The sequence below is a fragment of the Camelus dromedarius genome, chromosome 20 (assembly GCF_036321535.1).
Source record: "Camelus dromedarius isolate mCamDro1 chromosome 20, mCamDro1.pat, whole genome shotgun sequence".
NCBI classification, from domain to species: Eukaryota; Metazoa; Chordata; class Mammalia; order Artiodactyla; family Camelidae; genus Camelus; species Camelus dromedarius.
In genome coordinates, this window is record NC_087455.1 from 30079606 (window position 1) to 30140553 (window position 60948).

The 60948-nt window shown below is 40.5% G+C and overlaps 1 protein-coding gene across 2 annotated transcripts; it reads left to right on the forward strand.

The window, feature by feature from the left end:
• Positions 1-32290: 32290 nt before the first annotated feature.
• On the forward strand, positions 32291-48868 carry PABPC1 (poly(A) binding protein cytoplasmic 1). 2 transcript variants are annotated; one of them, XM_031439397.2, is made up of 15 exons: positions 32291-32983; positions 36001-36194; positions 36387-36502; positions 38611-38750; positions 40357-40451; positions 40837-40974; positions 41188-41283; positions 44367-44639; positions 44882-44972; positions 45605-45715; positions 45816-45970; positions 46479-46563; positions 47075-47205; positions 47772-47865; positions 48424-48868. In XM_031439397.2, the coding sequence occupies exons 1-14, from the start codon at positions 32791-32793 to the stop codon at positions 47862-47864; spliced, it is 1911 nt and encodes a 636-aa protein (XP_031295257.1). In that variant the 5' UTR covers positions 32291-32790; the 3' UTR covers position 47865; positions 48424-48868. The 2 variants fall into 2 exon arrangements, with proteins under 2 accessions (XP_031295257.1, XP_031295259.1); XM_031439399.2 differs by having other exon boundaries at positions 38611-38741.
• Positions 48869-60948: the final 12080 nt, after the last annotated feature.

Genomic DNA, 60948 nt, shown 5'->3' on the forward strand with positions numbered 1-60948 from the left:
GAGCCCATGGCCATAAAAAACACTCAGTAATTGATAGCTTTGTGCTTGAGGCAGAAGAGAGCACTGCCGAGAAGTGATCCTATCAGAATTGCAGGCTGTAGTTTGCAGTGGATTGGAGCAGAGAGCAAGGTGAGGCACCGGCTGCAGTGGTCCATCTTTGAAGCGATAAGGACTGTCAGCCTACCCTGTTCAGCCCCGCCCTCCATCCTCAAGGTGGAAGCACTGGTGATTGAATTCCATGAAGATGACAGTCTGTGTCAGTAACAAAATGAGAAGTACTTACTGGGCATCGTATCAGTATCAATTTCCTGGCTGTGATATTGTGCTCCAGTAATGCAAGATGTTACTGCTGAGGGAAGCTGCATGAAGGGGAAATGGGATGTCTTTAAATTATTTCTTATAACTGCATGTAAATTTGTAATTATCTCAAAATAAAAATCATTTACAAATAATTACCTAAATTAACTCACTTTTCATGACCCCCCCTTTTAAGGCCTTCTTTCTCCCTAACTCCCTTTCCACAGGTCTTGCTAATATCCCTGTGTCCTGCTCCCAACAACACTTACACTGAATATCTACACCCCATCAAAAAACGTGGTGAGAAAAGAACAACAATAATGGATTATAACTGAGTGTTTATGTGCCAGATAGGTTCAAAGCATCTTCTATATGTTAGCTCTTTTTATCTTTACAAAAATCCTTGAGGTTTTTATAACCCTGATTTCACAAATGAGAAAAATCAGGCTTTGAGAAATGAAATAACTTGTTCAAGGTCGCATAGCAGAGCCAAGACTCCAAACTTGCTGGGCTCCAAAACCTCCCTGGCCACTACTTGTAGACCTCGTTAAATCTGAGAGTGCAGTTATTAGAAACACCATTTTAAATGATTACCACATTAAGTTTAGTGAACATCCATCATCTCATAGAGATGCAAAATGAAAGGAAAAGAAAGGAATTTTTTCCTTGTGATGAGGATTCTCAGGATTTACTTTCTTAACAACTTTCATATGTAACACACAGCACTGTTAATTATATTAATCATGTTATACGTTACATCCTTAGTAATTATTTATCTTATAACTGGAAGTTTGTACCATCATTTCATGACGTATGTAAGTCAAATCATTATGCTGTATACCTTAAACTTATACAGTGCTGTATTCAATTATATCTTCCAGTAAATATGGAAGAAAAAACGATTTTTTTCTTTTTTTAATTGAAGTATAGTTGATTTACAATGTTGTGTTAGTTTCAGGTGTACAGCATAGTGATTCCATTATGTGTATGTGTGTGTGTATATATATATATATATATATATTCTTTTTCAGATTCTTTTCCATTATAGGTGATTATAAGATAATGAATATAGTTCCCTGTGCTATACAGTAGGTCCTTGTTGTTTATCTGTTTTATATATACTAGTGTGTATCTGCTAATCCTAAACTCTTAATTTATCCCTCCTCCCCCTCCTATCCCCTTCAGTAATCATAAATTTGTTTTCTATGTCTGTGAGTCCGTTTCTGTTTTGTAAGTTCATTCGTATCATTTGGAAAAAAGAAACACTTTAAAATGTATTTTTTGATAACCGTGGTGTTTCCTTTCTCTGTGCTTGGTGAGTTCTGTAGACAAGTCCCCAGGAACCATACAACAATAAGGAATGGCAAACTCAATCCCTCACCTCTGTCAAGGCTTCACCCAGATGTCTCCTTGACCACAAGGCCTTCTCTGACTTCCATGTTAAATGTTGGCAAACCCCCTACACACACCTACCCTTGCTAGGTGACCAGTTGTCCTGGTTTGCCGACACCTGAGGGAGTTCTCAGAGTAAAAGGATTTTCAGTTTTAAAATCAGGACAGTCCCTAGTAAACCCAAGGAGCTGGTCACCCAGCCCTGCTCATTCAACCTTACCTCCTTTCCCAGCAAGCCAGGAAGATGTCTACGGGTAAATATTCCAAGTAGAGGCCATACCAAGTACAAAGCCCTGAGGCAAAACATGCTTTGTAAGAAAAAGAAAGAGCAAGGAGGCCAGTGTAGCTGGAGTGGGGTAAACAGGAATGAGCCTGGTAGGCAGTCAACACAGAGAGCTGGAGGAGGGGCCAGATTGAGTAGTATCTCGTAGTCTTGGTGACGGCTTTGGATTTTACTTTAAGTGGGAATGGAAGCCATTGGAGTGTTTGAGTAAAGAAGTAACATGACCAAACTTACCCATGGAGTTCTGGGGATGAAAACTTGATTAGATTGGGTGTAAAGGAGAATGGGCTAAAGGCAGTGTGGTGTCCTGGATCGGTGCAAACAGAAAAAGTACACTAGTGGAAAAACTGGTGAAACCCTAATAGAATCTGGAGTGTAACAAGTAGGAATGTACCAATGTTAGTTTCTTGACATTGACAAGTATATAAACTAATCCATAGTAATCCAAAATGTTAGCATTAGGAGTAACTGGGTAAGAGATACATGAGAACTCTATTATCTTTGCAACTTTTCTGTAAATCTGAAATTATCCCAAAACAAAAAGTTGAGAGAGAGAAATGAGAGAAGATTAAAAGGAACTAGCAAATACAGACAACCGTCTTCTCTCAAGATAGCGCAGTTTATCTGTGCATGAGTTTTGGGCTCTGCTGAAATTCTGCCCCTAAAACTTTCAGCTCTTTGGCAAAGACTCTTTTTACCTGCTCTAAAGCAAATACTCCTATAAAAGATAATCCATTCATATTTATTAGTCATTTACACCTTAGTTTATCGCTGCTTTTCTGAGAGCAAGTGGGGCAAGAAGGCAGGAAGTCAGGGTTTGCTTCCTTTGTAATTGATTCTAGGACTAGACTTCTTGAGTGAGGTTCCTTATGGATGTTTAGCTTTTACTTTCATTCTTTGCATTGCACAGGTGTAAACTCACATTGTTCTTAGGCCTGCTTTTTTTCCTCTTTCTTTATTATGTTTTTTAATGGTTGCTTACAAAATTAGCAAAAATTGGAGCAGAAACTTGTTTTCTCCTTTGGTTGCAAATGGTTTTAGGAAGTTGCATTTTTACAACTGCTTTGCTTCTGGCAGTAACCCAAGGGTAATCCACTACAGAAAACCGTATCTGAAACCCCCAGATGGTACATCCTAGCCAGAGGAGGGTGGCAGGGATGGCAGTCTCTCTGAAAATTACACATTCTCGCCTTATCTCACTGGCACAGAACCTTGAACTTTTTGCTTCTCATGTTATTAGGTTGAGAGTATTAGATTCCTAGGAGTGGGAGCGAACCCATAACAAGATGAGAAAATCTTATATTTAAAAAGACTGTTTTATTGCATCCTTTTTTTCTGAGCCAAATACCATATGGGGAACTTTATAGCCCATTAATTATAAATGTTTGATGAATAAAGCAATACATACATTTTTTAATAAGCCATATTTTATATAAGAAACTTCAATGTTACAAAACAAAACTTCGGCTTTTTGAGGATGAATGTATACTTCAAACATTTTTATTTCATCAAAAGCAAAAACTTTAACTTCCAAAAGTAGAGAGAAATAGATGCTAGCCAATTAGTAACTGCAGTTTCTATTAAACTTTAGAATATAATTGAGTTCATTATTACCCATGAAATCCTTAGCTCCAGAAAATGTGCATTGTTGTTTTTTATTAGAAAAAAAATCCAACCGTAGTATCCTTTTTAATTTTATAATAGGTCCTTCTTGATCTTTATACTCCAAAGTTCTCCTCAGTTTACGAGGCCCTCAGTAACTTCAAGGCCAATTTATAGAAAAATGAGAACATGTCCAAGACCTCATTAGGAGAAACACAAAACCTTTTAATTTGATTGGATGGTCAGCCTAAAAACACAGTGGCAGTGGAACCAAAGATCCTTGTTTTATCTGCAATTCAAAATGCTGTGACTTTACCTGGAAAGGAGAGAGAACCCTTAGCTCACCCTTGCATGGTGATCAGAAGGCTCCTTTGGTTTGGGTGGTTGGGAAGGGCCCTTCTGGGAAATTGACATTTAAGCTGAGACTGAGGTTAGTGCCAACTTCATGGGGGCATGACCTGTGTGGCCACACGGGGCCCCACACTCAGCAGGGCCTGTGCTTAGTTTAATGCTCTGCTGTCACCATCTTGAAATTCATAGTAATTTTGGAATAAGAGGTCCTGATTTTCATTTTTCACTGGGCTCTGCAAATTATGTAAGCAGTTCTGCCTGGGAGAGAATAGTGCTTTGTGGAATATTTGTTGAATAGATGATAGGAAGGAACTAGCTGTGGAAAGAACCTGCAGGTGGATGTACGAGGCAGAAGGACCAAGAAACCTTGCAGTGGGGAGGAGCTTGGCATGCATGAGCTGGGCCACCATGCCACACATTTTTGGGGCCATCATTCACCCTGCAGCATACCAAATGTCCCTCCCAGACTTACACAGTGCACAACCTGCACATCTGTACATGGTGGTCTTGAGTGTGAGAAACAGGAAAGCCAGTGTGGATAGATCAATACAAGGTAGACGAGAGCCAGTGTAGACAGATAATTACAAAGCGGAGGAGAGTGGTAGAGTCAGGCACAAATGGGAGAATCAAGCAGGGTCCAGATCACAAAGGGCCTCAGACCACGGTGGTAAGCTTGGGATTTATTCTGAGATGAGATGGAACACAAATGAATTTTAAGTATATGAGTGACATGATGCAGTGTTCTTACAGTCATCACAATTTACAGTTATCACAAGATGACTTCAGCTTCAGTGTGGAAAATGGATGAAGGGGTCAGAATGAAAGCAGGGAGACTGACCCATAGCCCAGGTTAGTGAATGTGTCGTGATAGCTTGGACTTTGGTGGGAGCAGCAGAAAGTAAAGCAGGAGCTGATGAGGTACATGTTTTAGAACCAGTAGGCATATTTATACCTGGTTTCTGCTGGCAACAACTAACCTGGTTTGTTCTACATCATAGGAAATCACTGCATTCTCAAGGTCATACAACATGTCAGAGTTGACAGAGTCCTGTCTGACTCACCTTCTATGAGAATGCACAGCTGCATCACAGTCATGGGTTTATGAAGTCATGCTCATATATGATACAAGGAACCTGGAATTTGTGAGTATATTTATCTTTGGTTATCAAGAGTCTCTTTCGTATCAATAGGAAATGAAACCATGGGGGAAAAAAACGATCTATCTAAAGTACTCAAGACAAGAACTGCTGTATCATAATGACTGTGTTCCCATAGTGATCTCACAAGATATGCAAAAACCTGGGGCCACTTCGCAGTCAGTATACAGATATGGATTGATAATGAGCCCGTTGGTGTGGTGGGAATCTGCCTGTACCTGCAAAGTCCTTCCAACAGGCAAAAACATTCACCAGTACCAGGATGTGGAAAGCTGCCATATATTCAGCTGCCTTGAAAGTACCCTGGTGCACAACTGTCAAAGATTTAGGAATGTAGGGAAAAAAACAAACAAACTGAGGACTTTGGAGATAAGCCACTTTGTATGGTGCCAAGTCCATGATCAACCTCCAGACCGAGAGGCAGCCTAGAGAATAAGGTCACATTGCTGGGATTTGTCTTTGACCCAGGTGTCCAGCATCTTCAGCAAGTCAAGCTGTTTGCACTTTAAAATGTGTGGGAGGTGGGATCAGCAGTGCAGTGGATTTGAGTCCTGCTTTTTAGTCATCAGGTGTCTCTTTCCGGCACTGGGCTGACACAGCACGGTGGGTAAGGGTGGGACAACAACTGCTTCACATTGCTCTGAAGCTGGGTGCAGGGTGAGGAATGCCGCAGGGACAAGGGCAACGTGACTGTGGAGTTCTTGGGAGGAACGGGAGGCCCATAAACCAACCCAGTGTCACAATTAGACTCATGGTGGGTCAGCGCAAGCAAATGGGAAGCAGAAAGAACCATGACAATTTTGGAAACCAGAGCTACAGATGGATAGAGAAAACAGCTTTATACCCCAGCTCAGTGTCGGGGAGGATGCCGAGGTCTCCTGCACAGACATGGTGTCAGGAGGAGAGCAGCCATGGCTGCCTTGGCACCTTCTTATGGGAAGACTAGAGCCAGAAGGCGTGGCTGGTTCTGGCTGCACTGCCTACTAGCTGTGGAACCTTGGGTATGTTCCTTAAGTTGTCTGAGTCACAGTTTTTCTCATTTGTCACCAAAGACCACTTCTGAGAATTTGTCCTATGTCACCACTGCAGCATTTGACACTGGTACCCACCCTGATCTTTAATGCCCTCTTTCCTCCATTGACTTCTCTGATCACCTGGTCTTGGCCCTAATCCCACTCTACCACTCTTCATGTGCTTCTCTTCCAGCATTCGCCTTAAATGCCAGGGTTCCCCCACACTGACCCCTCTTCCCATGTCATACTCGGAGCAATCCTGTTCACACTCAAGCTCTGATCACCATGGTGTTTACCAGCCTCTATTTCCAGCACCAGTCTTTCTCAGGGTCCTCGGACAAGTATTTCCAACTGCCTAAAAATTTGTATATTTCTACCTGGATATTCCTCAGTCAACTCAAATACATTATGTCTAGGGTCAAAGATCATATTCTCCTCTCTTTTCTTTTCCCCTAGAATCTCTATCCCTGGTAACATCACCATCCACTCACCTAGAAACCTAGGAGCTGTCACTTCTTCCTCTGCCTCACTGTGGGATGAAAACAAAATCTACATCCCTTCCTCTCCAATATATGCCCACTACTTTAGTTCTGCCCCTCACTTTTTTGCCTGTCCCATTGCAGTAGTGACAGGGGCTATTAATTTTATGCCAGTATTCACTACTTGATTTTTCTTTTAGTATAGAAACCAAAGCTTTAGCTGGACTCAGGCTACCCAGTTAGAGACTACATTTCCCAAGGTTCCTCATAGCTAGGTGGCCATGTGACCACATGACCACATGACTAGGTGTCAGCCAATAGAATGTCAGAAGAAGTGAGGCATTCACCTTGCAGGCATTTTCTTTGAAAAGGAAATGATTTGCCCACTTTTTGCTTTCTTTCCACCTTTCCACCTGCTCATCCCACAGTTTTGACCTGAGAGATGAGGAAAAAATCCTAGGTGAGTGTTTCTCAAATTTGAGTGTGCCTCAGAATCACCTGGAAGGCTTGTTAAAACAGGCTGCTGAGCCCCAGCATATGCATGTGTAACAGAGTTCCCAGGTGACACTGATGCTGCTGGTCCAGGGACTACGCTTGAAGGACCACTGTCTTGGGGGAGAGTAGATTAACAGCAAAATTAAAAGGAGCCTCCGTCCTCAGGTGGTCTCCTGGAGTAGTGCCACCTCTGGGGCCCCAGACCACTCATTTTTAGACTGTTACATGGGAAAGAAAGAAACCCTCCTGCTTGGGTCTTACTTTAAGTCTCTGTGTTACAGAAGCTTGGCCTATACCTGAATGATGCACCCTGTAGCCCATCCTTATGATTCAGCTTACACAGTATTTTCAAACCTCTGATCTGACATGGCATTCCCCTGCTATAAATTCCTCAAATCTTGCCTTTTCCCTAGCACAGCTTAACTCAACTAGGATTTGCTGGCAAGTGATGAGACCTGGGACGTTGTGAGAAAGGGGCAGGGTTCCGGGCGAGCCAGGAGTTGGGCGTGAGCCTCATATTCCTCAGGCCACAGTGAGGGATTTTCAAAATCGAAGTACTCTGAGGGCAAAAGCAGACAGTGACTATCTTGTCAAGGCAGACAGCAATATTAACTAGCATCCTTGGGGTTGTATGCTGGGCATATAATCCCCCAATTGCCCTGCAGCGGATCTGCTACTACTGTTTCCCTTTTGTCAGTGAAGGGGTCAGAGCCCCTCCAGCGGAGGACAGCTGTCAGCCCAGCTGTAGAGACCCGCCTCACCCAAGGTCATGCCCTGCCTGGGCACCTGGCACCTGGGCAAGGTGAGGAATAAAGGCCTGGCCATTTCAGCCTGACACAGGGCAACATGACTGGCCATCTTCACTCTAGAGCTGCCTGGCAGGCTGGTTTTTTTTCCACCACTCTTTGATTTCCTACTCTGCCCAACCCTGTTTCCTCCCTCTTCCTAACCATTTGATTTCTTTTTTCCTGTGGGGGGAGTGGTGGTAATTGGGTTTATTTATGTATTTAATGGAGGTACTGGGGATTGAACCCGAGACTTCATGCATGCTAAGCACGCCCTCTACCACTTGACCTATGCCCTCCCCCCACCATTTGATTTCTAATAGCCATTTTGCACCCCCAAGTCCATCTCAGTGTCTGCCTCCAGAAAACCCCACCAGCGACACTGCCTGAAGTCACGGAGCTGGTAGGTGGTAGTGGTGAGGCTGGGCTTCTGACACTGGCAGTCTACCTACAGTCAGAATTCCATGGCAGGTTGCAAAACCTACTCGTGGGATAAATTCACATTCCTTAGAGTGGCATTCAAAATATAACTTGATTCCAGTTTTCTTCCCTCATCTTACTTGGCACACACCCCATCACAGGCCCTATTCCATTGCCATGTCAAGCATTTGCTCAAGTAGTATTTTGACCAGAATGCTCTCCCCCACAAAATGAGATCCTTCCAAGTCTAGTTCAGGCATCTTCTTGTCTGTGAGGCCTCTCCAAGACCCCCAGAAAGTAAAAAACAGCATAGGGTAGTAACTGCGGCCTGGGAGTCCATCAGGCCGCGTTTGAATTCCAGCTCTGTGCCATGGCTGCACGCCCTAGAGAGAATTCTGTAACTCCTTCTCGTATCCATAATACAAGGCTAATAATAACTACCTTGCTGGTCTGTACATTAAATAAAATCTTCTCCTCAACCTTGAACAGGCATAGAGATGTCCTGAACATCTTGTTAAAATGCTGATTCAGAATCAGTGGGTCTGGGGTGGGGCCTGAGAGGCTGTCTGTCTAACAGGCACCCAGAGGATGTAGATGTTGGTGGTCCCCAGCCTGGTACCTGGCGCTTAGTAGATGCTCAGTGATGTTTGCTTTTCCCCACCCCCGGCTTTACTCCTTCCTCTTGGTGCCTATAACATTTTGTTCCTACCACTTGCCTAATGCTCACCACACAGACTTTTAATTAGTTGCTCTATCTGTGTCTCCCACCAGACGGTGAGCAATTTGAGGAGAGAAACTGTGTTATCTTGCTCTCAGTATCACCAGTACCCAGCCTAGGGCCAGGTATATAAAAAGGAATCAATCAATGTTTGATGAAGTAAGCCTATAAAATGGAAATGGAAATACCAGCCCTGTCTGTGTCAACAAGTTGTTGTAATGAGCAAATGCAATAATTTGAGAAAGCGTGGAAACATGTAGCGGGTGGTACAAATACAAAGTATTATTATCCTCCAGCTTTCCGCTCTGCACCGGTTCGGATTTATGCAGTTGAAGCACGTTTACTTGTGGTGGTTGCTCAGACTCTGATGATAATAAAACTCCGATTCATCGGTGGTTTAAAAAGAAACCAAGTTCTCTTTGGGATAATAACTGTGGCACTCTGCCTGTGGTAAGAAACTAATGATAATGATGCAAATGGAAAGGGCATATGTTTCAATCAATCAGTCAAGTAGCAGGCACTGAGTACATCTCTCCAGGTGGCACTGGGCTGTCTTATCTACCTTCTCCAAATGAGCAGGTGATAACCAGCCTTATCATCTCCTGCCAGTGTGAAGGTGGGGAGATTCACACAGGGAGGGCAGGCTCAGAAGCAGGGTAGGTGTGAGAGCAGTTCAGAAAGCAGCTCAGAGGCAGGCTTGAGACCAGGGAGAAAACACGTGTTCCTCTTGGGCGGGGTGGGGGGTGGGGTGGCTGGGCGATGTTGGGGGGTTGATCTAAGCAGTTATACATGGTGAGTGGGCATGACTCAGCCTGTGTCATAGCAGAGGGTCCCAGGAGTTTGGGGGGGGGGCCTCAAAACTAGCCACCTGGATTCGTCTAAGAAAAATCACGGGGTTGAGGGGGGGGAGCTCATGCAGTGATTCATCTGAAATGCATTCAGGTATGTTCTCCTTTTGTGTTGCAAAAGGTGATGTCAGGCAGGCTGTGGTGGTCGGTGGATGGTGGTACGAGGGGGCTAAGACAAGTCATTGAGAAGACCCTGCTTCATCCTTAGGGACCTCTGGACAAGTGTAAGATTCTGGCTGGGGGATTTGGGCCGGGGGCAAAAGGTTCATATAAAGGCAAAATTCGTTAAATATATCAACCTAGGGACCTTCAGCAAGCATGGCTGATGTGACAGTTTTGTGTAGTTCAAGAATAAGTGGCTACAACCAATAAAATAATATTTTAAAATAATTCTGATGATAAGGATGTAATGTTCATGGCAAATTTTTCAAAAAGCAAAATACAAGCCATATATTAAGAATGTGCAAAATTAGTTGAATACATGTGTATATTGTTCACAAAAATATTAATTCTGATTATACTTGGGGGATTTTAATTTCTATGTTTGTTTTTTCTGTATTTTTTCTAATTGATATGTATTATTTTATTACCTGGGAAATGTTTTCCTTAAAAAAAGAGAAAAGGTTAGAAGTAAATGAACCTATAGATTAATAGTAATTATCTGTGAGTTATGGGCTGATTCATTTTTCTATTTCTTAATTTTACTTTTTGTATATTCTACACAAATACATGTTGCTTTCATAATTAAAAATTTTAAGTTTTCTTACGGTATATAATAGCAGTAGGAAATAAGGAAAAGTTCATGGTTGCACAGGTCCAAACCTCAAAATGATCCCTGATTCCTTTCCCTTTTATCTCCTGCGCCTAATTTATCAGCAAGCTGTGTTAAGTCTGTCTACAAAACATACTCAGAATCTTGTAATTTCTCTTTCTCCATATCTATCTCCACCTTGATTTAAGCCTATCACCTGAATTATACAGCAATAACCTCCTGATTTCTCTGATTACATTCTCTGCTCTATATAATCTCTTCTCCACATCATAACCAAGGACAGCTTTTGACTCACAAATAGGATCATGTCTATCCTCTGCCTAGAACCTTCAATGGCTCCCCATTGCCCTTACAATAAAATCCAGACTTCTCCCCCAGTTGGAGCCCATCTCTCCAGCCTCCTCTTCTCCACCTCTTCCCCTTCATCACTGCACTCTACTCACATTGTTCTTTCTGCTTCACAGCTTAGGAGAGCTTGCCTTTGCAGTTCTCTCTTCCTTAGAATGCTCACCCCACAGATCTTCAAATGCTACTTCTTTCTTCTCTTTCAGGTCTCAGCTTAAACATCACCACCTCAGAGAGGCCTTGCATGTCTACCTTCCTCTAAAGCAGCCTGCCTGTCCTCCCCAGCTTATCACTCCAGTGGTGTTTGCATGACACCCCATGTCTTCTAACTGCTTGCACCAGAAAATAAAGAGGAGTAGTCTTGTCCTTATTCACCCTCTGTGTTCCTAAAAGCCTAGAACAGAGCCCAGCACATAGGACATGCCCGCTATTTTAGGGTAGAGTTTAGGGGAAAGGTGACTAATGGAATTCCAAGTCTAGGTTCATCAAGGCAAGGCAAAGCACGGTTCTTTTCTCTGGCCAGTTCTGAGGCTTCAGGGAAAACGGGAACTTTGGGGATGTTCACAAGCCCCACAGAGTGGCCACAACCTACCTTTTTGGCCATCTTTTCCAGTAATTCCAGACACTTTTTTTAAAAAATTGAAGTATAATTGATTCACAATGTTGTGTTAGTTTCTGGTGTACAGCATAGTGATTCAGTTATACATATGTATTCTTTTTCATAGTCTTTTTCTTATAGGTTATTAAAAGATATTGAATATAGTTCCCTATGCTGTACATTAGGACCTTATTGCTTATCTATTTTATATATAGTAGTTTGTATCTGCTAATCCCAAATTCCTAATTTATCCATCCCCCCTTTCCTCTTTGGCAACCATAAGTTTGTTTTCTATGTCTGTGAGTCTATCTGTTTTATAAATAAGTTCATAGATTCCACATGTAAGTGATATCATATGATATTTGTCTTTCTATGTCTGACTTAGTTCACTTAGTATGTTAATTTCTGTGTACATCAATGTTGCTGCAAAGGGCATTATTTCATTCTTTTTTATGGCTGAGTAGTATTCTATTGTGTGTATATCTACCACAACTTCTTTAATCATTTGTTAATGACATTTAGGTTGCTTCCATGTCTTGGCTATTGTAAGTAGTGTTGCTGGACATTGGGGTGCATGTATCTTTTCAAATTAGAGTTTTCTCCAAATATATTCCCAGGAGTGAGATTGCTGGATCCTATGGTAACTGTATTTTTAGTTTTTTAAGGAATCTCCATACTGTTTTCTATAGTGGCTGCACCAAACTACATCCCACTAGCAGTGTAGGAGGGCTCCCTTTTCTCCACACCCTCTCCAGCATTTATCATTTGTGGACTTCTGGGTGGTGTGAGGTGATACCTCATAGTTTTGATTTGCATTTCTCTGATAATTAGAGATATTGAGCATTGTTTCATGTGCCTATTGGCCATTTGTATTTCCAGACACTTTTCTCAAAAACCCTTCCCCACAGTATCCTTCCTCTCTTTTTCCCATCGCTAAATTCCTGCCTGCCCCTGTCACCAGCCTGATGTCTAGCCCAGCTGCAGGAGAGAAGCTCTATAACAACCATATCAGCCCTTCTGACGCTAATTCTCAGAACACTCAGGGTTCCTAGAGACAGATTCCTTCCTCGCCCCACCTTGCCCTACCGCTCCGCACGGGCGCGCTGTGGTGGGAGAGACGCTTGGGCAGAGCATGCTGTGGGGTCTCTGACTCCCAGCCGAAGCCTGCAAGCTTTGGGTGGTAGAGCAGAGACACACATGGCACCTGGCTCTTCTCCAGGGAACTGCGCTCGAGGAGAACTAGTCCAGCAGAAGTCCTGCCTTCGGGGAGTTAGCTGACTACTTTACTCTGGTAAGTCAGTTTATGCCCTTCTGTAGAGGTGTGATTTTAAACGTGCTTGATTCAATAATGTATGTACATATGCCCTGGACGGTCCCCTGGGTCCCTTCTAGATGCAGCCACTACTAGCCTCTGATAGATGGGCATCTAATTCATGGGTTTTAGATAAGATTACCGGTTAAGAAACTTAAGGACAGCAAATATTTTCTCCAGCCCTTCCCATATTTATGACAATCACAAAGATACTCAGTAATGAGTATCAGACACAAAATCAGGAGACCATTTGCTGATTTCTAATTCAGATTCTTACCAGGCTGTCACCTGACTCTCCAAGGCCCCGGGTGGGCCTGTGCTGTTTACTGTAGTTGGACAGATTTCCAGAGAAACTAGAAAGTCTGGAATCTAGGACGAGCCCTACACCCAGGCAGATACCCCCCCGGTGCTGACGTCTGAGATGGCAGGGTTCACTGTCCCCCGGTACGGCCCACCTGGGCCCGCTGTGGCAGCCACAGCTCCCTCTCCTCCACTCCGAGCAGCATGGCACGATGTGGGGTTGTGCAAGAAACGGGTGCTAAACAGGCCTGGATTCAACACCCACGTCTGCTTCCTGTGAACTGTGTGACCTGGATCTCCCTGAGGCTCTTTCCTCTCGTTTAAAATCAGAACAGCATCTACCCCTCACAGGGCTGTTGTGAGGATGAAATGAAATGATATGTGCAAATGACTCTCATCAAGTAGCCCTTCCCTAGTTTGTTAAATAACTTAGGATCCGCTGAAAATCCAGGAGTGTGTTCTGTGACCGGCCCATCTGCCTCCACGTAGCATCAGCATCTGCTGGTCTCCAGGGATGTGTCTCAGTCTTCCTGTTTGGAGCCGGAACCTCCACAGCTGATCCCATCTCATCCCTCACCCTGTCTCCTCCAGGATCTGCTTCCGTCATTGACGGTTTGTCTCCTATATCTTAAGTGTTTCTGGTCCGCTGGCTCTTTGTTCTCAGTCTTGCTCAAGCCTTTTGTGCTAAAACAGAAAGCCCATCAGTGAATCTTTTGTCCTCCACTACCTCCCGCTCTTTTGCCTTCTCTTTCAACAAGTTTGTTTTCTGACTATGAAAAATCTTAATAAGCAAACTTGAAGAAGAGCCTGGGTGGCCGGTCAGATCCCTCTGGCTGGAACAGAACTTCTAAGATCTGCTCAAGGCTGCAGGCTGAGCAGGCATCCGTCCTCCTCACAGAGCTGGCTTCCATGGTGATGGTAAATGAGGAAGCCTTTGGATCCCAGCCGAGGCCTGGAGCAGGGTGAGGAGGACCAAACAGTGATGAAGGGAAGCAGCCCGGTTCCTCCTTATCCTTCCCTGCTCTTAAGAGATTCCGGGTGAAAGACCAGCCTTCCTCCAGCGAAGTCATACACACCACTTTAACTGAGTTCAAATTTGCCCAGGAGGGGGCAGCCTAGGGTGCCCCCTTCCCCCGGAAGTTAGAGGAGCACACGTTAAATAAGTCCCAAGTCACATCCTCAGTGAAACAAGCCTCGGTCCCATGGCAATGATGGGGAATCTGATACTCCGTAATGTGCTGACTCTCTAGACCCTGAAACTGGGGGGCCTGGGCAAAGTGTGAGGAAATCAGAGCAGGGGCACTAACTAAAGGGAAAGGGGCTCAGAAAAGTGGGCTGATTCTGAGGGTCGACAGATGGTCTTCCTCTCGTTCCTGCTGTACTGCATCCCTGAGAGCCGTAGTCTCTTCTGCAGAGCCCCCTAGGTTGCTGCTCCCCCGTGAGACAGATGTCTGTTGGTATGGGAGACCGGAATCCATCATCCACTGGAGGAGGGACACAAAAGATGGAGGTTAGAGCTGTCTGGTGACAGTGGAGTGATGTTGGGGAAAGAGAACAGCCCTGAATCCTCTACCAGTATTAGCCTCAGGGGTTCTTCCTCTCTACGTTAACTATCTTGCTCCCAACCGCCTGGCTCCTAGGCTAGATGGAGAGCAGAAAGAAAAAGGGGCCCATCGAAATGGCTGTGGTCCACACCAGCAACTCAGGGTGGAGAAGCACAGCAAGGCTTATGAAAGAATGATCCACACTCACCGTCTTCCCCTCCTCCCCTCCTCCCCTCCCATTCACTCCTGCCGCCTCCCTGGAACCACCCTTCCCAGAGCTACTGAAGATTCCCTTTGCATAGAATCCAGTGGATACTTTTAAGCCTTTATTTCTTAGATCTCTCTTGGGAGTTGCCACTCCTCCTCCCTGAAACCGTTCCCTTGGCTCCAGAAACTCTCCCATCCTGCTTCTCGTCTCTGGGATCAGGACTTTAGTTCCTCTGTGTGGTTCTTCCTCTGCCTGCCCCCTAAAAGTTGCTGCCCAGGGATTTTTCCCTTGGATCATAGTCCCTCTCTGTCCTCCCTGGGCAATTTCATCCAGTCTCAGACTTTGACTACCACATCTATGTGGAGACCTTCCACATTTTTACATCTAGACTTCTCTGAGCACCCAGAAACTATGTCTTACTAAATGCTGAACATCTCCACTTGGAGATCCACAGAGAACTCAAAGTTAATAATCTTTTTATTTTCACTCCTTTCCTAAGGACTATGATATTGGAGTATGTGAGACCAGCGCCTTCTTTCCCTGCAGAGAGACCTACCCATAGAGACGAATGACAGTCAGAATGATGGAAGCCAAATGAATCCAACAACTCACAGAATCGGGCTAAAAAAGTCTGATGCCTCTATCTCCACACCAGGAAAGGGCTTGCCAATGGGACTGTGATGTTAGAAGTCTGTTAACTAATGTCCCCTCTTCCCGGGCCAAAGCCTGGCCAGTTGCTGCCAGTGCTAATCTGTGTTCTCCCCTTTTACTTCCCTGGCTGACCAACCCCTCCCCCCCCCCCCCGCCCCCGGTCTGGGCACTTCTCTCATTAATCCTTTAGTGAAGTCACCGCAGAAGCCTGTTAGCTGAGGCCATCCTCTGGGCTTTGGCTTTGATCCTTTGAGTGTGGATTTTATAGTTTTAGAACTCAACCTTATGTCCAGGTTCTTGTTGGAGGCCTCCCTGTAACAGCCAAATAGATACTAGAAATGTAACATTCATCTGTCATTGTCACAAACAGATGGCCAGAGCCTCACAGGAGAAGTGGGGTGAGGGGCTGGGGGGGAATGGGGAGAGGTTTAAGGATCGAGTTCCCTCTCCCACCTTCATTCCAGCACAATTTCCAAAAGCAGCAGCCTTTTAAACATTTTCTTTAGAGTGAGACGTTGCCTCTACAGTTGTTAACATTGTGGTGAAAAGACTATAGAGGAAGTGATAGAACCCGGTGCTCAGACCTCGGGACCTACAGAGAAGAGAGGCTAAGGGCGGCAGTGGTTTTCCTGTGCTTTCCCAGCTCCGGCCCCATCCCGCCATCCACCTAGGGTGGTGGTTCTCAAGTGCAGCCCCCGAACCGGCCACAGCTGCATCACCTGGGAGCTTGTTAGAAATGCAGGTTCTCAGGCCCCACCCCTGACCTACTGAACCAGAAACTCTAGGAGTCTGGCTAGTAATCTCTGTTTTAACAAGCCCTCAGGGTGAGTGTGATGTGCAAGAAAATCTGACATCTTGTGACCTGCAGCCCACACAGGGGTCACCCATATCCAGGTAGACCTACTTCCTGGATGGATTCCCCCGGACACTGAGGAGTGGCTTTACCTGGGCCAGTCTCAGGGTCCCTGTCTGATGTCTTTTCTTCTCTGGGTCTAGCACACTGAAGGTGTTTAATACGTGGCTAGTGAACTAAAATGAATTGCATAAACTGAATTACACACATTGAGATAATAAGTTTGTTTATTCCTTAGGTCTCTATGATTTGGCAATACCTATGATCTCCTCTCTGTCATATCATTTCTTTCTATTTTCCCCCAAGGCCCACTTCCCCATTCCCCATCTCCCTGACTAATATACCAAGCTGCCAGAGGGCCTGTGGTGCACAAGTCTGTTCTTTTCTAAATTCAGCCCCTCAGAAACATTCACGCTGTTTTAGGTTTCACTGCTGGTGTAACTTCAGCTATAGGATTCCACCTGAAAGTCCCAGCATACCACGCTCAATATGGCGGCCCCATGCTCACCATGGCTTTCATTCCTGCCTGCCCACCCTGCCCCCAACATCTGACCGCATTCCTTCTGTGAGTGGTCTCACCATTCTCTCACACTTTGGTTCCACCTCCTACTCTTACTGATGTCCCCCAGTCGCTCCTCCATCGGTTGTATGCGCTCTGTTGCAGTCAACACCACAGTAGCTAACATCGTAACTCCTGGACAATTGTGGTTGGCACCCAATTGTTCAAGTCTCTCCTAGCTCTGGTCTAACCACAGCTCATCACTGTCAGATTAATTTTCATAAGACACCGCTGTGGTCCTGACAGGAAGAGGGACTCTGGAGAACATTCTGTCATGAACAGACACATCCCTGTTCCTGAAGGCAGAGTTCCTGTCACCAGGGAGTTTGCACAGGTCCCTCCCTGTAGAGTCCATCTACCTACCTTGTCCTTGTCCTCGAGCTTGGCTCCTCTCTCTCCCCATTTACTCTCATTTTTTCCCCTTTCCTCTCAGACTGCCCTCTGGAACTCAGTTTATTCCTCATCACGTCAAGCCATGTGGTTCCTCACTTCTTCCTGCCATACCCTAGGACTACGTTTTGACCATCAAAATGGCCTGACAAAGTGGTTTGCCAAGTCCAGTTCTTTAGCTAGAGACACTTCTTTCTCCTAAAAGACATTCTGTTAACTGCTTTTAATCTTAACAATCTATTTTTTTCTCCCCACTACAGGGTAATGAAGGATGCGAGAGATTCAGACTACACTACATTATCAATATGACCAGGCCAAGTCCAGCCTGTAGGCAGAATTCAGGGCCTCCAGAGGCTTCCCGAGCGCCCTGGAAACCTGAGAGGAAAGGAGCCACCCTTTCAGGAGGTGGCGGGAAGAAAGTGCAGAACTGAAATGTAGCTGACTACACTTCCACTGAGAAAGCTGACCACCTCCTTTCTTTTGGATGCCCCAGGAGAAAAGGCAAGAATTGAGGACCCAGAGGCCAAGAGACACTCTGCCCACAGGGAAACCTCCTAACCAAAAAGGTAAGCCCAGACATGTCTCGGGAAGGTGTTCCTTGATTTGCTTGGGGTAACATAACTGTTTTCTTACTGAAAATGTAACTCTTAATCCTGGGAAGATTTAGAACTAAATAGAGATAATGAAGGAAACCTCATGGTGTCATATTTTTCTATTAAGAAATCAATATATTTGGTGTTTTAAATGCTTCTAATGTTTGATGTTTTAAACACTTCTGATTTTTAATAAAGTATCTGAAAATTAACCTCACAGTGCTTCATGTGAAGTATGTAACTGACTAATTAGTTTAGACTTTTAAGTTAAAAATCTTTTCAAGGTTTATACACTGTATTGGGACTTTTAGGAGAACTTAGAACTTACTGTATGTATTTGTTTGAGAATTAGCTTTATGAGAATTACTGAAGAATTTGGGAAGGTTTGTTAATCAGAAAATTGATGTGTTGGAAAAAAATAATCAAGTGATTAAATTAATAAATGCAGTTTGAAATGATTAACCCAGTGGATTAGACATCAGGTTGTTGGATTTATAAATAGAATAATAAAATGGGTATACTTAATGTAAAAGCTGAAGCACAAGTTTTGATTTTGACAGTAATGAATATTAATTTTTAAAAACCAAAGTAACTTCTTAGTAAATGTTTCAGGGTGAAAAGTCTTAATGCATTTTTAAAATCCTTTCTTCTTCCTTTTTTAATGCTGTCATAGAGAAAGTTCACAAGGAAATATACAAATCTATAAATGTGAATTCTTCTCAATAGTAAATTGCCATGAAAAGAGTGTTTGAGGCTGTGTGAGTAGGCAGTGAGTGGGCAGCTTGGGAAAGAGAGAGGGAGGTTAAGAAAAATGACGCAATATAAACTCTGACTTCTTACCTTCTCTTGTTTCTCTTGTTGCCTTCCACTAAATGTCCTGCACCACCTTCAACTTTGTATTTCAAAAACTTAGCTCATTCTTTTTTATCTCTAGCTCTCTACCCTTGGCCTCAGCCAAAAGGCCTCCCTTCAGAAATAACATGTTTATTGCACCACAATCAGCCCAGCTCAACAGGCAGAAACCTTGTAGCCGATTTTCACTTTTTCCTCTCCTCCCTTATCTCAAATCCATCACCCAGTCCTGCAAGGTCCGCTTTGCATCCTATATTCTCAGTCACCCCCAGAGTGTATGACCACGTGGCCTTACACCAAGATTACTGCCAAGCCTTTGGTCAGTCTCCCCGCTGCAATTCCTTCTACACAGAGCTGCCCAGAAGAGCCATCAGACTTTGTTTTTATCTCTAATTTTTCACTTGCATTAGCTTTTACCAACTCCCCAATGTCTGTCAAATAAAATCCAAGCTTTCCTTGACACCTAAGGTCTTCTGTCAACTAGGACTATTCCTAATCTTAGCATCCTCAGCTCTTATTATTTCTTGATGGAGCCCTTCTATTTTTGTCAAGCTCATTTGCTGGCCATGCTTTTCCACGCGACACTGTGCCCCACAGGTACATCTCCACTTGGCCCATTGCCTCTGTTTTGAGAGGCTCGGATCCCTCCTGCCTCTGACCCGTTGAACCTGGTTTCTTCCTTACCTAAATCCTGTTAGCATTCACTTCTTTATAATAGCTCTCATGTGGCTGTATACAACTCACAATCTCCTTGGCATCTGTATACATTTCCATAATCAGTCCTCACGTTTCTACTACCCTGTAACAATGTCTTCAGTTTTGCATGTGTATTGTTTCCTTAAAGAAACTGTATTAACTCTTCAGGGAAGGAATTTTACCAGCCTTGTCAATCCCAAGAGTTGTAAAGATCAAATGAGGGAGTTTATGTGGAAGTACTTTGTCAACTACCAGGTTTTATTCAAAAATCATGTTGGAGTAGTTGTGAGGTGACTGAAAAAGCCAAAAATTTGGACTTAGAAGTTGGAATAAGAAGAGTTGAGTTCACTTAACTAGTTCCATCCCTTACCAGTTATGTTGCTTCAAGCAAAATTTAATTTTTCCCAAGTTCCAGTAACCTCACCAGTAAAATGACCACAAGAAGCCTTACAGGGTAGAGGGGGCTGTGAACGTCAAATAAATTGACATCAACAAAAAACTTTTTACAGACTTTAAAGCACCATGTGAACGTATATTTTTCAGTAATGGTGCAAGGTAAGCACGTGACTAATAAATGTTGACATAATGACCAATACATGTTGACTTAGTGACTCAGAAAGATTATAAGATGAAGAGCACATGACATGACATAAGGAGCATCACTTCACAGCTGGCGGATCATAGCAGATGCAAGGAGCTTTAGTGATTCAGACATACTGAACATCTCTGACTTACAAAAGTAAATAGGACTCCAGATAGATGTTAATGAAATCAAAAACCTCATATAGAAACACTATTTCTTTTAGAGTAATTTACTCTGTTTATTCAGTCAAGCAGGGCTATTTGAAAGGCATGGCACTTGACCAAATTCTCTCAAGTTCTGGGTGCTATATTTGAATTATATGCAATATTTGCAACATTTTTTGTTTTAGCAAATTGTACCCAACTGTACACCTAAAGCACTGTTTTAAGTCCCAGAGATACTTTGGTAAAGACAGTTCAAATTCCTGTTTCAGGGATGTTACATTGCAATGGGAGAGAGAGAACATGTACATAATTATAGATTAGAATAAGTGCTATGAAGGAAGTAGTAACGTGGGGGTGGGGTGAGGGGGGACTAGAGGAGGCAAATTCAGGAAAGACATCAGGAAAAAGGTGACATTTAAGCTGATGTTGGAGGATGAAGTAGAGAGCCACAGAAAGAACCCAGGAAGGAGCATGCCAGATGGAGAGAAGAGTCAGTGCAAAGGCCCTGAGGCAGAAAAGAGCAGGCTCTGTTAAGAGACCTAGGTGGTTGGAGCCTAGGGATTAAGAAGAGTCTGGAGTCAGATCACGCAAAGCCCAGTGGGTCTTGGTGAGGAATTTGGATTTTATTCTGTGTGCTATAGAAAGCCACTAATGGGGCTTATGTATTATTGAAATTACAATTATACTATTTTAAAAAAATTCATAATCAGTGTTATAATATCTTGGGCCACTTCACAAAGGCTAGCATGATTTGGTTCAAAATGCACTTTTAAAAGAAAAAGGTCTAGGCATATTTAAATCTGGGCCTCTGCCATAGTGGGGAGTGGTGTGGGGCACACTGGGTTGGAGCTGCCCGCTCTTATCCTTACCTGTCTTGTGAAATTAGGATTCTTCACATTTCAAATGCAAGCTATCTCACGAGCAGGGAGGCCACCTTCAGGGATCCTTTAGAAGAGATTCTTAAAACTATGCAGTCATAAGGAAGAAGACTGCTGATGTATGAATATGAAATGATCCCTAAAATATATTAGGAAGAAAAAGACTTGTGCAAAATAAAGGTGGCTATCATTCCTCACATATGCATAAAATATCTCTGGGATAAGATAATTGACAACACTGATCACACGAATGGTGAAGAGACTGGGTAGCTGGGGAACAGAGTGGGAAAGAATGCTTACTATATACTGTTTTATATATTTTTTACAATGTTTTAAACAACGTAAATACATTACCTATTCAAAAAATTTTAATCCTAAATTTTTTTTCAGTATAGATCTTTATCGTAAAAATCCTCAATGTCCCAGAATTGATGAGAAGGAATTTGCATTGCTCAGTAAACCTAACGTTATTCTATATAATTAAAAGGAAGTTTAAAGTCTAGACCCCTGCTATTCATTAAGTAGTTGCAAGTCATGTATCTATTTAACTTTGACTTTAAATTAATTTAAATAAATTAAATTGAAAATTCAGTTCCTTGGTCGCATTAGCCACATTTCAAGTGCTCAATAGCCATTAGTTACATATAACTTAATGGCTACCATATCGGACAACACAGATATAGAATATTTCCACATTGTGGAAAGTTCTGTCAGATAGTTATAGACTTATGCAAAATATCGCCAGGGTTATGATCTAGCTCTCAAAACTTAGCTGATTAATACATAGAGACTCAGGAGTACAATAACTCAAATATATTCCAGTGCTAATTTCCCCAAGATGACTCACTAGATGGCACTTTGGGTGCAATCCAGACTCCCACCATTAGGTTTCTAAGGCAGACAGGGATGTAATTTTGTCACTCTAGAAAATCAGTTTGCACTAGTATAGACACTGGCAGTTACACCCTAAGAGTTAAGACTTATGTTTCTAAATGTAAACTTAGATTAAGTAAAACTAACATACTTGATATTTACTGAATTTGATATTCTGCACTGATTCAATAAATGAGTCAATAGTACTAACATAATAAGGGTGAGTAATGAGATTCAATTATATTCAACTTCTAGTACAATTTGTCAACTTTTCTCCATTTTGCTTTCATTTATGACCTCAGCTTTTCACAAATTACACATTCAGCTAACTATAGTCATAATTTTCCTTCTGATACTCAAATTGACAGAAGTTAACCAATGAGTGTCCCTTTAAACTGGCTTCGGTGATTTTCCATGCAACACCATTACATTTGAAAGCTTACTTGCTTTCTGGACCAATAAAATCTTTCAAGACTCACCTTTACCTTCCCAGACCCAGACATGAGTCAGTCATTTTTCTTCAGCATGTTGGTTTCTTTACATGAAAAACTGCATCAAACCCCAACATTCACAAATTAGGAGTGCACAGCATGAGCCTCATGATGGTGGAGTCACATTGTTCCTGGGCCATTTCATTGAACAGAGCTAGAGAAGGCATACTTTATTAAATTTTATTAGTTTATATTAGTATTTCCAACTTAGTTCTCACATTACAGTATAGCTACCTCAATTTTTTTATTCTTCATCTAAATTATATTTCCTTTTTTTATATATAATTCAATGAAACATTCAGTTATCACTCTGAATAAAAATGTTGGATTCTGAATAAAGTTTCCAGAATCACTCATTTCTTTTATCTGATGGTAAAAGCATAAAATAGTAATAGAACTAGTAATACTAACAGTGAAACTACTATATACTGTTCAAATTTTTCTTTGCCTTTTTCCCTTTTTCTTCAAATGTATCTCCCTGAGGATGTCCAGACCAACTATTTGCCCCTCAGTAAGGCTTCATTTTGCAAGCCTGTGTCATATTTAAAGGGTAGGATCTGGTCTTCCTGTCTTGGTCAACATCAGTCGGTAGACAACTGATACTTCTGAGTTCTTGGATGGAGTTACTTTCAGCTTCTCACTTTTTCCTCTTGAGAAACTAGGATTTTGTTTTTCAAATGCAAATTATTTTTATCAATAGTTAAATGGCAGATAAGCTATCTTCACTTTACCTTTTAAAAATAGATTTTTATATGGAAAGAAATGGACAGTGTTCCAAAATTATTAGTGAAGAGGAAATGGTATCACTGGGTAAGCCTGAAGTGATTCTCACCAATTAAAGGTCGACTTAAAATCCAAACTACACAGCTATAGATTTCCACGTCAGAGACGTACTGGACAGGTACCTATACACATAATTTTGTCACTACAATCATTCAGCGTACCCTTGGGAGGACACAGGTGGTTATCCATCATTCAGCATAAATATATTTTCTTGCTTAACCTATGGATGAACCCAAAGAAAGATTTCTAGAAAGGAGTTATTCATACCTGGTTGGTTTCCTAGAAGAAAAACTGAAATAAACCAATGAACCATCGTTACAGGAGCAGCCCAATCATTTGTGACACAGAACTGGGACTGATGATCTTCCCTGACTCTGACCGGCTGGTCACTAATGGCTCAGAGCAGCAGCAGTGCTGTCGGCGCCTCGGTAGAGAAGGTGGCGCAGTCACTGAACACACTGCTAGTGCGCCTGGGGTCTAGCTCTGTGCTCGCCTTCCCTGGGCCTCCCCTTGCTCCTCCCTGGAGTTCTGTGTTGAGTTAAACAGGCTTGTTAAGTGGTGGCTATTATTTAATAAGGGAAGCTCAGCCTGATTGCTTCTCTCATGCCTCTGGCCCCAAACACCCAAACCTAAATTCAATGCACCCGCTTTGTGTACCCAGAGTACCTTGTACTCACCCAACTCCTATACCACTTACTGTGTTGTGTATTGGCTGCTGGCAATCATGTGTGTCACCCCAGTGGACTGTACTTTCTTCATGTAGTATTTTCCCATTATAGCGGTCTCCAGAAAGTATACCTTTTTCCAGTTGGGAGTTGCTATATTCCCTCATTGTTCACATCAACTTGGCCTCTTAATGTTAGGCTGAAATACCTCATGAAACCAGTCAACCCTGATTCATCCTACAGAATAAAGTATATTGTAAGTTATTCTAGGTATAGCCTGGATAGCAGTAGCTTGAGAATTATTTATAAATCTCTAAGGAAGTTCAGTAGTCAAGTTTTCTAGAGAACTTTGCAATCCATTTGCTAAGATTAAATAAACATCCACACCAGAGGTGAACTGAATGGTGTTAATGTTATTATACATTCTTTAAGACAGGGATTCTCTTGTCCATTTCTATATCTGCAATGTTTCAAGGTTCTTAATATATCACTCAGTAAACATATATTGAATGAGTAAAGTGTGTATGTAAATATATATATATATATCTTTTTAATCACCAACCCAGAATAGTTGTCCCTTAGTCACTACCTACCAGAGACCTCAGCTTGAAACTGACTTCAATCTAACTCTTCTATTTTTTTGTTTTTTCTTTCTTTTTTTTTTGTCTTTTTTTTTTTTGCAATCTATCTTTTTAAAAAAGCCCACCAATATTTGAGATATGTTGCCTAAAGACTACAGGACCATCAGTTTCTATAGATTTGGTAAGCTTTATGCCAGATTCAGCTCTCAACAGAAGTAATTTGGCTGGATTACAATAAGCCATTATTAAGAGTTGACAAAAGGAAAACATCCACAAGTGTTGCCACAAAACCAGCCTCTGTACCCTAATAGCCGAATTGAGAGTCGGAGGCAGAGTTTTGGGAGGACAGAAAGGAACAGCTTTATTGCTTTGCCAGGCAAAGGGAGAAACAGCAGGCTAGTGCCTTAAAGACTGTGAGCCCATTTTGGGGTTGGGGTCTTGAGATTTTATAGAAAAACTGGATGGAACAGAAAAGGTGATAACAATCAGAGCGTTTTACAGGGTGTTACATTCTCTTCATCTTGATGAGAACTTGCTGTTGTTACGGAGGAATTTAGGAGGGTCTGCCCATTTTCTTGAGGTTGGGTCTATGACCTTCTTTCAAGACCTCTAGGGTAAAAGGATAAGTTATTCTAAGAAAAGAGTGCACAGGGCGGGGAACTTGTTAGTCGTAAGATCAGTTTAGCTAGAAGTACAGCCAGAACAACTCAAGAGCCATCTTGTTAGTTTCCTACTCTTTCATGTGAAAATTGTAACTGTATTTTTTTGTAACGTCACTAAGACATTTGCCCAGTTTTTTAGAGAATAAGCTCCCTGAAGGTAAAGACTTTCCTGGTCTATGTATTTAAATGCAGGGCCTTAAACAAACACATATTGTAGACCTAAATAAATATTTGATTTGTAGGGAACAAATGAATGAATTCTATAATTCAGTATCTTTTATATAAAGAGCTACACAATAAATCCTTTTTAAGATTTCTTACAGAAAAAAAGTATCTTCCTGAATAAATTTGTCTGCTTCTTTTCATTAGACAGTAAGAACTTATTTTCTTTCTTTTTTTTTAATTTTTTTTTTTTTACTGAAGTACAGTCAGTTACAATGTGTCCACTTCTGGTGTACAACACAATGTCCCAGTCATGCATAAGCATATTATATATATATTCATTTTCATACTCTTTCTCACTAAAGGCTACTGAAAGATATTGAACATAGTTCCGCATGCCATATAGAAGAAACTTTTTAAAACCTATTTTTATACATAGTGGCTAACATTTGCAAATCTCTAACTCAAATTTATCCCTTCCCACCCCCTTTCCCTGGTAACTATAAGATTGTTTACTATGTCTGTGAGTCTGTTTCTGTTTTGTTGATGAGTTCATAGTGTCCTTTTAAAAATTCTTTTAGATCCCACATATGAGTGATATCATATGGTATTTTTCTTTCCCTTTCTGGCTGACTTCATTTAGAATGATGATCTCTAGATCCATCCATGTTGCTGCAAATGGCATTATTTTATTATTTTTTATGGCTGAGTAGTATTCCATTGTATAAACATACCACAACTTTTTAAGGGACTTGTTTTCTTTAACTCACCTTCAGGAAGAGCAAAGTGGGACCATTCCAAGAATATTTTAATTGGTCTCCCTTTGTCTCTACTCTTTCAAATCCAATACTTTTACATTGCCACCAGAATTACCTTCTGATAAACCATGAGGTCAGAAGATTAGATCCTGAGCTCCCTTTTCATTCAAGCCTCAATCTATTTTTGCAATATTCTAGCTCTTATTTATTTTCCCTTGTACTTGCTCCCCTCTTTCACTCTCTCACTTGCCTTTACTCCCTTTTGTCTGCTGTGTTTCTTTCAGCCAAAAGATTTTCCCATACCCTCAACAGATCTCGCTTATTTCCACCTCCATGACATTCCTCATGTTATTTTCTCCACCTTACAATGTCCTTTCTTCTCATTATCCTAAGTATTAGCCCCCTGAATTCCCAGCTCAAAGACCTCCTTCTTTGATCATGCACAGCCTGTGTTTGAATCAAAGTTATATGACTTCTTTAAGCCTAAGTTTCCTCACTGGCAATTCTATAGTTTCATACCTGATAGGGCCGTTGAGAGGAGGCATGTAAGTGCTCCATAGATATTAGCTCTTAGTGTTAATAAAATTTCTTCTATTTACCTGAAATATATCTTTGTCATTATGCCTTAACTTACATACTTAGGTTATTTGTGCCTTAGGAACCAAGGTCCTAGAGTAGAATCCATTTCAAAGTTCTCGCGTTGACCCCTCCCCACATAATCCATACCCTAGATAGACAATTGACTTTAGTTTTTCTGTTGTTGTTGTTACTCATCTAATTTTAACATGATTTCAATGCAGCCATTGCAATTTTCTGTTCTCCAAATTAGTTTAGGACTGTGATGGTTGGGTCTTTTGTATGTCTGTTTGTCTCTGTGTAATACTTCTGCCATGAATTTTAGTTTATTATCTGCCAAATCTATGTGTGGTTATATTTACAGAAATAGGAGCTGCTCAATAAATGGTAGCACTGTACGTCATGTAACTTAAGTTAACATATGGTATCATATTCGGGTCTCACAATAATCCTGTTAGGTAGGTGGTGCTATGACTGTTATTGTAGTAGCCCTGTTGTTACCATTATGACAAACACTGGTTTAACATGGACATCTGTGCCATTAGAAGAGCATTTTGTAAGAAACCCCAGTATTCTGACATTTCTCTGAGTTTCGTATTCTCTTTCACAATAAAGCCATTAGTGATCCTTTTCTCCCAATATTGTTTCTCTGCTTATGAGTCTATGTTCATGACTTTAAGTGGGTTTTGTTTCAAGATCTATGTCTTCTTACTTGGCAGCCATTTTCTCAGAAGTAATGTCATGTTACATCATCTGACACACAATGTCAGAACCAATTTCAAACTCTAGACAAATTCCTTACTTTGTTCTTTTGGTATGAGGAAAATATATAATGCATAGGGAAAAAACAAAATCTGAATGGGCTCTTATAGGAAATCTTCTGATCATGAGCATGACAATTTACAAATTTGAGTAGATGTTGTGTTCCTCAACCAACCCAGCAAACCAAGGAAGCAGATAGCTAAACTTAAATATTGTATAGTTTGGGTCTTATCATGGACATTGTTGAATATTTTTCTGTTTCAAGGATATACAGTAAGTATATCCCTTTAGTTGGGAGAGGGCTGCTATATTCCCTTATTATTCAGCTCAAATATATTTCTCAGTATTACCTAAAGATCTTAAAAAACCAGTCAACTTTAATTTGTCATACATTATGTGAAATACCATAAATTATTCTGGACATTTTCCAAAAAGATCCTGGATATAGCCGGGAAATTATTTATAAATCTCTAGTGAGGTTCAAGTGAACAAGTTCTCTGGCGAACTTTACATTTTATTCACTAAGATAAAAACAGGTTAATTGAATGATGTTGATGTCATTAGGCATTCTCCGGCACCCGCAGTGAGACGCTGCAGATAGAAGGACATTATTCTGTCCCACAGCTTGCAATCTAAAATTGGATATTCACAGGCAAGCCAGATAAACATAGCCAGCACATTTTTTTAAGACCAAAAAGAAATGATGGGAGAGAAAAATGAGAGTGGTGAATCAGAGTCAAAGGGAATTGACAGATATTCCATCTTCTGCCTTTTACTTGTGAACTTAATTACCTCTATCAGAAGTGATCACACTGTTAAAGAGCAAAGCTGTCTGATAGCCTCTGAAGGGTGACAGGACCTCCATAGGATTGCCGTGGTGTGGTGTCCTCAGCTTTGGAGGTCCAGAAATTCTTTTTACCCAGCAGCCATGACTGTCCCTACTTGCCTGTCTCCGGGTGCTACCTCCAAGCTCAGCACTGGAAATGACCGCCCAGCCAGTATTTTGGGAAATTCTCCTGCCAGTAGCCTGTGGTGTTTGGATGTGGTGCATGACAGCAGGCCACGTGGTCTGAGCTTGAACACAGCCCTAGCTGCCCACGTAAACTTCAGGCTGAGACCTCCCTATAAACCCACATCCCGTGTCATCAGTCTATAAGCCTGGCTGGCCGCTTCTCTGTTACACTTAAAAAGAAAAAAGCACCTCCAATGTGCCAGGCTTCATGCTTGGTGGTAGGAATACAGATAAATAGGACGTACGCTCTCATTTGGAGTTTACAACTGATTTTGGGAGACAGTTCAGAAACAGACTATTTTAATATAATGTGGTAAATGCAGTGGGTAGGGTGGGGCACAGAGGTAGGGTGGGGAAAGGCCAGAGGAAGGGTACCCAGCCCAACCTGGTGGTCAGTGGAGGGTGACAAGGAGACAGGGAATAGTCTGAGAGTGGGGCAGAACCAGGAGAGTTGTAGCCCAGAAGTCAAGGGGGAAAAAAGGGAGGAAAAGAGAGTTAGATTCTGTGGATGTCAAGCAAAATGGACTTGGACTTGAAGACTGTCCACTGGATTTGACAAATAGAAGGGGGATTGTTGGTGACTGTTGACAGGGCAGGTAGAGGGGCTGTGGAGATGTGAGCAGTCAGTGTTGTGGTCTTGTTGTGGTCATGTTTAGGAATTAAGAGAAGATGAGAAGAGATGAGGAGTGGAAATAAAAATCTTGGCTGTGAAAAGAGTGAATTAGAGAGGAATATGTCATTAAGGAGAAGTTTGTTTGATTTTTGATAAGAAAGACAGGTTTCTAATCTGAGAAAAAGGAGCTGGTTGGACAGAAAGAGAAAGAGGTGAATGATGGATCAAGGCAATAAGTTCCTGATTCCGGTTCCAGATCCCACTCCTGTTTCCTTCTGAGATGGGCTCTGACTCTGTCCCCATTCTACTAGCTCCCTCCCCCAGGGATGGACTTTGCTTCTAGTCTTCCTCATACATAATCAATTGTACATCTCTAAAATATGACAGTGACACCCACTGAATGTCAAGAACCACAGCTGCTAGAAGTCCTGCTGGCCAACTTGTTTCCCTTAGTATTTGTTTTTTTGTTTGTTTGTTTGTTTGTTTTGGGGGGGATGAGGAGGTAATTAGGTTTATTTATTTTATTAGTATTATTTTAGTGGAGGTACTGGGGATTGAACCCAGGACCTCGTGCATGCTAAGCATGCACTCTACCACTAAGCCATACCCTCACCCCACCCCCACTTAGCATTTATTAATCTCCAAAAAAAAAGATATACCTTTCTAGTGCCTAGAATACTCCTGTTTACCATCCCTTCTGCTTACCATACCTCAAAAGAGTATCCCTTTCTTGTGTCAGGGCACCCTGGAGGTTTAGCTATTAGTTGAACTTATCAATTGGGAGGTTCCTTGTTCAAAATGTATTGTAACAGAGAGGTCTTTTGAGTTATTTAATCAAGGCGCTAGTGAAACCTGGGAGTAAGCCCTTTCTAGTGACCTGCGCATCCAAACCCACCTTAGAGAATGCTTGCCAAACTCTTGCTCTCTGACAAAATTTTCTAGACTCCAAGCAGAACATTTCTTTTTCACCTTTAAATAATAAATAAATAAAATAATGATAAATAATAAGTAAATAATATAATGATGCTTTAGTGAGGTCTGCCAGAACCTGCACCCTTATCTTTCCCTACCAGAGGTATATGTAAAAGCCTCTGCATAGATAATCTTAGCAATTACGTATGGTTCTGGGTAGTTTTAACTCTTGGTATAATCTAATTTCCAAGTTATTGGAGGTGATCTTCCTTCATATTTGTTTTAATGAGTGCACTTCTTTTATCCCTGTTTGGTTTTTCATATTGTCTTTGTTCAGTAATTTAATGAAAATATTAAAATGAAGTCACCTTTTGTTTTAAAGTACAGTAATGGAATTTACATCCTCTTATTTTTTGAAGAAAAGAAATTTAGAATCTAATAAAAAATTGTCACAGCCAGATAAAGCACTGGGATTGGAGTTTAGTGACTGTAATTATATATATGATTAACAGATCTCATCAGAAGCCTCTTGAGGACAGGAATTTGTCATCAATCTTCCTTACAGATACACGTGGTAGAATTCAACAAATATATGGATGGATTGATTTTAACCACAGAGTTCTAATAGACTGAGTGGTGATTTATCATCTAGTATCAGATGTGCCTTCCTAAAGCACAGTCCTCAGTTTTGTTCTTTTGCTTAATAAAGCATTTAAGGCAACATGTTTTCCAAAATATTACCCTCTTCCTACCGAAATAGGGACAAAGTAGCACTTACGTGGGATTCTGCAGGTTTAAATTTTAATTACAGAATAATGTACCCAGTCCACACCTGGCAATTTATTTGGCACGCATTAAAGTTTATTGAATTAACGAATGAACTGAGCAATTATTTAACTTGAGACCGTTCCTTTAATAGTAAAATAAAATTATTAACACTTGCTCCACCTCCCACACAAGATTGCTGTAGGGAACAAACGATAGGATGTTTATGCGAGTGCTTTAAAAACTGCAAAGTACATTACTACCTTAAAGTGGGATTTGTGTGTTGACTTGATGTCATTCCTATTATCGTTATTTTTTATGGTTATCAATTCATTACATTTAGCATTCCTATTAAAGCCCACAGCTAACTACAAACTTGTTTTACACTGCGTTTAGACTATTCCTAATTTTGCCTGGTTGTAAGTCTGTGGTGCCCTTATGACTGTGATAGATTCATACTTTAAAGGAAAACATTTATTTTTCTCAAGTCTTGTTTTCTACCTCAAATACATTTCTGGCAGAAATAACACTAATGAGTGATTCCAACCTAGCACCTTAAGTGAGTAGTGATCACGACACTTTAAAAAGGGAAACGGACAAAGATCCCAGAATAGTTTTTCCAAATTAAAATCACTTCGGCCAACGACAGCGTCCACTGGGGATACCGATGAGGATGTTGGGCTCGGAAACCAGAGGACCAGCAGTCGGAGGGCCCCTCCCCTCCCCCCTGCGCTACGGGCAGCACCGCGGGGCGGCGACCGGGCTCCAGTGCCAGGACGGTTGGGGGTCCTCGAACGGGCGGCCAGTTGGGGTCAGCGAGCGCCGCGGCCGTTGGGGACTCCAGCTCCCAGCAGCCACCGCTTCTGTGGCCGAGGCGCGTGGCGGCGCTGCTCGCTGGGACTCGTAGTGCGGTCCGGTAGGAGACCCGGAGAGCCAGTCCTACTCTTTTCACCCACATTTCGGAAACTGGGCCTGGGAGGGATCACGCCGGCCCACTCGTGCCCGGCATCCCGCGGGAGCGGGAGCGAGTGGCGCAGGGCTGGCCGCGGTGGGAAGAGGCCCGGGTGGCCGCGCACGTGGGGGGTGGTTAGCGCCCAGAAACCCGGAAGCTTCGAGCACCGCCCACCGCCGCGGTGACGGGTTAACGCGCCTCCCGGGTGGAGGTGGGGCGGGGTGTGTGGAAGGAGGGGCCGTCCCACCAGACTCCTCCGAGAGCCGCCCGCGAGCCGGCCCTCCCCTCCCTTCCCCTCCCCCACGGGCCTACACAGCGCAGGCCCCGCCCCGGCCGCGGCGCGTGCGCAGAGGCCCCGCCCCCGCCCCAGCCCCACCCCCACACCCGCAGCAGCCGCCGCCACCACCTCTCCCTTCCTCTCAGCTCTTTCCTCCTCCTGTTTTCTCTTCCCTCCTCCCCCTCGCCTCCTTTTCTCCTCCTCCTCCGGCGCTGACGCTGGCGTAGGGCCCTGGCGTCAGACGCGGGAGGGCGGGGCGAGTGCGGCGGGGGGTATAAGTAGAGGGTGCAGGAGGCGGTGCTTCCCCTTCTCCCCGGCGGTTAGTGCTGAGAGTGCGGAGTGTGTGCTCCGGGCTCGGAACACACATTTATTATTAAAAAAATCCAAAAAAAATCTAAAAAAATCTTTTAAAAAACCCAAAAAAAAATTTACAAAAAAATCCGCGTCTCCCCCGCCGGAGACTTTTATTTTTTTTCTTCCTGTTTTATAAAATAACCCGGTGAAGCAGCCGAGACCGACCCGCCCGCCCGCGGCCCCGCAGCAGCTCCAAGAAGGAACCAAGAGACCGAGGCCTTCCCGCTGCCCGGACCCGACATCGCAACCCTCGCTCCCCAACCGGCAGCCGGCAGCCAGCGGCAGCGGATCGACCCCATTCTGCGGCCGTTGAGTAGTTTTCGATTCCAGTTGATTTTTGTCCCTCTGCGCTTGCCCCCGCTCCCCTCCCCCCGGCTCCGGCCCCCGGCCCCAGCACTCGCTCTCTTCTCACGGAAAGGTCGCGGCTTGTGGCCCTGCGGGCAGCCGTGCCGAGATGAACCCCAGCGCCCCCAGCTACCCCATGGCCTCGCTCTACGTGGGGGACCTACACCCCGATGTGACCGAGGCGATGCTCTACGAGAAGTTCAGCCCGGCCGGGCCTATCCTCTCCATCCGGGTCTGCAGGGACATGATAACCCGCCGCTCCTTGGGCTACGCGTATGTGAACTTCCAGCAGCCGGCGGATGGTGAGAGCCGGGCCCGGCGGGCGGGCGGGCGGCCATGAGGCTCAGGCGGCTGCGGCAGGCGGGCTAGGCCGGCGGGCCCGGGGGGAGGGGGCGGGAGGGCATGTCACCCCCCACCCAGAGCCAGCGGGGAGAGGCTCAGGCGCCTGGACTCCGGTTCCCCGTGCCCGCGGCACCCGCGCAGCCGGCAGCCGCACGCCCCTCGCACGCCGGGCCACTTCCTCCTTTGCGACCATTTTCTGGGCCTTAGCGGCTCTCAAACTTTAGGGTGATGACGCGCCGGCAGATTGGGTGAGATTGGTTTCTTCCGCGGCGCTCCAGCCGGTAGCTGCCGGATTCTGGGGCGCAGAGCTCCGAGCCCCCTTCCCCGATAATAGGTGGAGGCGCTCCCACCACCCGGGGCTTTTACCGGCGCCCCAGGACCGGGAGGAAGTGCGTTTCGGTGCTTGAAAAATACCACGTGTTGAGCCCTGTAACCTCACAGGCGCGAGGCCTGTTCCTGCTACTGGCCCAATCGCCTGGGGGAGCCACGGGAACTTAGAATAAAGTTAATACGGTGTTCTGGTGGTGGCTATCAGGTTTATGATTTCATTCTTAATAACTTGTCAGTGACTGATGGTTCTAGAAGTGTAAACGTGCTTTGGGGGTTTTCCCCTAGTTGAGGCATTTCTCACTCATTTCTCACTCAGCATGAACAGCAGCGTAGGAGGAGGGGATGTGGAAGATGACCCTTTTGAAGGCCATCATTTTCTCAGGCAATTCAGATCGTTTTGGGTTTTTTGATCAAATTAGTTTCATAGTACTGGTAATTTGTTCAGAATATTTTTTCCTTTCTGAAACAGTTTCTACAGTTATGAGGGGTTTTACTTTAAAATGTTCACCAATTTTGAGTGTACTGTGGACTGGACCATTATAGTAGTCCAGAATATCTATACATTATTGGGAAAGATTGGTCACAAAGTAACAGAATTAGCTTGAAATTTATGGGGAAAAGATGCAGCTAATCTTGTATTTTTGATTTGAAGTTAAACAGTTGCAGAAAAATCCAAAATTTGGCAAACATAAGAAATATGGCCTGATGAGTTGCCAGGATTTTTCTGTCTGGATCAATTGACTAGAAAAATAATTTTCACTTGATTTTATGGCCCAAGTTTGCCCTTTTTCCAGGCTGCTTGAATACATGTCAAGTATAAAATATGAGGAAATTTTTTTTTTTTGTAGGAAAGGCCATAAGGGTAGAATTTAAAGTTACTTCATTAACAGATCTTAAGTTATTTAATGATAAATTTTTCACTAGAGATTTCGGGGTAGGCAGGCTATTTAGTGACACCGAACCAGAAGTTACAAAACTGCACTGCAGGTTTCTTGCCCTTTTGCTCCATAGGCAATAGCTCCAAATGTCACTCTTTAACAGTTCTTCCCAACTGTGGACAAGGTTTATCACAGAATGGAAGATGAAATAAGATCAGGGAAGATATTTTGGGGTCAAACTAGGGTTGACAGAGAAAACTAGAATAAATTCTAGAGCCTATAAAATGGAAATTCTTGAAAGTGGCTGTTATTCTTTCTAAACTTAACAATTTTAAGTCTGAAAAAAACAATTCTTAAAATTTGGGATTTGAAAAGTTGAACTTCAGGTTACCATGGTTACAGTACACTATTAACAGTCTATGCTAGTAGACCAGTACTGTAACTGCTCAAAAGAAGGTAGCATCTTTCTACCTTCTATTTATTTCATTTTTATGTATACAGAGTATCCTCTTAAATTTTCCAGTGGTTTTCAATTTTCCCTTCTCTTGTTTATTGCTACATTTAGAGTAGTTTCTGAAAGTGACCAGTTTAATAGGAAGAGGTGACTCATTCAAAAGAAGCTCAAGCAAAGTCAGCTAAAAAACTAGGGGAGCTGAGTAGGTGTGGTCAGTTGATAATGAGCTGACAGCTGATTGTCACTATCTTCTAGAAACTGAAATTTTCATTTATAGAAAGAAGTGGCCGGAAAATTTGCCCTCTCATTAACTTCACAGTTAAATTAGCATGGAATTTGTGAAAATTGGTGTTTCAGGACTTCATTCAAATGGACTGTGTTCGCCCTTGTTAGGGACTAGTTTTTTGTACTTAAGGATACATTTTTCCATTCAGAGTCTGAATTTCTTTTAACGGTACAGGTGCACATAATTTGGTCCTTCATAGACTCTGAAATCATAGGATAGTTTAAGTTTTCTAGCACTATCCAGAAATAATTGATTAATCTTGAGTTCCCTGAGTAAATAAGTGATCTAAGATAAAATTGGTTTTATATGTAAATAAAGTATTATTAGTGAATTGTGAATATTGTAGGCCTGGTATTTCAGAAATTTTGTATTTTACTAAAGTGAAGTATGCCCAGTTTCACTAGTTTTTCAAGGCCTGATTCACATCTTGATCTGAATGGATAAAGCCTTTCATGTTTTTTACCTTCCCATGGGAAGTTATGCCATGAATCACTGAAATTCCCCCAGTAAGTCAGGGACTTTTTTTTTTTTTTTTTTTTAAGAAAATGGACTGGTTTTGGTTTTTTCCTTTTAATAATACTGACGATGATAAGCAGTGAAACAGTCAATTTTGCCAAGTAATAGGGAAGAAGTTTAAAATGCTTGAAAATCCATAAACTACTCTGGGTGGTCCGCAAGTGTCTTTCATATTGCTCATTAAGCAGATTGTGAAGTGGAATCTCGGTTTTAGGTTGACTAGGATCAAAAAGGTGCTTTTAATTTCATGGCAATTAAAGGAAGAGATTGTTTCAGAAATACATTAATTATCAATAATATGTCATCCAATAACATTGGGAAATTTGGGGTTTCTGATATTGTGTTATACAATTAAAATCTAGACTGGTATGAGTTAAGGTCCAGCCATTTTGAAATGTGAAGAGGTAGAGGGACCATGTGCCCAACCATTCCCTCTCCAGTAGTTTATAATAATTTTAAGTTGGATGTAGAAGTTTCAAAATAATGTTTACTTTGAAAATGTCCTTTCTGCAGCGGAGCGTGCTTTGGACACCATGAATTTTGATGTTATAAAGGGCAAGCCAGTACGCATCATGTGGTCTCAGCGTGATCCATCACTTCGCAAAAGTGGAGTGGGCAACATATTCATTAAAAATTTGGACAAATCTATTGATAACAAAGCACTGTATGATACATTTTCTGCTTTTGGTAACATCCTTTCATGTAAGGTAAGCAAAAATGTGACAAGTAAACATACTTACAGTGTTTTAGCTACTTGTAGTTTATTCTTTAAACTAGCAACTATGCTCTCTGTTAATGGATATCTTTATTTCCCAAATGGCTGACAAGTTATCTCTGAACTCTGGAAAAATGTTAAATCAATAGCAAGTAATGAAAAATTGGTATACATTTTTCCCTAGGTGGTTTGTGATGAAAATGGTTCCAAGGGTTATGGATTTGTGCATTTTGAGACACAAGAAGCAGCTGAAAGAGCTATTGAAAAAATGAATGGGATGCTTCTGAATGATCGCAAAGTGTAAGTATAAACATTTAATCATACCTCAAATCAGTTTTTAATAGTTCAGATCAATTCATTCATTTTACAGGTAATATATTCTTAAAGAGATAGGGCTAGAGTGAAAATTAATAATACCACATCTTGGTGGATGTTATAACTGTTTTTCCTCCATATTTAGTGTAACATACAAATAACAGTGAACTAATATGATTGGTCAGCATTCAAACCGAAAAGAAAAAGACAGGGGAAGATAGGTATGCCGGGATATAAATAAAGCTTTCTAAAATAAGTGCATAGTTGGAAAACCAGGAATCCAGGCAGAAACTTAATCATAATTCCCAAGGTAGTGATTAATCCATTTTGCATTCAAAGCTGTGGCTGAAATAATTTGCCTGTATTTACGTGCTGGTATGACAGATAAGCTGGGATGCAAACCCAGTGGTCTAAATTTAGAGCCCATGGTGACCTTGGCTGTACTCCCACAGTTTATTGATGGTAGTTTAAAGATTGTTGTTTCAACACCTTTTGGCACCCTTCCCCATGTAAAGATAAATTGGGATTAAACCAGAATGGTTAATCTTTTCTGAAGTAAACTTGTTCTTAAAAATTGCAAACTTAAAATCATGACACTGATGAAACCTATAAGGCTGATTCTGCTACAGGTTGTAAAAATACAGATCTTATGAGCCCAAAGAAATTACAAATCTCAAATTTTTTATCCTCACAACTGGTGGACTTTGCTTAATTATCTGAGCAAACTCAGCCGTAAAGTCTTATTGTAAGCAATATGTGAGTTCATGTTCTGTATGAACTGCAGTGATCGCACACAAAGTGGGCTTGGTTCTTACAAGTCAGCTACATCACTCTTCAGGTGTGGTTCTTATAAACCGCTGCATCAAGTGGTGTGGTCAGTCCATACATGAAGAAGTCATGCCCATGGTGTTAACCTGTTTGAATTCTATGTCTGTTGCATGATTAAGGAAAGACTTTGTAATATGTAAAAACTCCGTGTAGTCTAGGAAAACCAGCAGCTCCTCAGTGTGAACAATGTTTACAAAGGCTAATTCTTAAAAATAGTACATCTTTAAATGAGGGAAATATTCAGCGTCATTAGTATTCCCAGATGAAAATCTTACGACTGTTGGCAATGCTTCAGAATGGAAAAAGAGTGGCTACCTCTGGTAGAGGTCTAGGTGAAATAAAGAACTTGATTTGTTATTGTTTTGAGTATAAAGTTATAAAGCCCTTTTGGAAAGCAGTTTGTAGGTATAAACTTGAGATCATTTATATACCCTTGAATGCTGTTTCTGCAGCTCTATCCTATGAACAAATACCAAAGTCTCATGAAGTTGCAGCATTATGTACAAAGGCAGAAAGTCATCCTGTCCACTATAGAAAATAATGTTTGCATTGAGAACATTTATAAAACTAATAGTGTGGGAAAGTACTGCCATATAGGCTGCGGGGTCAGGAGTTAAGGAAATAAAATTATGGGAATCTGTGATAAATTGTGCTGAACTAGTGTTCTTAGACACAGAAAACAAAACAGTCTACTAAAAGTCAGTCATGATTTGGGTGGGAATATGAGAGGGTTTTTTTTTTTCCACTTTGATGTATATTATAATCTTTAATGACACATGTTCTACTTTTATATTAGGGGAAAACCTAAATTTTTAAAACACATTTTGTTATAATGCTGCAAAGGAATTTCTTCCAGGCTGTTGTGTGATAGAGAACCTGATAGTTTAAATTTCTATTTTAGAAGATTGCAAAGTGTAAGAGCCATGTTGAAACGGCAACGATGGAAAGCCTTTGTATCTTCTCATTGGCGTGCAGGCGTACACCCACTCGTGTACTGATGGACAAATCTCCTTAACCCTGGTTAGCTAAAAGGGAAGGAGAGGAGTGTGTATTAAGAAAAGCTTTATGTGATTGTAGTTAAGAGGTTTGTGTTTATATTTGATAGTTTCATTTCTTCACTTAAGGCCCTATTTCTGTTTTATAGTGTGCTCTTTATTAAAGATTCTGAAATTATCAGTAACTATTACAGAATCAATGGTCAGTCTTAATTAACCTGAATGTCATAGAATAGAACCTAATTTTATAGTTCTTACATATTTTATTAGATTTGTTGGACGATTTAAGTCTCGTAAAGAACGAGAAGCAGAACTTGGAGCTAGGGCAAAAGAGTTCACCAATGTTTACATCAAGAATTTTGGAGAAGACATGGATGATGAGCGCCTTAAGGATCTCTTTGGCAAGTTTGGTAATGTGTCTGAATTAAATTTTTATAGTCAGTTCTGAGTAATTGCTCAACATTAAGTTTTGGCTAATTTATACTAAAAAATGAATGAGACTTAACATGGTACTTTAAAACATTTATAGTTACTTGGATTAAGCTGCTGATAGTCCATTATACTACAGAGTAGCATATAAAAGTTCTATCCAGTTTAAAGGTTAATAGCACAGTAAGGTATCACTGTAATTGAAACAGATTTTTAAAGGTTTTGCTGTGTTAAATTGTGCTGGGTTTTATGCACCTACAGATCCCATCTCATCAGAGGCATTGCTTGTGACAGCCAGTGTAGGTTGGAATGTAGCCTTTAATTATGGGACAGGATAATTGTCCAGCTTTAGGATATTTTGGCCAGTCTCAGCATCACGTTTGAGCAGTTTTTTTTAAGTGACTTTCAAAGACAAAGATCCATATTTTCCAGTGATAGCTCTTTGGGATGGCCTTTTGAATCCATGGGATCTTAAACTGCTCTTTTCTTGAATTTCAGAGTAGCTTCATTAAACTTTAGTTATGTACTTGATCAGATGATGAACTTTAAAATTGTGGTCTTGCAGATGATTTGCTTGCCCCTTATCCTTTGCTTTCCTTTTGAACTTAAGCAGGTGTCCTTCTTTTCCTTAAGTGTTTCAAATTGTAAAGAATTAGGAAATCAATATTTTTCTGTTGTCAAGCTGGCATGCCACATGGAACCCTCTACTTTGAGCAAAAAATTTCAGTTTGCACAAAGATAAATTGTATAAGATGAGGAAAATAAGTGACATCATTTCTTGCATCTTACTCCAAATAGTGGCTGCTGGCTTTTGTATATTTCATGTCTTGTTTCTTCTTTTTAGTTAGAAGCTGTTTCTAAAGTTGGATTGTTAACTATCCCTAATGAATAAATGCTGTGTGGGTTGACCATCAATACGCAGATTTGTCAGCTATTTTCTTGGCTGTTTTCATAGCCAGATTGGAAGTTTAGCTTTAGGGCAGAGGCACATTCAAAAGAAACAATATCTGCTCCCATGTATCTTGTAAATTCTCTGTAGTCATGTGATTTTTAACCCCTTTCCCCCCCACCCACCTGAGATAGTACCCACTTCAGTTAAGTCTATTTCACTGACAGAGTTGGGGGACGATGTGTCTTCAGAAACATGCCACTCCCTGCAGGTGATTCTGCTGTGTCTTCCTAATGGGCAAACCCTGTGTTTCCTTCTGCTCCCTGTTGAAAATCAAGTGGGCCAGGGCTCAAAACATTCTTAAAGAAAATCAAATTGTTTTAAAATAAGCCATCTGTTTTGTGCTAATGCTAAGAATAAAACTGCATCTTTTACAGTTGTCTAAAACATACCTCCTTAAATGGAGGAATGCTTCAGGAAATAGAGTGTTAGCTTCTTAATAGAGAGTCTTTAAGGAGAGTATTTAGTGCCCATTGTTGGAGAGAGTGGTTAGAGGAGGAATAAATTTCTGGGGGCTTGGGATTTTATTTTAATCTCCATTTTTATATTTTTCATTAGTTTATTTATTGAAACTTGAACTGTATAAACTAAATGTTGTATGGAGTATCTTTTGAATCATGTGAAAAAAATTTTTTTAGGACCTGCCTTAAGTGTGAAAGTAATGACTGATGAGAGTGGAAAATCCAAAGGTTTTGGATTTGTAAGCTTTGAAAGGCATGAAGATGCACAGAAAGTAAGACTTTAAATTTTAAAATAAATGTATTTATATATTTATTTAAATGTAAATATATTTTGAAATATACTAATCAAAGGCAGTGTGAGTTTTCTGTATTTTATGGTAAGAAGTGGGTGGTATAAAGTTGAGTTGCTCTTGTATTGAAAGATACTTGCATACCAATGGCTATTCTAAATGTTTGTCTTAATGTGTATTTTGAATTACTTTCATCTTATATATTAGTCTTGAGAGTGTAAATAGGGAATCTATACTGTCATAAAACCTGTTTATTTTTGTGGTGGGTCCATCTTCAGCTTTTATAATCTAACAGATATCCTACATTGTTAAAAAGTAAATTTATGTATTGCCAGTTAGTAATTAAATTTTTTGCGATTTTTGTGAGGCTGTGGATGAGATGAATGGAAAGGAGCTCAATGGAAAACAAATTTACGTTGGTCGAGCCCAGAAAAAAGTGGAACGGCAGACGGAACTTAAGCGCAAATTTGAACAGATGAAGCAAGATAGGATCACCAGATACCAGGTTCGTTTTTTAATTGTAGAAGCAAAAATAAGACAGAGATGAGGACACCTATTTTATGCTCATTTCAGCTACTGCTGGTAACTGGGGGGTTTGAGAGAAGAAAAGGAGAAGAAATGTGGGCCAAGCATGGGATAAGCTAATAGGAAGTGTGTTTCAGTACCACTATAGTTTGCTTTTTCCTTTTTCTACAGTTTTTTTTTTCCTCTTTTTTAGGGTGTTAACCTTTATGTGAAAAATCTTGATGATGGTATTGATGATGAACGTCTCCGGAAAGAGTTTTCTCCGTTTGGTACAATCACTAGTGCAAAGGTAAAGCATATGATGTGCATTTTTAAGATTTGGGAAAAATCCATGTACATAGATACATTTGTATAAATTTCATACTTTGTCCTGGAGAGTTTTTCTTTCTTTGTAAATAAATGGCCAGATAGTTTTTTCTTCCCTAAAAAAAATCAGTCTTTCATTTTTCAGAAAATCATGTTTTTGTTTCATTACTACAGAAACTTATATTCAGATTTGACTGGGATGTTGTAGCTGATGATTTATTTTTGAAGATAATGAATTCTGAATTCTTTCCTGAGGACGGCTGTGTTTAATGACCATAGTTAGTAATTGATCATTATATGATATGCACGGTTCTATGCTCTGTTAAACTAGTTATTTTACTGGTTAAAGAAGGCAGTCTGTTAGGGAACCATAACTGTTTCCATCAGGTTAATTTATGTTCACTTACACAATTCATTCTGGGGAGTCAAACTTAAAGCCCACTAATAGTAAAGACAGAGCTCATATACTTGGTTTACTTGAAATCAAAAGTTAAGAAATACAGCAGTAAGATTCTAGTTTAAATTCTGGAGTTTTGATGTAAGAACCTCTGCTTAGGTGTTTTTTTCTGGTGACCATGGTCCAGGAACCCTTCTGTATATAAAGTTTTATGCATGTGTATTTCGGAGTGGGGTTGGGAAGTGTGTCTAAAACTTTAACCAGATTCCCAAAAGAGCACAGGAAAAATTAAAACGCAGTGCTCTGGAATGAATGACCTCGTGGCTTATCTTTTATCTGCTTGGCAACCCCACTGACGGAGGGAACTTCTACAATGGTGAGGAAGTGTTGTCGGCACAGTAGAGGAATACACCTACAAGTGAAAGTGATGTAGCTGTCCTGTGTTTGATTCAGCCAGCGCTTTTGTGTGATAGTATCTATTCCCAAGTGTGTTTATCTTCAGTATGTTCCCTGAAAATCATTTAAATTGAATATTGTCCATCAGTTTATTTCAAATGTATGCAACACGTCTGTTTTACAAAGGAGGGTCTTTATTAAGTCCTTTTTGAGAGGTCCTTTGGATCATAATATCACTGTTGGCAAGGAGGTGAAAAATTTGGCAAGAATTTATTCTGGAGGAGGAGGTCATTATGGTAATTTGATAATGTTCGCTGAAAAAAACAAATTTATCAAGGCAGAAGGGTAAAAAGTAGAAGGTGACCCCTCCATTCTTCTTTTTCAGTCTCCAAAAGTAGTTTGGCCTCCCCAGATATTTTCCACGCTTGTGCAGTTTTTGTGTACATCTAAACAGTTTAAGGATCATACTATACATATTCTGCAATTTGCCTTTTAACTTAACAGTAGATCTAGGTACATACTAATTTCAGGTGTTTCTCATTTTTTGGCTAAGGGCTGAATAGTCATGGTATAGATGTAACATAACTTAACTCTACTGTATCTGTGTTGTTGGGCGTTTGGGTTGCTTCGCATGTAAGCACTGTTAGACCCACACGCTAATAAATATCATTACACATACATCTTTGCCCACATGTCAGTATTTGTGAAATTCTGGAATTGAAATAGCTGGTTAATGGATATGTGTGTTTAAAATCAATGCAATTGTCCAAAAGGCTTAACAAGGTAAATTATTACTAGCTCTGTCAATTTAGTAGAAAATGGTATACATCTTTTTAAATAAGATGTCCTTTTCATGTGTTTACTGGGTTTGCCTGTTCTTGGCATGTTTTTGTATTGCATTGGTTATCTTTATTGATTTAGGGAGAATTTCACGTCAGCCCTATGTTTTATATTGCAAGTATTTTCTCCACATCTTCCACTTAAGACTTTGGGGTTCTTGTGTCATCTTAGATTTTCCCCGTATTTTTGCATTTTGTTTTCAGATTCAGAATCTGGCAGTTTGATTTTTTTCAATGAGATATGAATAAGAGATCTAACTTAATTCAAAATTATCCCAGTGTACCACGTACTGGACAGTCCAAAGTCTGTCTTTTCCCTACTGTTTTAAAGTGTTAGCTTTAACATACTAAATTCCTATAATTGCATGGGTTTGTTTCTGGACTCTGGTTTTTTTGTTGTTGTTGTTGTTTTTGGGTTTTTTGAGGTTTTTTTGAGATATAACTGACTTAAAACATTATTTCAGGTGTATAACATAATTGATATTTGTATATATTGCAAAGTGATGGCTACAGTAAGTCCAGTCAACATCCATTACCATAGTTACAAAAAGTTTTTTTTTTGTAATGACTTCAAAGATCTATCTCTTAGCAACTTTCAAATATATAATACAGTATTATTAACTGTAGTCTCCATGTTGTACATTATACCCGCATGACTTATTTTATACTTAGGAGTTTGTACTTGTTAGCAACCTTCACCCCTTTCTCCCAACCCCCTGCTTCTCTGGCAACCACCAATCTGTTCCCTGTATCCATGAGTCCAGTTTTTGGTTGTTTTGATTCCACATTTATGTAAGATCATTGGACTCTTTTTATTGCTGCTTGGTTTGTCCCTGTGCCACCAGCATGCTATCACGGTAGCTGGATAGCATGCTTGTGTGCATTGCAGGGCTAGAGACGTCTTTGCTTCTCCTCGTTGCTTGTTTAAAAGATCTTCACAGTCATTGGAAGCTTCCTGAATATTGTTTATGTCCCAATATTTATAGCCCTTATGGTCCTGAATGTGAAATTTTTTTTTTTAAATGTGGATCTTATAAAGTTCAACCACTTTCCCTCCCTCTAAAGAGTAATAAAGCATCTTGTCAGCTTGAATTGCTAGAATAGTCAGATTTTAATTGTGTTTCTAGTGGTGCTTAAGTTTAGTAGGCCTTCCATGTGCTTAGAAACTAAACCTTAATATTGAAAATCGATTCACCTTAAAGTTGCTGTTGTACCTCCACCGCTTTACTTCCTCTTTTGCTTGACTAGGATCATGCATGCATGTAGTTTACCCTTAATATTTTGGTATTAAGGGAAAAACTATGGAAAACATGATGAAAGCATTGACAGAGTTTAGTTAAATGTGAGTCCGTGGCTAAAACTGACTAAATAGTAACGTTCTCCTTTCTGTGCTTCATCCTACCATTGCATTAATCTTTTTTTCTCTTTTAACAGGTTATGATGGAGGGTGGTCGCAGCAAAGGTTTTGGTTTTGTATGTTTCTCCTCCCCAGAAGAAGCCACTAAAGCAGTCACAGAAATGAATGGTAGAATTGTGGCCACCAAGCCATTGTACGTAGCTTTAGCTCAGCGCAAAGAAGAGCGCCAGGCTCACCTCACTAACCAATATATGCAGAGAATGGCGAGTGTAAGAGCTGTGCCCAACCCTGTAATCAACCCCTACCAGCCAGCACCTCCTTCAGGTTACTTCATGGCAGCTATCCCACAGGTAGGTTTTAGAAGAAAACAAATACCTCATGCAGGTTTTCCTATTCGGTCATTCTAGTATTTTGTGCCCCCCCCCCCAAAAAAAAACTAATAAAGCCTTAGGATGAAAACGTTAAGACGTGAATTACAATTAGATTTGAAAAGGACTTACTGGGTGAGGGTCTGCTAGATGGTTTGAGAACGTATAATTGGTTGCATTATTTGCCTTTTTCTGAGGCTGATACATTTGCTTGCTTCCTGCAGACTCAGAACCGTGCTGCATACTATCCTCCTAGCCAAATTGCTCAACTAAGACCAAGTCCTCGCTGGACTGCTCAGGGTGCCAGACCTCATCGTAAGCTATTTTTTTCTTTTCCCCTAGGCTGCAAAGGGTTTGGACTAAAAACAATACATGAGGCAAATTAGCTGTTACATCCCCACAGTATGTTAACTGTTGCTTTTCGTAATTTATGGTTACAGGTGTTCATTTTGGGGATCCTAGCATTTTGTATTTTAAAAAGAAGCATAAAATGCTTCACCATTTCTGTCTTATTTTGAGAGAGTAACTTCAGTGCTGGTTTGATTTTCCTTTATGACAAGTTTGAGAATGCATCCAACTCAATTTCATATTTTTAAAACAGGCAGTAGTAGTTGTAAAGATCTTATTTTACGAGGACCAGGGTCCAGGCATTTTCAGCCTTATCCTATGGAACAATGCTGTATTGCAGAACACTTGGGACCAGGTTCATGTATTGTGTTCAGCTATTAATAAGTACTTGTTTTTGTATGAATGTAAATTTTTTATTAACTGATGCTCTGATCTGATAAGTCTAGGGGAATGGCAGATATAGGAGGCTAAGGTTTTTTTAAATGGTATTTATATTTGATCATTTTTAGCCTTTTGTGCAAACCTCAGTTCTAAAAAAGCAGCATGAACACTTTTGGTGAGTTTTTCCCGTTAATGTGCATTCATGTCTTTAAATGTAGCATTCCAAAATATGCCCGGTGCTATCCGCCCAGCCGCTCCTAGACCACCATTTAGTACTATGAGACCAGCTTCTTCACAGGTTCCACGAGTCATGTCGACACAGCGTGTTGGTGAGTCTTACCTTAACCTTTCCTGTAAACGTTGGTCTCCAATTTGAAGTAGCAAGGTGAATACAACCTTTTTTCTTTCTTTCTTTCTTTTTTTTTAAAGCTAACACATCAACACAGACGATGGGTCCACGTCCTGCAGCTGCTGCCGCTGCAGCTACTCCTGCTGTTCGCACGGTTCCGCAGTATAAATACGCTGCGGGCGTCCGCAATCCTCAGCAGCATCTTAATGCACAGCCACAGGTCACCATGCAGCAGGTGTGGGCTTAATGATTTCTTCATAAAGATGTCAGTCCTTTATCGCAGTCAGACATTGAAGACAGCTATATGATTCAAGAGAGATTAAGCTAGCTAGAACATCTTGTTAATTGAGGTCTCGTTAATTGGTAGTATGTAAAAATGTCTTCTATACATCAGACTCCAGGAACTAGACAAGCATTCAGCAGTCCGCATCCTGAAGTACTTACGTGACTTGAAAATTTGGCATAGTTAGAAGGAAGGGTTGAAATAAAGTTTAGTTTGTGACATTTGGCTTACCCTTTTTTATTTGAACCCTGGAACTGAGGCTTTCATTGATCATAATAGAAATATGGTTCTAGAGTATATTCTAGATAAAAAAGAAAATTCAGTGTCCCATGTGTTCATACTATTTGAGCACTTAGCTCACCCAGCTTCTGTTTATGTTTAGATAATCTTTATATCCAGTGATTTTGCAGTGATGACTATTTCTACTTTAAACTTAGGAATTTTCCCATTTTCTTTCTAGCCTGCTGTTCATGTACAAGGTCAGGAGCCTTTGACTGCTTCCATGTTGGCATCTGCCCCTCCGCAAGAGCAGAAGCAAATGTTGGGTAAGGACCTTTGTACCACCCAGTCAGATAGGAAGACACTTGCACCTAAAAATGACAGCTGGGGTGGCAGGCTCTGAATTGGCATGAGTGATTACACCAGTTTGCCTGCCTAATTAATTTAGAGTCTAGAAAGCTATTAAAATGTTGCCTTTGATGGATAGGTTAATAGGGCATTACTTGCCATGATGGAATCCCATCACATTTTTGGAAGAAGGAATCTGAAACAGATGTGTAAACCACTCTGATTTTTGTCTGAGCACAGATTTAACACTATAATAGTAATATAGCTTCCTTTTTTCCCCCCCCGGCAAACGGATACTGCCAAGAATTAATTGCCTTGTGGTGGATCTTAATCTGTTCTATAACAGTCTTCTTATGAAAGATACTGAAGTGGTGGATTATGGGTTAGCATTTATTTGCTATATATGAGATTCTTAAACCCCAGTTTTAATATGGTAGATGCCTTAAGACATTTTTGATTGAAGGAGTTTTTGAATGTTTTTGTTCCTAGGTGAACGTCTCTTCCCTCTAATTCAAGCCATGCACCCTACTCTTGCTGGTAAAATCACTGGCATGTTGTTGGAGATTGATAATTCAGAACTTCTTCATATGCTCGAGTCTCCAGAGTCTCTCCGTTCTAAAGTAATTTAAATTCATCATTTATCTAGCAGCTTCTTAACTACACATTCTTTTATAGAACATTTATAAGTGTTTTTGTACAAGCCATACACAGTTCTAAGAGTTTTATAAAATATTAATTATAAATCCTGATAATAACCTATGGTGCTATTACCCCCATTTTATAGGTGGGGAAACTGAAGCATAGAGAGGTTGGATAATTTGCCCGGTGCGCACACGGAGCAACTAGTGAATGGCAGGGCTTGTCTCAAATCCAGTCTCTAACTCCAGTGTCCACGCTCCATTATCTGTGCTGCTGCTTTATCGGAGAATGGGGATATTTGCTGCTATTTCTCAACTTTGGGGGATTTTTGGTGGGGAGAGAATAAAAGATACAAGAGGCTCACAATTCTAGAGCAGTGGTGGAATGGAACACGAAAGATAAAGATTGAGTTGGAATGTTTTTTTAATAACAGTTCTTTCCACTTTCGTCTGAGAAAAGGAGTTTGCCTTTGTTGGACAATGTGTTGTCAGTTCAAAATTATCTTTTAATGACTACTCTTCAGAACCAATTTGTTTTGCTGTTTCAGGTTGATGAAGCTGTAGCTGTACTACAAGCCCACCAAGCTAAAGAGGCTGCCCAGAAAGCAGTGAACAGTGCCACTGGTGTTCCAACTGTTTAAAGTGAGCCTTCCCCCTGTGTTTCTGGTTTGCTTCGTCTATTTTAACAGTTTGAACATACTTTGAAATAGAGCAACATCTCATTTTACCATTAATCCAAATGTATTGCTAATTTTTTTCAAAGAGAAGTAGAAATACAATAATTAAAGGAAATTTTACCTGTTATCCTGGGGGTGATGCTTTCAAACGTTTTGTATAGTCATTTGTATCAGATGTCTTTAACGGGGTCGGCTCTTTGCATAGCTTATATATTTTCTTGGGTGGCAGCAGCGACAGTTGCCTTTTGGCCTGTACTGTTGCTGTGTGAGAGCAGCCACAGCCAACACATAAATAAATAGAAATGGGCTGCAGACTGATTTGGCCAGGGGCATTACTACTGCCAAGCCAGTACTGGTCCTCTTATTTTTCTTCAACATAATACTGTGCAGATTTAAGGTATGCAATAATACATAAATGTATGTATCACTTATGTAATGATCCTTTCTTTTTAGTGGTTGGGATCATTAAGTTCTGTCTCAACAAATTCAGTGATCATAATCTTTTTCTCCCCCGTATTTACAGATTGATCAGGGACCACGAAAAAGAAACTTGTGCTTCACCGAAGAAAAATACCTAAACATCGAAAAAAATATTGTGGAAAAAAAACATTGCAAAATATAAAATAAATAAAAAAAGGAAAGGAAACTTTGAACATTATGTACCGAGCAAATGCCAGGTCTAGCAAACATAATGCTAGTCCTAGATTACATATTGATTTAAAAACAACAAAAAACTACAAAAAAAATAGTAAAATATAAAAACAAATTAATGTTTTATAGACCCTGGAAAAAAGAATTTTCAGCAGAGTACAAAAATTTAAAGCATTCCTTTCTTTAATTTTGTAATTCTTTACTGTGGAATAGCTCAGAATGTCACTTCTGTTTTAAATAACAGAATTGATAACTGAGCAAGGAAACGTAATTTGGATTATAAAATTCTTGCTTTAATAAAAATTCCTTAAACAGTGCACAGTGATTTTATGCTATTTTATTTACCTTTGTAGCTGACCTCCGTAAATAGGTGATAAGCTGAAATTGGCGTAAGAACCTCTTTCATGAAAAAGGTACTGTTATTTTTCAAAGATGTATTAGTTTTATGGAAAAGAAGCATGGGACAATTCCTCTGTTGCATTTTCTGAATTTAGATTTCCATGTGAATTTTTGAATCAAGGCATGTATTTTTTGTTAAATGACCTTAACATCCTTTGAGGTGATGCCAGTTTGACTATATGTTGTTTTCTAGGCTGTCAAGGTAATTAGCTTAAAGCCTCATTTATATGGTATAAAACAGTAACAATTACTCTATTTGTTGGAGAGGTGGGTGTAGGTAATATAAAAATTATACCAAAGACTAGCTGTATTAAATGTACCAAAGTTAGGATTAGTTTTAAGCCTTACTTTTTAAAAGACCTTTAACTTGATAGTTGATGATTGTGACTTATCTCAGTCTAATACCTTATCCAAAGTACTTCTACATCTGGAGAATGGATTTAGAAGATCAGGACTGGGGCCCAGGATATCTGCATAAAACAGATACCCTGGCTTTTTTAATGCACTTTTGAGAATGGTCTAGTTTTAATCTCTGTTCCATTCTCACACACATACACTGCCAGAGGTAGCTTTCTAAATTGCACATCTGATTATCTAATCACCATGCTAGAATTATCTCAGTACTAACTCTAACCTTTGGGAGCAGAGAAATCCAAGTACAGCCTTGGCTGTGACAGTGGCAGCCCTCCCTGCATGATGAAGCCTTTCAATGCTCCTGTTTATGGAGTGCTTTTCACTTTGGCTTCTTTTAAAACTTGGGACACACACAAGTCCCACCTGGTACCCCATGGCTTAAATCGGTGCACCTAGTAGGCATTGTAATGATCATTTTGTATTTTGCCTGACCACAGTCTTGCCCTTTAAGGGGCTGGCAGTTCGTTGAGATAAAAACAATTTTTCTGAGTCACCAAGAAAGCTTTCCTCAGTGCTTTAGAAAGGCAGAGAAGTATATTCTGTACTTCTTAAAATTTTAGGACAAATCATTCAAGCCCTGGTTTTAAAGGAGCAGACTTTGTAGATACAGCTTTTAAAGTGTCTTAGACTAAAGTTCTCACGGTTGAAAACCATTCCAAGTCTAGTGTTGCAGATAGGGTTTGCACAGACAGTAGCTGGCTTTACGTTGGATAGTTGGAATTCGTATTTCTTGTGTGATAAAAACGAAGATGCACCGTCTCCATCTGTTTTTGAAATGTGTTTTCTTAGAGGTAGCAAACTGTTAGGAGGAGCCAACAAAACTATACATTGTAATTGATTTAGGAAAAAACAGTTGATCTTACTTGATTCTGTATTTGCAAATCCAGCTACTCACTAAAATTTTTGTAACCCCCAAAGTCAGTGCAAAGAATAGATTTCAGTCATTTGCGAACACGCAGAGAGCACTGAAAAATTTGTGTCACCTGAAACGAACATGTTTCCCAGCTGAAGTAAAAAAAGCCTGCCTTATTTTATATAAACAAGTACCCTTTTCGAGGTCTGATTAGTGCCACATCCTTAACTGTTTTGTGGGTGTGTGTGTGTGACAGACACAGATTATTTAAGTGGCCCCCAAATCATACTGTGCTGAAGGCTGTGATGTCCTTTGGATAAAATGTTAGATAAGCTTCATTTGAGCATAAGTTGGAGAGCTGTTAGCTATGGGTTCCGTGTTAATACATACTAAATAAGGTGTCATTAGAAACACTTAAAGCTATGTATCTATTGTGAAAATGTGACAGGCTTACTGGACAAAACCCTGTTATTTCCCTTAGGGCCAATGAGTCAGTGTTTACCAATGTCACTGTTAGCAAGACTTCACGAAACATAACTGCCACAATTAACGAGAACTGACTAGTTGTATCTGATAAACATATGGCTCATAGTCTACAATAGTTTATTTTAAACCATCCAGCTTTGTGCAGCATCTGAGATGAAGCAGAATAAAGCAGCAGACACTACTACCACAGCTTACAAGGCACGTGTATGGCTGCTTCTATTGGAAGATTTGAGACAGACTAAATTGAAATATTTTTTCTGTGGGTAGTAGGTATAATGGCCACTGGGAGACTGCTTTTTTAGCCTAGAATCTCCTTTTCTTTAGTTCAGCACGTACCTTGTGTGGATGAAATAAGCTACAGTGATGTGCCTTGTTTACAGGATGCTACCTTTGATTATGCTTCTTTCTGTCCTGTCAAGCTAATGGATCACAAATGAGTGACGTTTTGGAGAGTACTTTGAAATTCGCTTATTCTTTTGATGTAAAACTATGGTCCCTATTCATTTGCAGTGAGTAAATGACTTTGAAGAGGATCTGGGTACTGTTGTTTAGTAAGTGCATTCTCCCTGTAAGACCAGTTCTCATGGAGACAAAGTAAAACCAGAAGTTTGGTTCAAGTTGGAAGCAAGGTGGGTGGAGCTGGCCAACACAGTGGCCAGCACCGTCCAGCTGTGATGGTCCAGTGCATGCTGCTCTGCTGGAGACCAGTGCTACACGGATGGATTCCTGTCTCCCTCTTTCTAGTGACCCACTCTCGTCTGAATATAACCTATCCCAGACCATCTAAATTTAAGGGTTGTTAGTTACTTTGATACATCTCAGATTTCGCTATGTGTTCTCAATTACCTAGTTACAAGTGCTGTGTATACACACGGCAGTATATGGGGGTGACTCAAATTTTAGGTGTTGCTTTTTTTACCTATCCACAATCATGGCAAATTTGGGGGGATTATCTATAAAGATAGAAAAATGATTTATTTACTGTTATTAACAGTGCCCCCAGAAAATGTGAAAAAACATAGGTTATTCATTAGCCTGCAATAACATTCTGTAGAGAAAAAGCTCTTCACATTACAAGAGTACTTTTTAGATTCCACAAAATAACCGTTGATAAGGTATATATAAGCAGATGGATTTGTGGTTGGTGATGGGGTTTTGTTTCAAAATAACCCCAGCCGCAAGTGAAATGAGTGTGGTGCTTGGAATATTTTATTCTCATTTTCAAATTGCCGAGTAAACATACCAGACTGACATTCTAAAGTATTCTGAATATGTGTCATCCCCCAAATGTTAATATTTCCCAAACTACTGAAATCAAAGGCATGACCATTTTCTGAAGTAACAGCATAAAAGTTACAGTAATGTAAAATGAGTTAGGTGCTAAATACATCCTTTCAATCTTTAAACTTAATAGTTAAATAGATCTAATTTTTTGTAGGTAATCACTTACAAAATGTTGGTGATTATTTACAATACCATCTGTGATAGGAATGGGGCTCGTGTGCACCAAGAGATGGCAGTTACGGGCACCTGTGAACAACAGGTATTCTTAAGACAGGTGGGGCATTGTTCAAAACAATTTTTTTTAAACATTGAAAAGCTTGCTTTTGAGTATTGAACATGTGCTACGTGTTTACTTATCCAGTGAAGTCTTTTACAGGCACTATTTCATTTAATTCTTAAAACCACCCTGTGAGATTGGGTCAATAATATATTCCCATTTTACAGGTACGGAAACAAAAGCTTCAAGAAGGTTAGTGACTTACCCAGAGTCACATAGTAAGTGGTGAAGTTGGGATTTGAATCCAGATCTACAGGCTCTGCAGTTCATGCTGTTAGGCTTTGTGTAAACAGCCTGTGAATTATGAAAAAGTGAAGTTCCATAAATTCAAGTAATGGGGCTACCTTCAGCCTAGGGCCGGGAGATGGAATGACAGGTGTACAAAGCGCAGTGGTAGTAAGCCAGAACAGATGGTTTTTTGTTGTCCCATTTTAGGACAGTCAAAAACTAAGGGAAAGAGAAAGTCATCACTTAGAAAAAAATTTCAAATGATGTCTTTAACCAAGCTGAGCTTAAAAATTCTGGATCAGAATATTTTCCCTTCTTAGCATCTTAGATTGCCTTGGAATCTCAGACATTTCCTTTAGCAACCCTGTGACATTTTTGGAGCTTGTTCACATTCTTATTCTAGGGTCTCGGAATTCACAAATGGACTTAACTAAGACCTTTTAATTATCATAAGAGTTTTTATAAAACTTGTAGAATTAACCTTTTGATCACACATTGTACTTCTTTGCCAGTTAGGAAGATATCAATCTTTTCTCAACAGCTATCAACAAATACGTTAGATACAATGCCAATTGCTGTTGCCAAAGAAGAAATTTTCAACAAATTAGGTATGTTCTTTTTAACTAACACATACTGCTAGTAAGTGGCAAAGCCAAATCTACAACTCCAGTCTCTGACTCCAAAATCTGCTATTAACTTTAACTTTGTTTTAGTTTAGCTTTTATTTCTTTTGCTAGTCCTTTATGCTAAAAGAAATCCAACAGAAGGAATTCTTTATATTTTCTTTACCAGTTATATTAATGGATATTAATTTTAAAGGACAGTTTTGGTTTTTTCCTTCTCATTTAAACTTAGTTTTCACTTGGTCTCAGATCACTAAAGTGATGTCAGGAGAATCATGGTTGTCTTAAGTCATCCCTCTTTTGTCTCCTTTTATAACAACTAACTAGACATCTGTAACAGAAGTGCCTCTGCATATTAAGGGGCACACCAGCCTACCTGTGCCAAAATTCACAGGTCCTTAGTAAGCGCTGCCAATCCACAGGCTGGTGATCCTGCCCCTCCTCCACCAGCACTTGCCATGATGGGGGTAAAAAGAGCCAGGAGAGTGCAAAACTGGGCAGATACCCATGAGCAAGAGCAAACTGGAGGAAGTCAGCCTGCCTGAGGGGAGATTCCCACACACCATCAGAGTAGCGTAGACACAGAGATGAGTTTGGATGCGGAGAAGAGGGAAGCACTCACGAGGGCAGCCCCCTCCCCAGGAGGGCACTGCAAGGGGCTGGGCTTTCGGTGGTAGCAGTGGCAACCTCTAACAGAAGTGGGGACCTCACTCACAGAGGAGGTAGGTGGAAGCAAAAGTGGTGAATGCCCGGCTACCACAGTTGTGCGGGGTTTGGCTGGAGAAACCCGTTTCTCTCTAGCAGCACCCAGATTTCTGAGTTGGGAACTTCATGATGGAGAAAGGAAAAAGAAAGGTAAGGAAGCATGTAAGAATATCAAAGGGCATTAAAGAAATTCATTTCCTGATGTCTGTTTCAGGACTTCAGCAGGAAGTCCACCCACAAACTTAAGAGCCTATCCAACTCAAGGATCCCCACCCCCCACTTCCAGCCAGGCTGTAGGCGCCCCCCACTGCCCCAAATGCCAAACTCACTTCCACCCCACTCTGCTACCAACTCCTTGTGCACACTCCTGAATGCATCCCAAGAGCCCGCTCCAGTAGACACACATAACAGGCCGAGCTCAGTGGGCAAAGGAGAGAACCACAATCTTGAGCTATAGAGCTGCCTGGAATACAAAAGAAAGGATTCTAATAACCAGCCTGTTGAATTTTAAGAACCAAAGAGGACATAAAACCCTAGTTAAGAAGATGACTGCTGCTTCAGATGCAAAAACTGGAGTGCATACCTACAAACATGAAAAATCCAGGAAATACGGTATCACACACACAAAATTCTCCACCAACTAAACGCAAGGCACAGAATATTGACATCTAACTGATAAAGAATTCAAAATAGCTTTGATGAAGAAATTCAGTGAGCTACAGGAAAACTCATAATTCAATGAACTCAGGAATAAAATTAACAAACACAAGGAGTTCTTTACCAAGATACTTCAGTCATTAAAAAAGAACCAAAAAAGTTCTGTAGCTGAAGCGTTAAATGAACAGATGCATGAAGAATGCAGTAGAGAGCGTTAGGAACAGGGCAGACCAGATGGAAGAGAGGGTAAGTGACCTGAAGAAGAATATGGTAATGATTCTGTTAGAAGATGAGAGAGAACTAAGGTCTAAAAAGAATGAAGAAACCCTATGAGAGCTTTTGAATTCAATATGAAAGGCAAATGTAAGAATAATGGGTGTACCAGAAAGAGACGGAAGACAACAGAGATTATTTAAGGAAATAATAGCTGAGAACTCGCCAGACCTGAGGACTTGCACATACAGCCCACAATGCTAGTAGAACACCCTATTATTTCAATACAAAAAGACCTCCAAGACACATTATTATGAAACTCAGAAGTCAATGATAAAGGACCTTAAAGACAGCCAGGGAGAAAAAAAGTAACCTACAAAGGAACCCCCATTAGGGTAGCTGCAGATTCTCAGCAAAAACTACAGGCCAGGAGTGAGTGGAATGACATGTTCAAAGTGTTGAAAAATAAGAAATGCCAGCCAAGAATACTTCATCAGGCAAAATTACCCTTCAGAAATGAAGGCAAAATACTCTTCCAGACAAACAAAAGCTGAGCAAGTTCAGCACCATTAGGCCTGCCTTGCAAGAAATACTGAAAAGGAGTTCTTTAAGCTGAAATTAAAATATGCTAAATAGAGAGATGAAAATATATGAAAGCATACAACATCCTAATGAAGGTTACATTAGAAAACTAAGTATTAGAATAGTGTGTTAACCATTTAACTACAGTATACAGGTTAAGGGGAAAGAGTATTAAAAATAGTAGGTACTATAATTTGTTAATAGATAACATTGCATAAAAGGTAAATTATCAAAAATACAAAAGGGGAGCAGGGATGGTATAGCTCAGTGGTAGAGTGCATGCTTAGCATGCATGAGGTCCTGGATTCAATCCCCAGTACCTGCATTAAAATATGTAAGTAAATAAATAAACCTAATAACTACCCCCAAAACAAAATAAATAAAATATTAAAATATATATATATATACACATAAAATATATATATCTCAAAGGGGAGGAATAAAAGGGTGGAACCCTGTATAGACATGAAGATAAGTTGCTATCAGCATAAAATGGAATATTTTATCTATGAGATGTTTTAAGTAAGCCTCATGGTAACCACAAAGCAAAAAATCTAGAGTAGATTCAGGAAACAAAAAATGGGGAACGCGGAGACAGAGCATTCCACCACGGAAAAATCACCGATTTACAAAGGTAGGCAGAAATGGAGGGGAAAAGCAAGGGAGATACAGAACAAGTCTAACTGAGATGGCAGTAGTAAGTCCTAGCATGTCAATAATCACTCTAAATATAAGTGGGTTGACTTCACCAATCAAAACGCCAAGTGGCTGGATGTATTAAAAAAAGACTCGAATGTATGTGTATCTCTAAAGGAGACTCTCAGCCCTGAAGACATAGAGGCTCAAAGTGAAAGGATGGAAAAAGATATTCCATGTAAGTGGTGACCACAAGAAATCTAGCTTTCAGCTTTCAGTCAGGCTGAATATAGGTACTGAAAGAGATCTTTCCCTTTGGAATACTGACAGGTCTTGACATACCCTCAACTGCTGGGAGCCATGAAAAATAAAATAGGCTGCTTCGACAACCACAAAGTTTTGAGAGACAATGAAGAGAGAGGGCAAGGTTGAAGGATAGGACTCATCTCCTACACAAGACCACTCCTTCAAGACAGGGAGAGGTGGCTGCTTTATCTAACACACAGAAATTAACACAGTGTCAAGGAAACTAAACAGGATGAGCTGTTCCAAAAGAAGATAAAACTTCAGAAAAAGTCATTAATGAAATGAGAATAAATGATTTATCTTGTACAGAGTTCAAAATAACGGTTATAAAGGTGCTCACCAAATTCTGGAGAAGAATGGATGAAGACAGTGAGAACGTCAACAAAGAGATAGGAAATACAGGATAGTACCAAGTAGAGATCACAGGGCTGAAAAATGTAAATAACTGGACTGAAAAATACACTAGAGGGGTTGAACAGCAGACTAGGTGAATCAATAAACTCAAAGACACCATCCCCACTTTTTTCAATGTAGTACTGGAAGTTCTAACCACAGCAGTTAGGCAAGAAAAATAAAATGCGTCCAAGTGGAAAGCAAGAAGTGAAAGTGTCACTATTTGACATATTATGCATAGAAAACCTTAAAGACACCACAAAAAAACTGTTGTAACTAAGATTCTATACACTAATAATCAACTATGAGAAAGAGAAATTAAGAAAATAATTCCATTTACAATTGCATTGGAAAGAATAAATTTAACTAAAGAGGTTAAAGAGCTGTATAGTGAAAACTATAAGACACTGAGGACAGAAATTAAGATAAAAATAAGTGGAAAGATATTCCATGCTCATGGATCTTTAAGGTGCCCATGCTACCCAAAGAAATTCCTGTAAAAACTTCAAGGGCATTTGTCACAGAAATAGAAAAAAACAATTCAAAAATTTGTATAGAACCAGTAAAAAAAAAAAAAAAAAAAGCCACCAAATTGGTAAAGCAATCTTGAAAAAGAACAAAGCTGGAGGCTTCATGTGCTCTGATTTCAAACCATATTACAAATGTCTATAATTAAAACAGTATGTGTATTTTTGTGCCAAAGCCAGAGGTCAACAGAACAGAACTGAGAGCCCAGAAATAAATCTATGCGTATATGGTCAATTAATTTAGGACACAGGAGCCAAGAATATACAGTACGGGAAAGGGCAGTCTTTTCTATAAATGGTGTTGGGAAAACTGGACAGCCACATGCAAAAGAATAAAACTAAACCACCATCTTACACCATACCTCAAAATTAACTTAAAAAATGGATTAAAAACTTAAGTGTAAGACCCAAACCGTCAAACTCCTGGAGGAAAACGGGTGGTAAGCTTCTTAACTTTGGTCTTAGTAATGACATTTTGGATGTGACACCAAAAGCAGAGGCAACAGAAGCAAAAATAAACAAGTGGGGCTACCGCAAACTAAAAAGGTTCTGCACAGCAAAGGAGACAACAAAATGAAAAGGCAATGGGAGAAATATTTGCAGATCATATATTTGATGATGGGTTAACACTCAAAATATATAAAGGACTCATACAAAAAATGTAAGTTTAATTAATTATTGGGCAGAGAATCCCAAAGATGTTTTTGCAAAGCAGACATATAGATAGCCAGCAGGTATATGAAAAGGTGCTCAACATCACTAATCAAGAAAATGAAAATCAAACCACAATGAAGTATCACCTGACTTGTTAGAATGGCTATTATCAAAAAGACAAGAAACAGCAAGTGTTGGGAGGATGTGGAGAAAAGGGAAGACTTACGCACTCTTGGTGGAAATGTAAATTGGTGCAGCCACTATGGAAAACATTATGGACGTTCCTTGAAAAATTAAAAATAGCACTATCATATGATCTAGCAATTCCACTTCTGGGTACTCATCCAAAGGAAATGAAAATGTTCACTTGAAAAGATATATGTACCCTCATGTTCACTGCAGCTTTATTTACAGCAGCTGAGATATGGATGAATGGATCAAGAAAATGTAGTGCAGTACTCCCTCCGTTGTCTGGCGGGTTGGTTCCTGGACCTACCTTCAATACCAAAAGCCTCAATGGCTCAAGTCTCATGAAATGTCATACTTTTTGCTTATTACCCATGCACATCCTCCCATATACGTTATATCATCTCTAGATCTCTTGTAATCCAGTGCCAATGCTTTGTAAATAGTTGCCAGCACACAGCAAATTCATGTTTGGCTTTTTTAAACTTTCTGAAATTAAAAAATATACAGTGTTACATGCCAATTATACATCAATATGAAATTAAATAATTTTTTTAAAAGCCAATAGAGTAACATGGTGGTTACCAGGGGATGGGGGCAGGGGATAGGACAGACACCGTTTAAGGGTAAAAACTTATAACTAGTAATAAATAAGTCCTAGAGATCTAACGCACAGCATAGCAAACATAGACAACAATAATGTATTCTCATAAAACTTGCTAAGAGACTAAAACTTAATGTTTCCCACCACTGAAAAGAAATGATAATTATGTAACATGATAGAGATGCCACTACAATGGCAATCATACAACACATAAGTGTATTAAATGAACACATTGTACACCTTAAATTTATACAATGTTATATGCCAAATAAATTTTAGTTAAGTTATAGATGAGCAATACGTATGTTTTGTGGTTTTTGGGTATAAACATGAATCCTGTCCCAGCTTTCCCCAAGAAGAAACAAGCCAATGGACTTGTGGAGAGATGGTGTATTTATCATGTGTGAGTGCAGCTGGAAGACCTGTAGCATACTGTTAACAAGATATCTTTGGTGTCTTTCCTTCTAATCACATCTTTGCTACCTGGCAATCTAGGAATATTACCTCATGCCCTGCCTTGAGGTTTTGTTGTTTTTTCTACAGTCAGATTTTATTTTTAAATGAATTCAATTTTTTAATTGCATGCAAAAATCTGAAGAGTACATCTTTGTGAATTTTAGCCAGTATTTATAATCACCACCCACACCAAGATGCAGAACATTTTCAGTACCCTAGAAGGCTCCCTTGCACCACCTCTCAATTAATATGCAACACCCCCTCCCAAAATTAAACCCTTTCCCAACCTCTCTCGTTGTACATTTGTGTTGGCTGTTTCTGAACATCATCTAAATGAATTCGCACATAGTGGACTCCTGTGCTTGGCTTCTTTTGTCCAACATTATGTGAGATGTATCTGTACTGTGTGTAGCAGAAGTTGGCCTGCTTTACTTACGGCATTCCATTGTATGAATATACCACAATGTATTCATCCTATCATTGACGGAATCTTGGCTTTTCAGTCTTTGGCTGTTATGAAGAAACAAGCTTGTGACCAGACCTTTGAATTACAGAAAATGCAACAAGTAGGAAATCACACACTGCAGTGACAACTGCTCTGCTAAGGCCACCAGCGAACTACAACCCAATGTAATGTTTTAGAACAAACCTCAAACTCCCGAGACAATATCAATTATTCATAATTGCGGTCTAATCAGTGTTTTCATGTTGATCCCCAAACAAAGGGAAAAAGTCTTCAAACGCTCTGCAAAATCAGAGTAAGTCTTAAAATGTGGACCACTAGTGTCTTAATAAAATGAAATGTCTTGAATTTATACTATGACTGTTATGACTTTCAAACAAACCTACATATAATTTCCTTCCTCCTTATTTTCCTTTTCTCAGCTGTTGGGAAGGGCTTTGGCTATGTGAAGGGGAAGATGTGGTGACAACAGCAGGGGTAACAACCAGGGGCAGTGACGGAGATTCAGGGATTTGTGCTGAAATCCACCCCTAGTGCTAGGATCCTGGATGAGGTGACGTCAGCAAAGTAGAAAAAGCAGGTCACAGAGTCAGCTCTGTCCCTCTGCAAGGGCACCTAGCGGCGGGCTCCTTACGGAGGATCCTCTCTAGTTTTAGTACCTGGCACATCGTAGGTGTTCAGTGAATAGCCAGATGACATGTCCTGCTATTTGCTGCTGAGCATACAAATTTTAAAATCAATTTCACATTTTTACTTTGAAACAATCACAAGTTACAGAAAAGTTGGAAACAGTACAAAAACATTTTTTTCTAAAGCATTTGAGAGTTAAGTTGCCAACCTGATGCCCCTTACCCTGAACACTGTCATGTTTGTGTCCTATAAACAAGGACATTTTCCTACAGAACCATAATACTATGGTCAATGGTACTGAGGTACTGATACATTACTACCATCTAATCCTCGGACCCCACGTAAGTTCCTCCAGTGGTTTCAGTCACTTCCTTTATAGCAAAAAGGTCTAGTTTAAAAGCATGTGTTATATTTGGTTGTCATGCCCTTTCGTCTCCTTCAATTTGGGGCAATTTCTCCAGTCTGCTCTCAATCTTCCTGACATGGACACTTTGGACGTGACAGACCAGTCATTCTGCAGCATACCCCTCGATTCCGGCTCGCCTGACATCTCCTTGCTATCAGATTGAGAGTAAGTATATTTTTGGTGGAAATGGCAGAGAACTGGCGCTGCTGTCTTCTCATTACATCCCATCAGGTGCCCACAGTTTCCATCTGCCCCATGACAGATGATGTTCATTTTGAACACTGGACTGAGCTGGTCTCTGACATTATAAAGTTGCTGTTTTTCCCTTTGTAATTAATAAATATTTTGTAAGGAGTATTTTGAAACTAGGTATGTACCCAGTTTCTCCTCATACACTCCATTTATTCACTGATTT

Excerpts from the sequence above, each read along its gene's own strand:
- PABPC1 (XM_031439397.2), top strand. The coding sequence starts at position 32,791 with ATGAACCCCAGCGCCCCCAGCTACCCCATGGCCTCGCTCTACGTGGGG. Across the intron at positions 36,195-36,386 it reads GTAACATCCTTTCATGTAAG|GTGGTTTGTGATGAAAATGG; the intron begins GTAAGCAAAAAT and ends ATTTTTCCCTAG. Across the intron at positions 47,206-47,771 it reads CAGAGTCTCTCCGTTCTAAA|GTTGATGAAGCTGTAGCTGT; the intron begins GTAATTTAAATT and ends TTGCTGTTTCAG.